We start from the raw sequence: 72,089 nt of genomic DNA, 5'->3' as shown, positions 1-72,089 counted from the left end.
CTTAGCCTTGGGGATCTGTAACATTATCTGGACATCTTTCTATTATCAATGGCTGGTTTGGATTTAAAGCTCAACCATCTTCATCTAGCATAAAAAAAAATAAAGCTAGAGAAAAAGACTTAAGTTCTCCCAACTTCCCCTCTCTTCCTGTAGCAGAAATTTGTCTTGGGTTGTTGTTATTTTTAATACTAAGCATGATTTGCTATGTCCAAATCCCAGCATAGTTCATCTTAAATATAGTTAATAGAAACAAGCTAGCCTCAAACAATGGCTTATTTCCACTAATAGTTAAAATGCTGGGCACATGTCTTGACAGTATTGCACCAATGGTGTGATTAAGTAATGTCATGACTTGTACTGCAAGTATATCAATTGCATCATCTGATGATATCACTGCACATTTGTTTATCGTTTCCACCTGCCCATGGATGACCAGGAATCAGACAGTGTATATTGCAGGGCCAAGGATTCCCTTTTGGCAGGGTTTGCAAACAGGAAAGAGTTAGCTAACTTTTGAGCCTAAAATGTTAAACTGGTTTTGTGATCTAGATGGGATACACTAAGTTGTTACATCCAGATTGATTTTCCCCTGTCCTGCTCCACCTTTCAGCAGTTCATTTTGCCCTCCTTGAGTCTTTGCTGTGCGGTCTAGCAGCCTGTCCTTGATCATATAGTCTTCCTCCAGACTTTCTGAGCTTTCTTTGGTTGAACCAGAACTAGACCTTTAGTTGTGGCCTGGCTTGAAGCTTGGTCAAAGCTGGTCATATGCATACATACAAAAATTGACATCTGAAGAACAAGGCTCAGTCGGACAAAAGACTTAGCATTCTGTGACTAGAATGGTCAACCAGTTCTCTATGAGGAGGCCATAGTTAGCTTCTTCATAGCTGTTAATGCTTTCCTCAAAAAACTAAGCTCTTGTATTTGCTTGTATTTTTTCAGAACACAGAAATGATTAAAGAAAATATTTTGTATGCAAAGGATTAGTCTTTGCATAAAACGCCATAATATATTTTTCTGATAAATGCAACCTTTCCCTGTGATTTTTTCTCTTTTTCTTCTAATGGCCTTTTCTTAATTCTTCAAGGTGCCTTATGTTATGTTCTTGGAAATCTGAAAGCTTGCCATGGTATAAAATTTGAGTTGGTCTAATAAATGGATTTTGGATTTTGGATTTTTGCTTTTTAATGTAATAGCTGCTTTACAGGTAAAATGAAATTAATAATTAAAACTGTTAGATGAATCACAACTGTTTTGAATGCTGCTGCATGTGAGAAGGCAGAAAGCCCCCCCCCCATTCCATTGCCATTGCCTGCCATTTCCTAACCAGCTTTACAACATTTAAGCATTGAGATCCGAGTTTCATTTCAGCCAAGTTACTCTAGATTGTAACCCTGCAAATATTTATTTGTTTATTTATTTATCAAATTTCTCTGCCACCCATCTCGTACACAACGACTCTGGGCAGCTTACAGATAATAGAATAACAGTCAGTAAAAACAGTACAATATAAAATCAATGCAATATAAATATACATAAATACCAATAAAATATTAAAATACCAGATATAAAATGTAAAATTCAAGATGACAATAGGGTTTTGTACTTAGCACAATCACAGTATCAGCCACCCCCAAGAATGGCTATCCCCCCTCCCATCCCAAGGAAGGTGGCATAGCCATCTTTTCACCACCTTCTGGAAGGCCGGGAGAGTGGGGGCCTGTCTTACCTCCAGGGGTAAGCTGTTCCACAGGGCGGGTGCCATGGCAGAGAAGGCCCTCCTCCTGGACCCTGCCAATCAGCAATCCCTCATGGACAGGGTCCGTAGCACGCCCTCTCTGCCTGACCAGGTAGGATAGGTTGATGTGTTGGGTTGAGGTGGTTCCTCGGGTAACCTGAACCCATGCCATGTAGGTCTTTAAAGGTGATAACCAACACCTTGAATTGGACCCAGAAGCAAACTGGCACCACCCCATGCAGCTCATGCAGCAGTGGTGTTATATGTGTCCTCCTTGGGGCTCCCAAGACTGCCCACGTGGCCATATTCTGGACCAGCTGCAGCTTCCGGATACCCTTCAAGGGTAGCCCCATGTAGAGCGCATTACAGTAGTCTATGTTGGAGGTGACTAGGGCATGAGTGACTGTTTGGAGGGACTCCCGATCCAGGAAGGAGCGAAGCTGGTGCACAACACCAAGTTGTGCAAAGGCTCCCCTGGCCACGGCTGCCACCTGCTCTTTGAGCAGGAGCCATTAGTCCAGGAGAACCCCCAGGTTCCACACTGTGCCTGTCTGGGGCAGTGCAACCCCATCCAGAACCAAAGATGGTATGTTCCCAGGTACCCGGGAGTCCCTGACCCACAGCCACTCTGTCTTGACAGGGTTCAGCTGAAGCCTGTTGTTCCCCATCCAGACCCCCACAGCCTCCAGGCACCAAGAGAGGGTGGCCACAGCCTCACGTCACCCAGGATATACTAATATATCTAAAATATATTAGTATTAAATTACTAAATTTAATTATTACTAAAATATACTAATCCTTGTGTTATAAAGAAAACTTGGCTTTTAAAAAATTGAACCTCCTAATATTTATCATTAATAGCTGTACTAATTAATAATTAATACAGACTCATTTTCATGAGTAAGATAGATACACATTTCTGTGTTCCCAAAGCTGTTATCAGTAAGCTGCTGAATTAAGATGTTTCGTTTCTCATTTATAGCAAAAATGTCCTATGATGTCCTAATGAAAAAAGCAACAAGCCCTCAGCACAGTGAATCTTAAGTGATGAACCTCAGGATACATTTGCATTCTAAAGCATTAGCATTTCCTTTCACAGGGACTTTGTCAAATACATTAGCTATTTCAAGGTTAAGTAAAATTTGCATTGACAATTGCTAGAGCAAGCAATGCATTGAAAAGGAAATTTTATCCATTTCATTGTAAGTTTCACAAAAGACAGTTTAGTTGCTCAGTTCAAATGGCTATATATACATATATATATATATATATATATATATATATATATATATATATAGCCATTTGAACTGAGCAACTAAACTGTCTTTTGTGAAACTTACAATGAAATATATATATATATATATAATCAATAGGACATGCTGATGTCCGAGAATGATGGAGAGAATGATGGGAGAGATTCTTAATACATTTTCTTAGCATTAGCCTTCTCTTCTGAGAAATAATGCTGAAATGAAGCATTTCTCCTCATGGATAAAAAAAAATAAAAGTGTAACCTCAGCACTCCTCAGCTGTAGTCCAGAAGGTTAAGACCTATCTTGAAAAAGTATATAACCTTGAGCAAATATCAAATTGTAAAAACAGACAAACACAGGATGCTGCAGCCTTTTTTAAAATAGGTGTCCCCTCAGCATTGTGGATTATTTCTACTTACTTCCAAATATAGTCTTTTAAAAAATGAGGTGCTTTAGGCTTGCGCAATCTTGGGCTTTTCTCATTTGTACTTACCTAACTTACTCAGTAGTATAACCCTCTTTGCAGATTATAATATCTTTGTAAACATCGGTATTAGTTTAAGCGAGTAGTAAATTCTTTTCCTGCATGACTCATATTTAGTCTTTCTAACAGCTAGTTTAAGCTATCACTTGGAATTGGTGTGGCCATTCCAAATACCCTTCAGGAACACAGTGTTTCTGCTTGTCAGATTTCCTGACAGAGATGAGAAGTCAATATTATTCTGAGAAGTTTCCAGTTAATAATATTGGAACAGTAAAGAGCATGCAGCTTTGTTGAACATGATCCTGAGGTGTTCCCATCTTTCACGCTTTCTCTTGCTTCCTCTTTCTGTTGTGACTACCCTTGCAAACTTGCTGTTTACAGAGAAGGGAAGGGTGAGAAAATGCCTTGGGAACTGATGGTCAAAGGATGTCCCAGAGAGAGATGGGAGCCAAGAAGGAGTTTGATGTGGGGTGGGATGGGATGGTCCTAGAAGCCCCTCTGTTGTGAGACATTGCTTAAGGCATTGTGGATGTCATTTCCAAGTGGTGTGGCGTGGCATCTCAAAGCTCTATCTGCTGTTTGGAATTTTGAAAATTCCCATTAGCCTGGGAAGTTTGACTTCTGTTACTTTTCCGCTTTGCTGCTTTTCTGGAGTTATTAAAGTCACATTGAGCAGAACAAAACTCATTTCTTTTGCCTTCTTTCATACTAGGATATTTCTACTGAAATGAGAGACAGTTTGGTGTAGTGGTTAAGATGCTGGCCTAGAAACCAGGAGACTGTGAGTTGTAGGCCTCCCTTAGGCATGAAATATAGTTATAGAAATAGATTATATAGATAGAGACAGAGATAGAGATAGATACACACATGCATACTGTACATACAATACCATGCATACACACACATATATTGTAGAATAGGAACTGTGTTTTTGACATGCTCTGAAAATGTAGGGTTATGATACGTGCCAATTAAGTTTTTTTCCCTTTTGGTACAAATAGCTGAGGAGGAGAAATAATTGCTATTTGTTTATAGGAGAGGTTCCTAAACTTTTTGCCATCACACCTTCCTTGAGTGTAATCTTAATGTATACACCTCCCCTAAAAATCCAAACACCAAAATGAACACAAAGGAACAATGAAAACAATACAACGAAACATTGGGAAAGGTGGATTTATTGTAACAATGTACAACTAAAAGGTTCTTCACACCTCCCCTGGACTCTGTCTGTACCTCCCCAAGGGAAGTTCACCTCACGGTTTGGGAAACCCTGGTTTATAGTTATTATGAGTTGATGCAAAATGGCTAATAGGCCTAACCTATAGTTTTAGTAATATATTAAAGAATCCTTACAAAGCTTAGTAGTATTTCCAAATGTATTTAGAAGCAATAATATCATTTAGATTTAAAGAGTTTTGGGGTATGTGCATAGATGTTTTGCTATCACATATGGGTAATTTCAAAAATGAGTGGGTGGTTCCACAATAACTGTTTTATGTGGATTTCTGACATACGTGAGACCAGACAAATATCTGTGAGTTAAACACTGCATTGCATTGCAGCACAAATGGCACTGTACAACAGCATGTTTTCCTTCTTATTTTGTGGTGAGAGGCTGTTGTGGACATGATGAGGCTTGACTGTACAAAGTAAGAAATGCTTAAGTGAAAAAAATGAATGCACTTGGGCTAACTATGTGACGATGCAACATTTTCAACTTTTGAGGTGTTGTGACCTGTGAAATAAAAGAAGTTCTAAAAGATGAATGATGTTTCAACTTGCAGAAAACAAATTGTCAGTTTAAAGTGTTCAAACTTGCAGTTTTGTGACAGCTGATCAGAGGCTGATAATTTCCATTTGATTCTGTGCCAAATGGATTGGGGGGGGGCATGGTATCCTTGCAAATCTACTCTGAATCTTCTATACTAACATTTGGATAGTAGCAAAAAGAGTATTGCTTATTAAATCAATTAAGCTTTCCAACTACAACAGGAACACTTGAAGCCAATCAGATTTGAATCAGATATAAACAAGAATAGTAATAAAACCAAGTCGTTAAATAGGCTTGCAATTTTTTATTTGTTAGTATTCTAGGAATGTTATAACTTCAAGGAAAAATGTATATTGTTTATAGACTGGTTACACTGTTAACGACATGATCTGAATCAACAATTAGTATGGTATAACACTGAAAAATGGATTTTTGATTTCTATTTTTACTTGCTTTATTATTTTGTTACTGTTACTATTTGTTTAATTTTCAAAATGGCTGATTTTGGATGTTCTTTTAAATCAACTTTCTCTAACCTGGTGCCCTTCAGATGCATTGGGAACTGTAACTCCAGAATTTCTAGTTAGCCTGGAGAATTCTTGTAAATGAGTCACAACACATCTGGGGGTGCCAGGTTTACAGAAACCAACAGGAGGAGTTTCTATTCCCACTTTTACTTAATAATGGTACATCTAGTACTGTATGGCATGAGAAGCTGTAGTTAGTATTACCTGAACTTAGATGAAAAGCAGGAGTGTGCATGGAATAGAAAATATGCTTTGTTTCAAACCTGAAACAAACTGTTGTGTTCGAAAAATCCTGCTAAACAGTTTCAGTACTGCCATGTTTGGCAGAACTGAAACTTAGAATGCTTTGATTGTTCTCGGTTCCAGACGAAGCAACGTTTGGCCAGAGGAATAGAATAAAGCTGGTGCATGGGCCACTGCCTCTCTCATCTCCTCTCCTCAGCAGCTCCCATCTCACCAGCTCCCCATTCTGTAGTCTTTGACAAAAAAAGGTGCTTTATCTTGTGCAGAAGCACCTGGGTAGCTTCTGACTGCAGCTCCTTCAAGCAGCTGAACCTTTTCCTCCAACCACTTGTCCACTCTTTGTAGCTTCAGTGTGATTCCATGAGATGCATTTGCAGAAGAGTTGCACTCTCTGAAGCACCGTTTTGCCCTCAAATACAAAGTGATACACAGCTCCAGAAGACACCGTATTGCTTATAGTGGCATAACAAACCCTCCTTTGGCAAGCCTTTTGTGCAAGCATTTACAAGATGCTCTTAACGTTGTGGTGTACCAGAAGTCCAGACAGTTGCCTGCTTTTGATGTAACTAATATTATTTATCCTGTTAGTGCGGGTCACTGAGATACACTTCTCTTTGGCTATCAGGAAGGATATAATCCTAACTCACACATTTTCACTTGCTCTGCAATTGACAGGAATTAATCAACATTCTTCCTTGGTGGGTTTGTTTTTAACAGGGTGTCTTTGTGCATGGGGTTTACCAAGCTGACAAAGGGGTTGGTGGTGGGGAAAGTCTGCCTGAACTGTATGAAAGCAGGTGAGCCAATCCACTATCACTTCTAGCCGAGGAAGAGCAAAAAGGAGAAGGGCTCATTGTCCTTTTTTGAATCTTGTGCACCCAAAGACAGTCTAAATAATAGCATTACTGAACAGCTTTCTTCTATAAATGCTGTGTGCTTTATTTATATGTACAGAGAATTAGGTCCTTAATCACGTGTTCAGCTGGAGATGTTTCTTAGGGCTCATACTGATTTGCACTGTGAAATGGCAAAGAAGGCAATTGTTAAAAAGATTAATAGTTCTTTATTATAGATGAACAGAGAAGGATTATTTGTTGAGCAACAGTTTATTGGCCAAAGTAGCAGTGACAGGACTTTCCAGTTTTTTCCTACAAAATATAAGTTAAAGGGCCAGTTTTTAGATGAGTTACTGTATAGAATATTATCTTAGACATTTTTAAAAATGCCCCATAATGTGAAACAATTTATATGCTTTTAAACATAAATGGCATAGTTTTTCAAAGCTGGCATAACCCTGAACCTTCAAAAAATATTATTCTGCTTTGCTTTTATGCTTACTAATTATAACTTGCCATCATTTCGGATAAACCATAGTAAACCAAAAAGCAGAGTGCTGTTGAATGCTGTGTACAGATGGCAAGGGAGGTGATATTTTTGTTCTTCTTCAGTTCAGATGTCAACAGAACATTTAAAGGTTGCCCTTTACTTGAAGGTCAACACTCCCACAATAGGTTGCTTTTTTTTTAATATAATGGGTCAAATTATATTACTTTCAAGTGCGCCAGAACACTCTGTCCTTACATAAATAGCCTTACATTATTGAACTTAATTATGATGAGCTACAGTGTTTTTTAGAAGGATCATGAAAGATGCTTTTCATGAGAGCTACAGTGTAAAGGGAGTCTGAATAAGTTTTATCTTTGGACTTTAGGCCATAGATTTAATTGCTCATAATAAGCTTATTTGTAGAACTTAAATATCCTGGGCATCATCAGGTAGAGTAATACAGTATTGACCTTGTACTGGGCTTGTGGAACGGAAGAGATGAATCTTCTCTCCTGATGCAGTGCACAGTATGTGCTTGGCCAAGGAGGAAAGAGGAGAACATCAAGCTAGGAAGTACAAATACTATACAGTACTACACAAACACACTACTAACACAAATACGCAGTACCAGTGACTTTAGCACAACAGCCCAGTTTGTGAATTGGGGCTTCTGATCACAATGCCCAGATAATATGTGGGCATCAAGGGTGCCAATTGGCAGGCTGAACTGGAAGTGATTTGTCATGCTGTCTTCAGACTTCAGACACAAACAACTAAGCAGCAGCTACCACAGGCAAGGGTATTGTGTCTCAGCCTGTCAAGATAGTGGCAAACGCTCAAGAGATCTTTGATTTGAATTTATCTCACAAGAAGTATATTTTACTGCCGCATTTCACAGTAGTGGAAGAAGCCATAAAACCAGGAATCGGCATATAAGGGTGTTTGTGGTATAAACTGTAATGGTGGATAGTTCCTTCGTTTTGTTAAAATTATTAGTTGCAAATTACATCCATACTGGGTAACTGATTCATTCTCTGGTTACAAACCAGGATATGAAATCAGAATTCTGAAATGGGAGGTTTCATGAATACAACTCTTTTCATACATTGCTTCCTGGATAGTTTCTTTAAAACAAACAAACAACAACAAAAAACAATTATCTTGAGAAATAGAGGAATTAATCTACAGTAGATGTAGGTGAAAGTCATAAGTGATGTATTACCAGAAGCTTTTGTTGTGATCATTGTTGCAGTTTTTAATAATGCTATAAGAACAATATGCTTGGCATTTCAAATTTGATCTGGGCATAAAGATATCTCGAGACCAATCTCTTTGAGAAGATCTTTTCACAGGTGGAATGCCATTACTAACAAGCTCTTCTCTCTCTCTCTCTCTCTATCACACAGAACCTTTGTAGGATTGCTTTCCTCAACGTGGGGCCAGTGGATAACATATGGGGATATTCCCTCAGCAACTACAAGGCTTTTGTTGCCAGTAAGTTAATTTTTTTTTAAATAATATCAGAGCCCATGGGAATAAAGTATATTGCTGGCATCCTCTAACTTCATTCTGTGGAGAGGGAAGGGCAATTATGATTCTGAAAACACAAATAGGAAGAAGCAGGAAAAGTGAAATTAATATAATAGAAGATGGTTGAATAAATTCAATCTCTGTTCTTTATTTAATATGTTCGTATAAACTAGTATTTTTCCTTTGTTCTCAAAGACTGTTTTCATTTAAATTGGAGAAACATAAAGCTTTTAAAGTGGCAATAAACTTCATTGAGGCTTGTTACCACCTACAGTTAAATAGCTTTAATTAAACAAAACTAGTATCCTTAGGCTCTTCAGACAACCTGATCTTAAGAATTTTTGTCACCTTCCTCCTCCATTGTTCTATATCCTCTCCTCTCTGTTTTTGGAGAAGAGCAAAAAAAAACCCTATCTGAATACCTTCTTTAACCAATAAACACTACGACTGCTGGTTTCCTGTTTTGCAAAATTCCTAGAGAATAAGAACAAAAATCTAATATTGTAATATACTTAGCTGAAATGTAACTATAGACTATAGATTTAAATTACTTTGTCACATAAAGCTTGAAGTGTAATTCTCCAGGCCATCTACAGCCAGTGTGACTACACAACGGCCAAGAAGTCTTGCATGTTGCTGGTCATCTGGTGTTCTCCATGGACCACAACCTGAATTTATATATCTGATGGAGCACTAAGAGCAAGAGGAATAGCCTTTTTGTTTTTCGTCAATTCCATTACATGGGCTGCCTGCAAATTGTTATTATTGATCTAACATCTTGCTCAGCCATAATGCAGTTAGTTTTACTTTTAGCTTGGGATGGTAAGTAAATAAGCAATGGTTTGATTTAGGGCAGTAACCACAATTTTGTTGACTTTGTGTGCAAGTGGGCTTAGTGTGATGTGTAGATGAGGAGCATGATTTGTAGTTTCCTTGGTTATTCCTGTTTTGTTTCATGTCATGTTCAAATCTGAGGACACAACTAAACCGGAAGCTGAACCTTTACCTTAACATTAGAGCATCTCAAAAAGAAATGAAAATAGCCAACATTGGCCATTAAACCACATGTGAACTGTGCAAACTATAAATGTTGTGTTTCTGCATGGTTGACTGTACCTTGTTCAAGCAAACCATGATTAAAATGTACCATAATGTGGAGTTTTATTTACTTCAGATCCTTGTTTAAGACTTTCTATTCTTGTCAAGGCTGACACTTTTAGCTGTAAATAATCTGTATTTTGGTTATTTCATCCTTTCATCCTTTCTCAGAGAAGAAAAAATAATCAAACTGTGCTAAAATATAGCTTGGAAAAAAATTAAGTTATGCTGTGGAAAAATAACTTTTATCCCGGCCATCTTCCATTTGGTGTATTTGATGGCTATGCTGACTGAGAATCCTGGGAGATGAAGTTCGGACTTACTTGGATGGGCACCAAGTTGGGAAAAGCACTTCTATAAATTCCAGAGGCAGCCAGTGAAATGTTTTGCCAGTGACAGCTTCATGGAACTAGAGATGAGAAATGCAGGCCTTTAATTTTTGGCAACACTGTTGGCACTGGCCTCACTGGACAGTCCGCTCCACAATTTTGCATTACTACAGTACTGGCTGTATGGCACCTAGCTCATTTTCTTACTGCCACTGCCTACGGCATGTTAAATGGAATTAAGATGTAGCCTTTCTCCAATATTAGCTTTTAGTGATAAATTCTGTTAATAAACATGCACTTTGTAAAATCTTTTGGAAAATGTGTCTGTGTGCACATAGGGGGAGATATGCCCAATTAAATGCAAAATTCCAGAGGTTAGCCAGAAGAGATAAGGAATTATTTTTAAACAAGCAATGCGCGGAAGTGGAAGAAGACAATAGAATAGGAAGGACAAGAGACCTCTTCCAGAAAATTAGAAACATTGGAGGTAAATTCCAGGCAAAAATGGGTATGATCAAAAACAAAGATGGCAAGGACCTAACAGAAGAAGAAGAGATCAAGAAAAGGTGGCAAGAATATACGGAAGACCTGTATAGGAAGGATAACAATATCGGGGATAGCTTTGACGGTGTGGTCAGTGAGCTAGAGCCAGACATCCTGAAGAGTGAGGTTGAATGGGCCTTAAGAAGCATTGCTAAGAACAAGGCAGCAGGAGACAACGGCATCCCAGCTGAACTGTTCAAAATCTTGCGAGATGATGCTGTCAAGGTAATGCATGTTATATGCCAGCAAATTTGGAAAACACAGGAATGGCCATCAGATTGGAAAAAATCAACTTATATGCCCATACCAAAAAAGGGAAACACTAAAGAATGTTCAAACTATCGAACGGTGGCACTCATTTCACATGCCAGTAAGGTAATGCTCAAGGTCCTGCAAGGTAGACTTCAGCAATTCATGGAGCGAGAATTGCCAGATGTACAAGCTGGGTTTAGAAAAGGCAGAGGAACTAGGGACCAAATTGCCAATATCCGCTGGATAATGGAAAAAGCCAGGGAGTTTCAGAAAAACATCTATTTCTGTTTTATTGACTATTCTAAAGCCTTTGACTGTGTGGACCATAACAAATTGTGGCAAGTTCTTAGCGGTATGGGGATACCAAGTCATCTTGTATGCCTCCTGAAGAATCTGTATAACGACCAAGTAGCAACAGTAAGAACAGACCACGGAACAACGGACTGGTTTAAGATTGGGAAAGGAGTACGGCAGGGCTGTATACTCTCACCCTACCTATTCAACTTGTATGCAGAACACCTCATGCGACATGCTGGGCTTGAGGAATCCAAGTCTGGAGTTAAAATCTCTGGAAGAAACATTAACAATCTCAGATATGCAGATGATACCACTTTGATGGCTGAAAGCAAAGAGGAACTGAGGAGCCTTATGATGAAGGTGAAAGAAGAAAGTGCAAAAGCTGGCTTGCAACTAAACCTCAAAAAAACCAAGATTATGGCAACCAGCTTGATCAATAACTGGCAAATAGAGGGAGAAAATGTAGAAGCAGTGAAAGACTTTGTATTCCTAGGTGCAAAGATTACTGCGGACGCTGACTGCAGCCAGGAAATCAGAAGACGCTTAATCCTTGGGAGAAGAGCAATGACAAATCTCGATAAAATAGTTAAGAGCAGAGACATCACACTGACAACAAAGGTCTGCATTGTTAAAGCAATGGTGTTCCCCATAGTAACATATGGCTGCGAGAGCTGGACCATAAGGAAGGCTGAGAGAAGGAAGATCGATGCTTTTGAACTGTGGTGTTGGAGGAAAATTCTGAGAGTGCCTTGGACTGCAAGAAGATCAAACCAGTCCATCCTCCAGGAAATAAAGCCAGACTGCTCACTTGAGGGAATGATATTCAAGGCAAAACTGAAATACTTTGGCCACACAATGAGAAGAAAGGACACCCTGGAGAAGATGCTGATGCTAGGAAGAGTGGAGGGCAAAAGGAAGAGGGACCGACCAAGAGCAAGGTGGATGGATGATATTCTAGAGGTGACAGACTCGTCCCTGGGGGAGCTGGGGGTGTTGATGACCGACAGGAAGCTCTGGCGTGGGCTGGTCCATGAAGTCACGAAGAGTCGGAAACGACTGAATGAATAAACAACAAAGTGCACATTAAATGGCGTTTAGGGATACAGTTTGAAAAGCAAAGATCTGCTTTTTAAAAGGATGAATTTGCAGCGTGTGCATACATTCTAGAAATCCTTTGACCCAGACATTGCATTAACTTCTGTTACTGCAGGAGTCTGTGCTTAATTAGAATCAATAAAGCCGGCAATATGAGCAGAAAAAAAGATGTCCTTGTATTTGAAGGGTATACTGTGACTTCTTTATTACAAAATGACTCCACCATCATCCATTTCAAAGTCTGTTGGCTGCCCAGACTTTGATAGCTGTCATCCTTTTCTAGTGTTAAGAACTGAACAAATTTAAAATATTTCAAAGTATTCACTTATTTTTAATGCCTACTATTGCTGACTTGGTATTTTAGACACAACTTCCTTTCCCAAATTGAATTAAACTATAAATGTTGGATTCTTGAACAAATATATTATCTTGTGATAAAAGCAATTTCATGATGTTAGGATTGTTACAGTGATTTCAGTGAACCCTTCTTAAAGTCAGTTTACACTTGCAGACAGCCTATATGGCAACACATCCTTATGGCAGGCTATTAAGTTTTAAGCAGTTTTCTTTGTAATTTGGAGATGTAATTGCTGCTAATAATTGGAGTTTTATTTGTACTGAGTGAGAAAATATATCATATATAAATTGCCTGCTATATGGAGAAAACTGCATGGTGAAATTTCCTAAGTCTATCCAGATATTATTACAGATGCAGAACCTACTTGCAAGTACAGGTAGTCCTTGTTTAATGACCACAATTGGGACCAGCAACTCAGTTGTTAAGCAAAGTGGTCACTAAGTGAAAAATCATTGGAGAGGAAGGGATTACTAAAGAGTAAGCAGACACAATGGGGAATACACATCAAAGGAATGTGCTAGTGCTGGCTGTTTGCCAGCTTCTTAGGCAAACAAAAGCCTTTAGTGTGAAACTGATTGGGGTCTAGTCAATTTCAGGCAGCAGCTGCAAGCAGACTAATTAAGGTCACAGAGCTGAGCTTGTTAACTTGCTATTAGCACTTTTTAGGGAAGTGCTGCACTGCCAAAAGCAGCTCAGGACAGATAGCTTGTGTAGGCAATCGCTTGGTTCTACAAGAGGAGGATGAAAACAGGTCAGGCACAGGACACTGTATACTGACTGTAATGGCAAACACATGACTCGGAGAGAGAGGTGCTACAAAGGTTGTAAATGCAGACATTGGTCACAAAGTTACTTTTTCATCACTATCATAACTGCAAACAGTCACTGTCCAAGGCAGTCACTAAACAAAGACTACCTGTATGTTCTTATCTTATAGTCAGAATTAAGGTTCAATTAATCATGTTTTGCATTTTAGCCAAAAAATTGCATTTTAGCCAAAAAATCTTCGGCAATGAGCAGATAAAAACGTCAGTCTGTTTTTTTCAGACCACTATCTGAAAATTGAACATTGCCCCTACTTCCCTGAAAAACCTCAGAAGACAGCAGTCTTTCAAAAACCAGTTTGAAAGGCTAGGAAGCAAAGTCTTTCTTCTTCCCCAAATGAATGTTGAATGTGAATCTGGAGAATAGAGCTGAACAAGGGGAGAATTGGCCACCACTGCCATTTGAACTTTCAGGAGCAGTAGCAAATCCAACAGCCTCCTATAACTTTTTAGAAGGAATGTTGTAGCTTCCAGAACAGATTGTAATCTCAGTTCTGGGCTGGATGATTTACTTGATTTTATAGTACTTTAGTGTTAACTTTATTACATTTGCATGAGATAGTAAGGAAGTATCTGTTTCTGTTTGTGGTTCCATGTGGCAATAATTGGAAAACAATAGAAATTATTTATTTATTCAATTTGTATAGCTGCCCATCACAAACCAGTGACTCTGGGTGGCGAACAATCATATAAACAAAACAGTAAACAGAATACAAAAGACATTAAATACAAATAGCAGCCAAGAGATATTATAATCCATTGTTGTCCGCACGACCAGGAAACAGGGCCCTTCACACACTCAGGGCCCCAGGCCCATGCATATAGCCAGGTATTTAAGGCCTTCCAAAAGGCCAGCAGGGTCAGGGCCTCAGGGCCATCCTACTCTCAGGAGGAAGGATGTTCCAGAGGGCAGGCACCACGGCAGAAAATGCATATCCCCTGGTCCCCACCAGCCTACATTTCTTGGCTGACAGGACCTGGAGCATGCCCATCCTGCCAGACTGAATTGGATGGGTAGAAACAACTGGGAGAAGACGGTCCCTCGTGTAACCCGGTCCCAAGCCATGGAGGGCTTTAAAGGTGACAACCAGCACCTTGAATTGCACCTGGAAACACACTGGCAACCAATGCAGCCCCAAAGCAGTGGCGTTACATGTGCTGAATAGCCGACACCATTTACAACCTGTGCAGCTGCATTGTCATGAGTAAGGACATGCATTCTGTACCAGTTGAAGCTTCTGAATGCTCTTCAAGGGCAGCCCCATGTAGAGTGCATTGCAATAGTCCAAATGGGAGGTCACAAGGGCATGAGTGACTGAGCAGAGAGAACAGTATTGCTTGGCCAACTTCGTGTTAGTGGAATGCATGCCCTCGATTACACCATGTGCTTACAGACACAGGTCTTGAATACATTGATTTGAATAGATACGAGATCCGGGTTTGGGGGACTGTTCTGCAGAACCTTAGGGGTACAGAGAACTTGAGGGGGTTCCACAAGAGACTAAGGGCAAAAAAAAATAGTAAGTTTACTCTAATACAGCCAATTTTCCATCACAGAGTTGTGCCTATTGGTCAGAGATTCCAGGATTTTTTCTTTTACAAACAAGTTCAGTAGCCTGAAACCCCCAATTTAGATCATATGATCTTTTAATATCTGAAGCTTAGTTTACCAAACTTTCTGAGACTTATCTGAAGATTCTATTGATCTTAGTAACTTAGTTCACAATGACAGTAAATCAGTGAATCACCTATCTAGCTGGATGATTAGTTGGATAAATTTCAGATTTTTTTTGCATACAGTGGGCTGCCCCACTAAGTGTTTTATATTGTACTTACCTGAAGAGTAGCATTTTTACCCAAATTATTATCTTCACAATAAGAGGATAATCTTAATTCACTAATTGTACAGTAAGGATGACATACCAGTTTTTCTGTTTTGTTACTTGTTGCTGAAAAAAGGTGTCTGTTGTCCTCTGGACAGTTATTTTCATGGTTTATAGAAATACAAGATTTTGGGAAAAATTGAAATATAGGTAATACTAATTTTAGCAAAATCCTTTCTAATCTAAGGTTCATTTTTCTACTTCAGAACATAAAATACATTATGCGCAACTTGATTTACTCATATAGTTTTCATACCTATTTTGTCAGTCTGCTCCAGGCAACTGAAAGACTCAGAGTTAGTAGTAGAATTAGTATTATTTGTTTTTTAGACAGTCATATTTACTAATTGAAATATTTCAAAATGTAAATTTTAGTTATACTGGAAGCCTTAAGCTATGGAGCAATTAAGAAACCTATTAACTTTTCTTTCTTTTTCTTTTGACATGGAAAAATAAGACAAAACACCAATAAGATAATAAAACAAAATTAGATATTTTTGCATAGATTTCTGCCATGCTCAAGTGTTTAAAGTAAGAGCTAAGGAAAACAGGAAAGAACAAAGTTTTCTTGCATAAAAATTTTGTTACTAGACATCTATTCAGTCTTTTTTTTTTTTGCAATCAGAAGTTTTTTTGAAACTAAGGCTTCATTCTTATAAATGTCTGAATCCGAAACTGAAGGTTTGCTTGGGTTGAACCAAGTTACCCTTTCATATGTTAGTCATCTGCATAAGGAACAGTAATGCTCTGATGCTGTAGATAAAAGTCTACTACAAGTTAATATTCCAACAACCTAAGAGACGGCTTTATACATGGACTTCACCAGATGGACAACACCAAAATCAGATTGATTACATCCTTTGCAGCCAAAGGTGGCGGACATCTGTACAGTCGGTAAAAACAAGGCCTGGAGCTGACTGTAGTTCAGATCACGAACTTCTTCTTGCACAATTTAGGATCAGACTAAAGAGATTAGGGAAGACCCACAGATCAGCTAGATATGAGCTCACTAATATTCCTAAGGAATATGCAGTGGAGGTGAAGAATAGATTTAAGGGACTGGACTTAGTAGATAGGGTCCCGGAAGAACTCTGGACAGAAGTTGGCAGCATTGTTCAGGAGGCGGCAACAAAATACATCCCAAAGAAAGAGAAAACCAAGAAGGCAAAATGGCTGTCTGCTGAGACACTAGACGTAGCCCAAGAAAGAAGGAAAGCAAAAGGCAACAGCGATAGGGGGAGATATGCCCAATTAAATGCAAAATTCCAGAGGTTAGCCAGAAGAGATAAGGAATTATTTTTAAACAAGCAATGCGTGGAAGTGGAAGAAGACAATAGAATAGGAAGGACAAGAGACCTCTTCCAGAAAATTAGAAACATCAGAGGTAAATTCCAGGCAAAAATGGGTATGATCAAAAACAAAGATGGCAAGGACCTAACAGAAGAAGAAGAGATCAAGAAAAGGTGTCAAGAATATACAGAAAACCTGTATAGGAAGGATAACAATATCGGGGATAGCTTTGACAGTGTGGTCGGTGAGCTAGAGCCAGACATCCTGAAGAGTGAGGTTGAGTGGGCCTTAAGAAGCATTGCTAATAACAAGGCAACAGGAGACGACGGCATCCCAGCTGAACTGTTCAAAATCTTGCAAGATGATGCTGTCAAGGTAATGCATGCTATATGCCAGCAAATTTGGAAAACACAAGAATGGCCATCAGACTGGAAAAAATCAACTTATATCCCCATACCAAAAAAGGGAAACACTAAAGAATGTTCAAACTATCGAACAGTGGCACTCATTTCACATGCCAGTAAGGTAATGCTCAAGATCCTGCAAGGTAGACTTCAGCAGTTCATGGAGTGAGAATTGCCAGACGTACAAGCTGGGTTTAGAAAAGGCAGAGGAACTAGAGACCAAATTGCCAATATCCGCTGGATAATGGAAAAAGCCAGGGAGTTTCAGAAAAACATCTATTTCTGTTTTATTGACTATTCTAAAGCCTTTGACTGTGTGGACCATAACAAATTGTGGCAAGTTCTTAGTGGTATGGGGATACCAAGTCATCTTGTCTGCCTCCTGAAGAATCTGTATAACGACCAAGTAGCAACAGTAAGAACAGACCACGGAACAACAGACTGGTTTAAGATTGGGAAAGGAGTACGGCAGGGCTGTATACTCTCACCCTACCTATTCAACTTGTATGCAGAACACATCATGCGACAAGCTGGCCTTGAGGAATCCAAGGCTGGAGTTAAAATCTCTGGAAGAAACATTAACAATCTCAGATATGCAGATGATACCACTTTGATGGCTGAAAGTGAAGAGGAACTGAGGAGCCTTATGATGAAGGTGAAAGAAGAAAGTGCAAAAGCTGGTTTGCAGCTAAACCTCAAAAAAACCAAGATTATGGCAACCAGCTTGATTGATAACTGGCAAATAGAGGGAGAAAACGTAGAAGCAGTGAAAGACTTTGTATTCCTAGGTGCAAAGATTACTGCAGATGCTGACTGCAGCCAGGAAATCAGAAGACGCTTAATCCTTGGAAGAAGAGCAATGACAAATCTCGATAAAATAGTTAAGAGCAGAGACATCACACTGACAACAAAGGTCTGCATTGTTAAAGCAATGGTGTTCCCTGCAGTAACATATGGCTGCGAGAGCTGGACCATAAGGAAGGCTGAGAGAAGGAAGATCGATGCTTTTGAACTGTGGTGTTGGAGGAAAATTCTGAGAGTGCCTTGGACTGCAAGAAGATCCAACCAGTCCATCCTCCAGGAAATAAAGCCAGACTGCTCACTTGAGGGAATGATATTAAAGGCCAAACTGAAATACTTTGGCCACATCATGAGAAGACAGGACACCCTGGAGAAGATGCTGATGCTAGGGAGAGTGGAGGGCAAAAGGAAGAGGGGCCGACCAAGGGCCAGGTGGATGGATGATATTCTAGAGGTGACGGACTCGTCCCTGGGGGAGCTGGGGGTGTTGACGACCGACAGGAAGCTCTGGCGTGGGCTGGTCCATGAAGTCACGAAGAGTCGGAAGCGACTAAACGAATAAACAACAACAAGTTAATATAAAACTCTTGGGAGGAATAGAGCAATAGATATAAGCACCATGACTTACTGCATTCATTACACTAGAAAAAAATCAGTTTATTCTTTCCAAAATGCTTCATGTTTTTGAAGCTATAATAACAAAAACATTTCCCAGATGTTTTTTCACCCCATTATTTTCTGGCCTTTTCTGTTTTCATAATCTTTAGTCTTCTTTTGCCTCTTTTCATTTACCAAGTACTTTGATGTAATTTTTCAAGAAAATTTCTCACTAATAAATATTTTTTTGTTTATATATTGTATTAAAACATTTTTTGTTGAATAAACTACAGTAGATTAAGCTCATGTGTTCTGCTAATCCATAAATTGTGGTTGACTTACAATGGTTGTATTTCCACAAGATGCTAAACCAAAGCTAAGCAAAGCTAAAAGGCTTAGCATAATGTGTGAATTCCATCTGTGTTTATTCATATGAAGATATTCTAAAATGTGGAAAATTCCATATTTGTTTCTGGCATCCTTCTTTAGTAAAGAGCCGAGTACAAGTCTAGGCAAAAGAGATTTGGAGATAGGAAAGGTAGTGATGTTCATACTCTAAATAGCTGAAAGGAAAAGAAGGTATTTTTCCTCACAACAACTCTAGGTCAATTATGACTCTCCCATGGCTATCTAGTAAATTTGAGTCTTCGTGGTACAAGGCTAATTTCCAAGTTGTTTCAGAGTTCTAGAATCTACACACACAAGCATTTTGCACATGTTGTATTTCCTTGCTGCTTTGAATCCCCATCATCTTCTGTGGATCAGAGAAAGAGGAGTGTTAGTGTTTAATAGAGGAATTGAAAAGATTTCAGTGTAAAGTTTACACAGCATTAGCTGTCTGGTATTTAGTTTAATCAGATAGCTTTGCTGAATATGTAGCTGAATTTCTTCAGTAAGCTTAGCAGGTCCTGTAGATTTTGCTTTTAAAATCAATGTCACGTCCTATTAAGAACTGGCCTTCCCATCCCATCAAGGTTATACTAGAAATCATGAAAATGAGGTCATTTTCAGTGCAGGTGCATAATGGTTCATAGTCAGTTTATCCTGGTGCTCAGAGTGGGATGCTGAGATTTCAAGTGATGCAACCTAAAATTAAAAGCTCTCCCTCTGTAAGCAAGAAGTAGAGCATTAGCAAAGTCCAGTTCTGAAAAGAAAAGAACTGAATGTTAATTATAAAAATACTTGCATTGTGTTCAAAGTACGCAGTGTCCAATAGCCTTCTGAAAAGAATGTTTCATCACTACAGAAACAATAATGCAAACATTTCTTAACATGCACTGAAGGTGAACTTGTAATTAATGATAAAAAAATGTGTGAGTGTGTGTATGTGTGTATGCTCACTTGGCGCAGAAAACTAAATGAAGCTTGTCTTTTAAAATGATTTAAACATGTGCCTAATAAATGATAATCAACAAAACAACCCTCAGGATGAAAGGTTTCCTAGCAACAAGTGCTGGGATAAATTGAAGTCTGAATTTAGCTGGTTTTTGTTTTGCTTGGTTGGATTAGTGTGTCATAGCCCAGTTTGTGCAGGAAGCAGACTTGTTCACAATTAAGAGAGAAAGAAATATTGCTTCTTTAGGCGTACCCCTCCTTTTTTTTTTTTTTAAAAGTATTTTATGTGATTGCCGATTAGGTTGGTGAATTCTAGTAAATTTGAAAATTATAGAACAGAAAATTTATATATGATAATTTATTATGGTAGTGCACATTTTCTGTCTTTGAGGCTCCCTGCGTTAAAGATTTGTTACTGAGGAAAATAGCATTTTCAATCTGTTTGGAAAACCTGTTTTGGTAAGGAAATACACCTTTGAAAGTTGGAATAATGAATTTTAAATTGTTGGAAATTAGTGCAGCATTTTGAAGTTAGTGAATTTAGTCAAACTATTTTGAAAGCAGTGTTTTTTTTCCTTTACAAAAATGAAAGGTATAGATGGAATCTGTTAAAAAAACTATTCTGAAAAAAGTGGAACAAGCAAAACCACAAGCCTTTCATATTCTGAATATCCTCATATTCAAAATATTTTGAAGAACATCTTGACATTGTAAAATAGCTATACTTTTCCAATTTTCATTCCCAGATACAGCAATTTCTATAAAAAGAAAGTGGGTTTCAGGGACATGGGGGGTGTCAATGCCCTGCCTCAATATTATTGATTGATTGATTGTATTGGAATAAAAATACTGTTTTCCAGTTATAACCTGGCTGTGTTTTTATACCCCTTCTTCTGTCTTTTCCTTCCTGTATTAAAACTGGGCAGCATTTCATATTAGAATCTCTAATGTCATTAATAAACTTAATTACATGCATTTCATCTGATGCCCAAGGCTAGTTAATTATACAGTTCCCAGAACAATTTCCATTGCCAGGGCTTGCCTTTAAAGCTATTTGTTCAACTTGAGACCAGGTTACTCAACGGAAAGTCTGCTTCCATTTCAGCCTTTTTGTATATCAGATCATCACCAGAGTCCCTCCTCAGTAGCGTAGTAGGCCTCTCCCAGTGGTGCCCTCACTTCCTATTTTTAAGATTTCTTGCTCCAGGAAGGCTCATCTGATGCTTGCTTTGCTGTTGTTTCAGTGTCAGGCCAAGACCTTATTTTCCTAGGTTTTCAAAGTTTAAAACCAAGATAAAATACAAAGTTTCTAATCTATGCCAAAAATGTAGCATGCCCTTAAGATTTGACTCTGTGCCAGAGTTTATGGAGGAAAGAGGAATCTGAATCATTTCCTATGAAAAAAGATTGTAGTATTTGGGATTTTTTTTTAGTTGAAGAAAAAGGTAAATGGTATGGCAATGATGATGGGGAAAAGATGACCAGGGGGAATCTCTCTCATAAAACTAGAGGCTGGAGTCATCCAGTCAAACTAAATTATGGGGTATTCATTGCAGATCAAAAACAGCATTTTTTTCACCTATTGTATAGTTAAACTATGTAATAAAGGAATGACACACATTCATATAAGATAAAGCTGTCTGTGGCTACTCATAATGATGACTGTATATTATTGCTAGTAGAGACAATCGCTCTCTTCCTCTGGTAGTTGTTGAGACTCACAAAAAGGGTATGATTGTGTTCCTGTAGACTTCTGGTAAACATCCAATTGATCATGGTAGAAACAGAATGCTGGACTAGATAGGCTTCTGGTCTATCCCTGCAGGGCTGTTCTCTTGTACTTAAATAATTGAGACTTTTATTGGTGCCAGGTTTTTTCCCCTTTAAATATCATTAAGATTAGATACATGTGACCCATTGCTCCACAGTATAGTCGTGTACTGCTCATACACTTGGGTGGTCCTCTGTGTAGATAACTCTCTTGAATGCTAAATCCATCTTCCTTGCTTAAAAGGTTTGGGAATTAATACTGAGCAAAAGCACAAGTTCTATGAATTTCAATCTGTTTGCTTGCACTATGTATCTCACAAGTCTACTCACCTTTTACAGTATTAGAACTGTCTTTTGTGTCTTATCAAATAGTCCCCTGTTATGTGGCATTAAGATCGATTTTCCCAGGCACTTTGCACTGTTGGCTTGGTGCACAGAACCGAAGATTTAACTGAAAATTTAACTCTCCTACCATATAGTCCAGGCTATTTTTTAAAAATCTTCCTGCAAGATTTTGTTAATTAAAAAAATCAGTGAATTAAGCACCAAAGAATCATAGAGTTTGAAGGGACCTTTGAGGTTATTTAGCCCAACACCTTTGTTCAGTCCAGGATCCACTAGAGCATCTCTGACAGATGATAATCCAACCTCTGTTTGGAGAGTTCCAGTGAAGGAGAACTCAGCTCATCATAAAGTAGCCTCTTCCACTAGTTGATAGCTTATACAATCAGGAAGTTCCTCCTGATATCTAGTCCGAACTTGCTTCCTTCTAATATTAACCCATTGGTTCTGATCATGCTCTGTCAGTCATTGTATTGTGGTCTTAGACCAGTACAAGAAATGATCATATACAGGTAGCCCTCATTTAACGACGGTAATTGAATCTGGAATTTCTGTTGCTAAGCAATGTGGTTGCAAAGCGAGATGCGTCACTTAGCAACAGCAATCCTGGCAATTCCTCTTGCTGTCATTAAGTGAATTTTATGGGTCTTTAGCCCAAGAACTCACCCCAATCCAAGGCATTCTGGGCTTGGTTCCTCCCAGCCCTGAACACTGCCTTCCACTGCCCCCACCCGCTTATCTCCCTCCCGTCTTTGCCCTTTTGAAAGCTCTGCACCCTGCCTTGCAGGGCGGCAACTCCAGCTGTGCCACATGAGGCCACCCATCCCAGCCTCGCCACATGAGGCTACCACAGCAAGCCCCAGCCCCTACAGCCCACATCCCTTCACCCAGCTGCCTCCCAGTTGCCCACACCTACCTTTCTACTTTTTGCACAGCTGCCATGGGCGAAGCAGAAGTACCTGGCTGCCTTTGCTGAATCCGTTTTGGATCCAGCCTCTCCAGCGATCGTTTCCTCCACAGGGCTCCTTTCAGAACGCTGTTTTCAGAAGCTTATGCTATCTTCTCAGAACCTTTGGACAGCTCAATCAAAGATGGAGATAAGGTTAGCCTGGCATGATATGTTTGTGACCAACCTATTCTATCCCCTGTAAATTGTTGCAGGCCAATCCCAGTTCTCACAGAGATGATGCTTGATAATCTGTTCAGAGAACTTGTTCGGTTGAGATACCAAGCTGACAGGCCTATGGTTTCCTGGATCCTTCTCCTCCTTTTTGAAAAGCAGTTCATGAAGAGGCAGTATCTAGTTCTGTGAAGGTGGATTTTGCACTAATATCAGATGGTGGGGAGTAAACTGGAAGACTTTAGCTAATGTCACAATACTGTATATTTGTTCTCATCCGATTCTAAGAAGTGTATAAATCAGATATAGAAATGCAAAGGGGAGGGATGGAGAAAATTCAAGTGATCTGGGCAGCTATACATAGCACAAGAATTCCACACTTCAAGATCCTTAAATGTTTTAAATTCCATAACTTAAATGGCCAGATAACAAACTACACTTAAAGGTTTTTATATTTTTACATATTTAAATCCTTTCCCTAGTTGCATAATCCAGTCTGGTGGTTTAAGACAGATGGAGTCTTGCCAAAGATTTTACAAGCTTCCTAAGTTGGTTGCTTGACTGAAATTTGCAAATACGTGGGTGCTGCCAAGGACCTTCCAGGTGTCAGTACATCTGTGGCAGGCACCATTCAGTATAGTGTGTAACAAGGTGTACAGGACTATCTTAATTGAAACAAAATAGAGAATTCAACTAATGGTGTAGAATGGCAAAGTGTTATTAAGTGGGAAGGTCAGAGTGATTGATATGGTTGAATGAGAATCACCAAGTTATTGTGGTGCTTTTTTTCCCAGGCTGGTTCTCAGAAAGAATTAGAACAACGCAATAGACCACTACACCTTGAAATGTGAGGCTGTACTAGTAACTTAATCTGTGCAGTCTCTGGTTTTGTATATTCACAAGGAATTCAGAAGTTGATGTATGACAGAAGAATAGACTTGGTATTTGCCCCAGCTGGTAGATTCTTCGGTCCAAGCTATCCATATTCTTCTGGGGCAATCCTACATTTATTTTACTTTTTACCTGTCATATTGGTTTACAAGTGAAACTCTAATTTACAACATGACTGTTACAGTTCTGTCAGAAACTAAGACATGAAAATGCTTTGTATCTATTTTTTAAATGTGCCTCTTTTTCATAGTTAATCATCAGCTTGTAATAATGGCTCCACTCACTCTTATTCAGTATTGCTGGGTGATGGTGGAGGAGAGGTCATTTTATGCTTGGCAGAACTCAAACGTAATGCCACTGAGAAATTTCTGCAGGCAGAGGTTCTATTACTGTAATTCTCACACAGACATGTTCTCCCATAATTTGATACGAAATCTGACATGCAGGTTACGAAAGATCTGCACCTGGATTTCTGAATGGCAGAGAGAAAGAAATGGAAGTAGCTTGGCATAAAAATGCAATAGATTTCTTACACCCACTTGTTAACATAAAGGTCAAAGTGACCTGTATTTAATCCCTGTACAATGGGTTGTATATGGTTTGTTGGAACTATGAATTCTGAATTGTACCAGCAATTCAGTAGGAAGATGTCGGGGTATCTGTCCGTGAACGAAAGCTCAAGAGAAAGTGGGTTATGCAGCAAGACAATGCCCCAAACACATGTCATACAACCAAAGAATGGTTAAAGCAGAAGAAAGTTCATGTTTTGGGATGGCCAAGTCAAAGTCCTGACCTTCATCCTATGGAATTGTTGTGGAAGAATCTGAAGCTGGCAGTTCATGCAAGGAAGCCCACTAACATCTCTGAGTTGAAGCTGTTCTGTAAGGAGGAATGGGCTAAAATTCCTCAAGCCAATGTGCAGGACTGATCAACAGTTATCAGAAATGTTTAGTTGCAGTTATTACTACCCAAGGGGGGCACACAGTTACTGAAAGCAAAGGTTCACATACTTTTGCCACAGACAAATATGTAGCTTTGGATCATTTTTCTCATAAATCAATGAACAAGTATAATGTTTTTGATACATTTGTTTCATTGGGTTCTCTTTATCTAGTTTTAGGTCATATTTATGCAGAAATCTTGAAAATTCCAAAGGGTTTACAAACCTTTAAGCACCATTGTATGTATATGCATAAAATCCCTTGCTAAACTGCTCTATCAAACACTGAACTTTTCCCAGAACTTTTAACTTGGCAGTGATTTCAAATTCAAAAGCAGTGCAGTGAGTAGGATTTAGCTCTTGGGTATATGCCTGTGCCATTCCAGCAAAGAGACATCAACAGGAAGTAAAGTGTGTGAAGGAGGTTTATAAATGCTTTAATTGTCACTTGGAATTGAATTTACTTGGATGTTTTTAGACTTACTGAACATTGCACAGTAAAGGTGTAATAATTCCTGTCTTTATAATGAACCTAGAGCTTTTGTTTTAATTCTTATAACGGAGCCTTGAGAAAACAAAGTTTCTTTTGAAGACAGTAATTATGCTATTCCATTTAAGTAGTTCCAGGCTTTCAGTCATTCATATTCAAATGGATTTTCCCTTCAATCCTTGTGGGTATGCAGTTGCCAAAATAATGAGCAGTTTATTTTTCTTCCTCAGTGGTAATATGCAGAGCGCTTACGTGACTGCATATGTGTGAGAAAATAAGATACCAGTAACTATACCTGTTGGATACTTTTGGTCTTCGACATTCATAGCTCCTGATCAACAATATCACAAGATGTTGTGATGTTGGTTTTATGCAGTGGATAGCTGTCTAGTAGTCTTCGCCATCATAGGGATCCAGCACCGTTACGGGGCTGCCCTTACATTCCCAGAGAATATGCCTGATCTGGAAATTCTGGGAGTTGTAATCCAGGTTTCTGTAAAGCAGCAGGTTAGAAACAACTGTTGTTTTGAAAACAGTGCAGAGTAGGACAAGAGTGCATAAAAATTCCTATACTTCTTGTTTGGCACTTCCAATATACCCATGGATAAGCTCATCTGTGGACAAGCTGACCCTCAATTGTTTAACCAAAATACCATGAAAGTGTGCCACCCGCGAATAAGCCAACCCCCTAAATTTTTGTATGTTTTCATTTTCACAATTAGTTTATCCAAATCCATGGGTTATCCATTTTTCATGGTATTTTGGTTAAAAATTTAAGGGTCAGTTTATCCACAGATGGGCTTATCGGTGAATATATATGGGATATATGGGTACTTTTAAGAAGTACTACCATATATATACTCCTGGATAAGCCAAACCCAATTTTGGGAGTGTACTTTGGTACCTAAAATTCTCAGCTTATTTGCGAGTATATAATATCAAGTTTAATACTGGTAAAACTCTAGTCAGTTGAAATATGAATTAAGCCACTGGGATTCACTGTTGTGAAAAAGATTTCATTCCTCTTGAAAACTCAGGCTCAGAGTTTGGATGTACTCCTGGGTTGGCCTCTGAAACACCCGGGAAATTTTGTCTCCTTCCTTCAGAAGTGAACTACTCTCAACCCTGTTTGGTCTGTATAGTTTTATCTATAGGTTAGTGGGCATTGTGGCTGAGCACAAATAGCTTTTTTTAAAAGCAGCTCCTAATTACTTCATATACTGTATATGATAGGGTTGTGCAAAGCATTTGGAAGAGATGCTTCACAAAGTGTGTTAACGCGAACAAAGCACCTTTCTTTGAAGTGTTAAAGCAGCCGCAGCCTTTGGAAGGCTTACATGGCTACTTTGAATGAAAAGTTCATTGTACTGAGGTCTGGTAAATTGAGGTTTTATTGTGTAACAGTGTTAATAATATATCCACCAATTACTTTTAGGTATAATTTTATTTCCTAAGATGGTGCCTTGTTAGATATATTACATTAACAACAACCAGAATTCCCTATTCACCCCACCCCAACCCACATGGCTGCTACTCAAAAAGCACTTCTTTGTTTTGTGCAGGACTACATACCTTTGAAGAACACACACAGGCACACACAAAATAGCATAAGCATAGGGTAATCTGCCATTGCAGTTAGTTAATTATGACCAAAAATAACTGGTTTATCTATATAAGATTTTTTGTCCTTGAAACCTCTTAAAAAATCAGTTGCATTCTACGCATTAAAATAGCTTTCTCCCTACCTATAGAATAAACTCCCCTCAAAGGCTTACTTGGTACTATCTTTATTGTCTTTTTGGCACTAGGCAGTCATTTTTATTATCTCAAGCCTCTTAATGATATGTCTATTTATGATTTTAATTTTATTTCTGCTATCTGTCAACTTCTTTAAAGGATTAATTGCTTTAAATTATTCTTTCTTCATGGATATAGTGCTTTTTGTGGTTTACGTTTTTAGTTATTGGCTTTAATGTGTGTTCAGCTGCTTTAGCTAATTTTGTATTTTGAGTTGATAAATATAATTAAAAATAATGATGAATGAACAAATGCATGAAATGAGGAAGACTTCAGATGAAAATACCTAACCCGTTCATGTAGAAGACTGAGTTGCCTTTGCAGTTTTTTTAATTAGTTATACGATACTTAAAACATGGAATTTGAAACTTGTGCAGTTCCCAACTAAATATTTACGCAAGTAAGCACAGCTTCTAGGCAAGTACATCTTGATATTAGAGCTTATATGTTGCGGTAGGGAAGGTTGTAGGCCTGAGGATGGGCAGACATTTAAATATCTAGTGCTATGTCAAAAGTATAAATTTCTTAGAATAGTGTCTAATATATTTTAGACATTCTGTCTGCAAAGTTGTGTTCCATGAGTGGAGTTGTTTTGTTGTGCAGAGTGCTTTATCCTGTATTAGGAAATTACCAGCAAATAAAGTCATAGTAATTCTGCAGTGCCAAATAATAAGAAAGGCTTTGCAACTTTCATGTATTTGAGATTCTGGATGCAATGAATCTGTATCTGTTTGTCCTAAATAAACGATTTTTATTTTAATTTGCTTCAGTTTACCTATTTTGCTTTCTTTGCTTATTGAGGATACAGGATTTTAAAGAAGACAATTGCACTTAAAGGGTAACCTGATTATTATCACTCCTATGAAGAATATCAGTGACAATATAAGTCAGTAATCAGACTTAATCTTTCATTTTAAGCAAAGCTTTCAGATATTAGAGCTATTCCCAAACAGCAGCAGAAGCAATGCAAGGACACTCTGCCATATTTCTGTTTTCAGATAAATATGTAAGATTGTGTAGTTGAATAATCACAAGGCATACCAGGGAAGAAGTAAGTTTGTGGATGATCACTGCACTGCATATATAGTGGGAAATGTTTGTTTCATGTTGTATAACTTCTACACTAGCTATAGAGAAGAATACTGTTAGGTTTTTCTGTTCTTTCAGTGCAGACATACAGGTATTTCAAATCTATGATAGTAGGAACTAACCAATGATTATTATCCTATTATTACTGTAGAGGGCTAGAATGTGATATTGTGTAAGCTATTCATTTCACAACGAAAGAATTACCAAATTTAGGTCATGTTGGTTCTTGCCTTTTTCCTTGTTCACATTTCATTAATGCAGCAATTTGGTCAGTGTAGGAAGAAAAAAGAAAAATAGCATGGTCTAGGAGAAATAAACACATGTATGCATGTACGCACAAAGACATCTCCAGCTTATGTTCATTAATTGAAAGTGAAGCCTCTTCTCTTATTGTTTAACTTAATGACGGTATCCAAAATTATAGGTTGTAAGATAAATCAGAACAAAATCTCTTAGCAAGTACATTTATCTTCTGAGAAGCAATGGCTTGCTTTAATTTAGTCATCTCCTATACAATCATGCTATAAAGTTCAATTCTCTTTCAGCAGCTGTTTCATGCCATTTATGATCAATCCTGTCATGAATTACTGCAATCTGATATTGTTGTATATATTCAGTAGCCCTTAAAATACTTAATGGTGCGATTATTTAAAAAGCTCTATTACCTGTGTAATAGCCATAAAAATGCTTTGATTTTAAAAAAAATATGAACAACCTTGGATGGGGAACATTAACTGCAGACATAATTGCAAATTAAACAGCTACTAACTTGAAAGTAGTGAACAATGACTGCTTTTACTTCATTCTTAAAATGGGCTTTGCTATTTAGCTCATCATAGTGGCAGCTGATGTTTCAGCTTTGCTTGGCTTTTAGAATTGAAGGCATAGCAGAGTGTGAACAGAGTTAAGTGGAATATTGTTCCATTAATGGAAATTCCTATTAAAATGAATTTAATTCTGGATGCATTTGATTTATGAAAGGTTTTCTTGCCTTGTCTATTCAGTAGATATCTATGTGTATATGGTGTGACACACCAAACCTGTGGGCAAGAATCCATCTAGTTCTACCAACTATATTTGGGATTAATTTATATAGTTAGAGATTATATTTATATCTTGTATTTATATTTATATTTTATGTATTATTTATGATTTTATTGTATTTTAAATCTTCTACCTTTATTGTAAACCGCCCAGAGTCCCTCCTCTGTGGGGAGATGGGCAGTGGCAAAATTTGATGGATGAATGAATTAATTAATTAATTAAAGAGGAAGAGTATTTCTGTGCAACAAGAGTATTACAGCTTCATGGATGTCTGCACAGAGAAAGAACGCAGGGAATTACGGGATCTGTGTGACGTCATGGCATAGGGCCTGGTTACCTGAGGGACTGCCTGTCTCCCATAGTATCTGCCTGGCCAGTTCAATCTGGCAGGATTGGTGCACTCCAGGTTCCATCAATTAAGCAATGTCATCTCTCTGGACACCAGAAGCACATCCTCCCTGTAGCAGTGCCTGGAATGAGGTTCCCCCCAAAATTCAAACGGCTCCCACCATACTGATATTTCAAAGAGCCCTAAAGACCTGGCTCTTTGCCTTGGCCTTTGGTGAGGACAATTGATGTCCCTTTCTTCTTTTTTATTCCCCTCCAGGTTTGTTTTCTTTGCGATCTTTATTCTTTTGTCTTGTGCTGTTTTTGTGTTTTTTGTATTGTTCTTTGTTTCTAAATGTTTCTAACAATTGAAACCACCCAGAGTTGCTGGGAGCTGGGTGGCATATAAATTTAATAAATTATTATTCCTCAAATGCTGCAGGTATGTACTTGCATTAGATGTCAGGACTCAAGTACATAAAGTTGCATTTTTGTGATGACATTACTTCATGGGTGTCATCATTTTGGTTGGCATCATCATAGATTGCTGCCCAGCTTCTTGATTTCACATGTTTAGAATCAACCCATCAGAAATCAAACAGCATAGGGCTTGTTATTGTCAGACTCCATCTTGAAATTTGCTTATTTTCCAGGGCCAAGTTAATTGTTTGTCACACATCAAGGAACTTCCATGGTGATTTACCATTGGAAGTATGCTCAGGGCTTTATTCTGCTGCCCATCTCAAATAAGGTGGAGATTAGAATACCAAATGAGTCACAGGTTATTTGGGGTTATTATGGCACTAAGAGAGCCAGTTTGGTCTAGTGGTTAAGGTTCTGGGCTAGAAACCAGGAGTCTGTGAGTTCTAGTCCCGCCTTAGGCATGCAAGCCAGCTGGGTGACCTTGGGCCAGTTACTTTCTCTCATCCCAACTCGGTGCAATGTAGACTAGCCTCCTTGTGGTGCACCCCGGGCAACGTGACTTGTCACAGCTAAATAGTCTACACATCTGGCTGCTGGACCTCACAAGGATTTCCCAGCAAGAAAAAGCAGCATGAACTGCTATGCCATACAATTTAAAAAAAAAAAAAGCACTAAACAGTGCAATTGCATCCATATAATTTTAGTAAATTTTCCTACCTTGAACATTCATAAAACAGGGATGTGATCTATCCAGTCCTTTATTAAGCTCAACAAGATCGATTTTTCTTCTGCAGACGTAGAAGAAAATGTTCTGGCCCATTAGGTTGCTGGTCCATACCTTAGAGCAGAGTTTCTCAAACTAGGCCCATAGGCATAGACATTTTTGGGTGAATGTGTTGATGAGTATGATTACATTTATGTATGCCTTTCCATCTCCGTTTTTTTTATACATAATTTTTATTAAGGATTTTGATTGCAATAGTAAAAACCAATACACTAAACTTAAATAAAAAAGAATAGTAAGAAAGAATAAAAAGTGAAGAAAAAAGAGAAAGAGGAAAGAATATAATAATGAAGAAGAAGAAAAATATATAAAGAAGTTACTTCCAATCTTCATTACAACAAGTATAAACAAATTTAGTAACTCTTCACCCCCATAAGGTCACAAACAGGTATCTCTTCATCCCATACCCCATCCCTAATCTATAAGCAAGTCCGTAAAACATCAACTTTTCAATCCTGGTGTCAGCAAGAAGTCTGTAAAGAGTTGCCAGAACTTTGCAAATAAATGTCTTACTTTAACCTTGATCAAATAAACCAATTTTATATTCCTTCCTTTTACTTCTAACAGTCTTACTCTTTAATTCAATCAAATATTGTCATAGGATTTGATTTCTCTTCAATTCTTCTTTATCCCATCGCACACGCTTCTTCAAGTGTTTAACAAGCCTCTTTTGTATATCCAATAATGCATCCTTTTCCAAATCATCCTCTTGGCCTGTCATTTGTAGTTCCACTTTCAGTACTTTCTCTGTCTTGTCAAATAAAATTTGCTCCACATCTGTCGTTCCCTCATTGACATCTTTTGGACATAATCTATCCATAGTATCAGACATCATTACCGACATTGTTGATACTGTAGCTACTAATTTCTGGCACCATTTTTCCATAAGATCTCCTCGAATATTTCCAATGTTATGATTTGTATCATTTTGTAAGTCCCAATTAATCAACACCAAAAGTTGGCTTGTATTTTTTTTCCTTTTATTTAGAATCTTTAGTCCCCTCTAGTGTCCAGTTTTTAAAATCATACAGTAAAGTCACTTATCTTTGTTATGAACCAAAATAGCCAAAATAATTCTGATTCCCATGAGAAGCTATTTTTTATAATTAATTGCAAAATCTTATAGTAAAAGTAAATATTCCAGGTTTAACTGGATCCTTAATCCATTTGTAATTTTCTTAGATTAATATTTGTTTGCTGTTTATTTCAAATTCTTTCTTAAGCTTAATTTTTCTTTTATTCAGAGTTGAAATTAAACTCACCTGGCACGGCAGCTTTTCAAACATGTCTGAAGGTCTCTGATAGCTTTAAAACAGTTAATAGGCAATTTCCGAAAGTGATTAGAAAGTGAGACTTGTATTCTTAGTGTCCTTTAAAAGGGTCTGCCATGGTTGCAAGCAAGATGGTTAATCCCTTCATCTCCTGGCGCTCAAACCTGCAGAAGACTGCTGTCCTGTGGTCTTCTTGTGAGGAGCAGTCATCCGAAGCACATGCAGGCAATCTCCTATCCTCTTCTTACCAGGGAGGTTCCAAAGACCTGGTCTGCTCACCGGTCATTTGGTCTTTGTCTCAGTCATTGGTTCCACTTTCACAACGATGTGTTCAGTTCTCCATGCCTCCCCCAGAAGTTCCCATCTTCATTTTTAAAGGCCATTTAAAGCTAAATTTTATACCCAAACATCCAAAATTAAGTATTTGTCACTTGAATTATTGTATGTTACCCCATACTACCATAATAATAGGAATTCTTAAGCGCAAACTGACTGGTGAAGAATGCTCTTTAGTAAAAACCTAAGATTACTAGACGATGAGGAATGAATGGTTCTGAGCCCAAATTCAGTTTATAGATACCGATCACACTTTTCTTTTTTGGCTTGCTTGTCTGAAGTCACAGTTCTACTTAGCACAGCACAGGTGGACTCACAGTTGGTTACCGTACTTGTAACCTGTTTACTGTTGTGAAGTTTAGTACTGTACTCACATTGCTACTTGTGTTATCACTTGTATGCTTCAATAAACCAAGCTTCATTCTTGCAAACCAGTGACTGTTGAGACAGATGGTTAGGTAGGAACTAATGTGATAAGGGTATTCTTGCCAGCTGTCCATTGTGACATGCAGAGAGGCAGGGCTGAGGCAGCAAATTGATTCTGGCCTGTGAAAGTGGGGAAACTTTAGTGGACCATCTGGTAGATCTTGGAGCTCAGTTTGAGAATCACTGTCCTAAAGGCACTGTTAAGTCATATCCGAGTGTTGAGAAATGCCCTCAAGGAAGGTCATCAGAAACTGGATAATTCTTATCTGTGAATTTTAGTTCTTCATTTTTCTGGAAAGAATTCCACTCATCTCATATGTGTGCAATTTGTTCAGTTGTGAACTTTTCAGCTTCTGTAACTATAAATGTACAGGAGGTAGAAGGAGACTCATGAGTTGTTTCCCTTCCCTATCCATTCTGTACAGCATTTTAGCTTTTCCTTATCTTTTTGTTGTGGGTTTTTTCTTGATTAGCACTGGATTAGATTGTGTTCCCTAATACAATTTCAGTTGTGTTACCTAAAAATTTCAGTTCATGAGGACAGACGGGTGGCTTATTATTAGAAAATAATTTGCTATGGCCATGCTGACAAATTCTAGAGGCAGACCATTTTCAGTACTAAGGCTCACAGAGAATAGAAATTCACATAAATTCCTGTTTTCCTTCACTCTGTGGTGCTTATGGCAGAAATGCCCTGCATGTATTCTCAAGGAGAAAACAATCCAATTTCTGATGTGATTATGACAAAAAATAGACAATTGGTTTCATTGAATCTTGTCTCTTCTAGAACTGGACCCTTGCAAATCCTATATTAAGTGGGATTATATGGGAGTTTCATAGGCGATCAGGCTTCCATTCGTTGGAAAATGAACTCATGCTAGCTTCTGAGTGAGAGCCAGTTTGGTGTAGTAGTTAAGGCATCAGTCTAGAAATGGGGAGATTGTGAGTTCTAGTCTTGCCTTAGGCACAAAGCCAGTTGGGTGCCCTTGGGCCAGTCACTCTCTCTCAGCCCTAGGAAGGAGGCAATGGCAAACTACTTCTGAAAAGCCTTGCCAGGAAAACTGCAGGGACTTGTCCAGGCAGTCTCCAAAAATTGGACACAATTGAATGGATTAAAAAAAAAACTTCTCACTATTCACCATAGAAGGAGAATATAATGGAGACAATTCTGCTTGATGAATTTTCCTATGACTCCTTTATTACTTAGGATTCATTTTCCATACAGGTTCTCAAATATAGAAAGGAGAGGTTTTGCAACCTTAACAGTAGTCAACTTTTCAAATAGTGGCAAACCAGTTTTTCCTTTACTGCATATCCTTTCCATCTCTAATTTATCACATAGCCCTTGGGATTTGAAAGCAAGGCTTTTGTGTCAGGAGGGTGGGGCTTCCAGGCTTGTTTGAACTTTGGAATTTCTCACTTTAATGCTAAAGTACTGCAGTAAAAGAAGCCCCCCAAACCAAAACACATAATGTGTAGTAAAATAGTGCCTACTTTCTATCAAGGAAAGACTGGGAGATTTGTTTAGTTCTGAGCTGAAATTCCATCATTTTTGTTCTCATATTTTACCAAGAGTTCCATACTAATTTTATTTAGAAAAATTAAATATAAAATAACATACCCTTTTCTCATTTAATTTAATTTAAATTTAATTTAATACCCATTTCTCTTTTAATAACAGCACTGAAGAATTCTGGGCTGTAGTGTTGGACTTCATTCACTATATAGAAAACAGATACTTAAAGTAGTTAATTCATGAGGGAGAAACTGACAAGTTCCAAATGGTGACAGGTTCGTTCTTTCTTTCTTTCTTTCTTTCTTTCTTTCTTTCTTTCTTTCTTTCTTTCTTTCTTTCACCTGCATTTTCAGTCTTTAAATGTATTTTGTCACTTTTAATATCACATGTAGTGCAATATTTGAAGTGACTGTTTTTGATTGGCCTTTTATTAGAATATCTAAGTATACAATACTTAGAAGCCGTGCATCCTGTAATAGCACTGCATTATAACCTGGATAAAATATTACATTTTATATATAAAATATTACTATATTTTTTCATGTAATGATCTTTTCCCAGTAGAAGCAAACTTTAAGTCAAATATTCCCAAGAGCTTGACTTTTAAAATTGAAAAATTGATGAGGCTAATTTGCTACTAGCTTAAAGAGTAGCTTCTTTATCCTTAATCTTTCACCTGGTGATTTTTCTCTTCTGCCTTTCTGATCTTATTTCCCCTTTTTCTTTACCTATGTTAGAATAATTTTTAAAAAGACGTAACACATGATTGAATGTTGTTGTAAAGATGCAGTGATAAAACATGTCTGTCATGAATTTATATTTATAAAAAAAGTCTGAATCTAGTTAGGATTTTTAACATGATTTTATCCTAATTGTATAGGCTGGTACTACCATAAGTATCTTCCTGGCATCTGTAGTGCCACAAAGATCAACCACATAAATTATCAAGTGGCTTTCTGGTAAGCCTTTTCCTACTTAAAAAAATAGTTTTATGTGATAGTCCTGTTTAGCATGGAAAACTACGAAGGACTTTTGGAGGAGAAAGTGGAAATGTTTGGACAAAAGGCAGTTTTATCCTTAATCTATTTTTTTTTAATAGGAAATTTGGGGTAAGATTGGGGTAAGGAAAAGGAGGAGGGTTATTTCTCAGAATGAACAGTGGACTTTGTGTTATTGACATTATAATACAGTATTTTTCAGGCATCTCTGAAATTATATTCTTAAGCAGAGATAATAGAATCTGCTTTCCTTATTTCTTTATGTTGAAGTGCTCTATTCTGACTTTTATTTATTTTCTTCCTATATCCCCCACCCCATAAAAAAACTGGTGTTGAAGAGATTGCTCCAACAGTGAAAGTGGCAATTGTGCACCCTTGCTAAAATCAGGCCATTTGTGAGTCCTAGCCCACCCATTAGTTACAATTTGTCTGGATCCTCCAAGCAGTCAGGGGTCTTATCACATATTTGTATATGCATACATCCAGGCTCCGTACTGTTCAGCCCTTTATTTATTGTTTGGCCAAGATTTGAGAATCATTGTCTGACAGATTTGCAGGCACCTTGGCCAACATGCTGAGGTTATCAAAAGTAAGGCAGAGAAAGGAGGGGAGATAGAGGTTTCCCAAACAAATCAGCAGTAATTTCATCTGACTGTTGAAAAATACAGCTTCTCTTTCTGCCATTAAAAGCCATCCCGCTGAAACCATCATGAAAACCTGTCTGCCTATGTGTATTGAACTTGTGGTTTTGACAACCATATAATTAAACAATTACCGTTCTAGAATTGTATTTGGGGAAATAGCTTGCTGTATTCGCTTGTCTGAAAAGACTGTCATTCTTGCATGGGAATGAAGGATGACAAGTATTTCATGGCAACTAATGTCTGACAGATAGTTAACTTTAAGCCCCTTAACTGATCTTGACAGACAAAAACACTGAAGGCCTTGTGGCCAAACATTCAACAGTGTAAATTGGTTGCGTTTTGCTTTCTCCACAAACTTCTACTCTTCCAGCAGCATGTAAGAATCCTGCTGCCTGAGGAACCCTTGTCGAAACATTCTGTTAACTCTTAGGAAGGCAAAGGACTTAAGGCTTTGTTTTCACGAATGGCTGCTTTTGAATTCAAACTGCCAATCCCCTACCCCCCACTCCAGCCTGGCTCTCAGCTGTTGCTGGATAATCCCACAGTATTGCACGGAGTACAGATTTCAGAGTCTGTTCCCTTAAAGCCCAAACAATAAAATGTATCCTTTTTATAGTATTCAGACAGTCTGGGGTATTGGTGAGCATCCTCTTTTCTTTTGGAGGTACGCACTATAGGGGAGGCAGATTTTTCTAAAAGAAAATTATGGGTGGGGAGAAAAATTAGGCTTCTTTCTCAATCACCCCAACTGAAATTAGTTCCCTTCTGATTTTATAGACATAGACATAGTTTTATCCATTCAATTGTGTCCAATTCTCGGAAACTGCCTGGACAAGTTACTACAGCTTCCTTGGCAAGGTTTCGAAAGTGGTTTGCCATTTCCTTCTTCCTAGGCCTGTGAGAGAGAGAGTGACTGGCCCAAGGTCATCCACTGGTTTTGTACCTAAGGCAGGACTAGAACTCACAGTCTCCCCATTTCTAGCCTGATGCCTTAACCACTACACCACACTGGCTCTCTTAAATGATGATGATGATGATGATGATAGATAGGGTAGGTTTCCATGCATTGCAGATGGTGACTAATTGTCCCCAAGAGGCAGGGAAACTGCATCTGGCATAGGGATACTTCCTTCTAACATAGGAAATCTGTGTCTGAGCTGTGTCAGTTCAGCCTGTAGATTAAGGTTTGTTTATGTTTTTTATGTATTGCTGTGGCACTGCGGGTTAAACTGCTGAGCTGCTGAGCTTGCCGATCGGAAGGTCGGCGGTTCGAATCCGCGTGAGTGGGTGAGCTCCCGTTGCTAGTCCCAGCTCCTGCCAACCTAGCAGTTCAAAAACATGCAAATGTGAGTAGATTAATAGGTACCGCTTCGGCGGGCAGGTAACGGCGTTCCGTTTAGTCATGCCGGCCACATGACCATGGAAGTGTCTACGGACAAACGCCGGCTCTTCGGCTTTGAAACGGAGATGAGCACCGCCCCCGAGAGTCAGACACGACTGGACTTAATGTCAAGGGAAACCTTTACCTTTACCTTTACAATGATTTATATAGGTTCATATGACAGGGTGTTGCTCCATATACTAATAAAGCAACAATGCTTGCTTATGAAGAGAAGCTTCAACTTTTCAGTATGTCAGTCAGCTACCTGAAGCAGTCCAGCCCAGATAGTGAGAACTAAGCTATACGTGCATATCTATTCCTGAAGAAAAATAATGTTGCTTTTGAAACATACATTCTTGTTGAGTATCTAGTTTTCATAATCTTCAGTCAGGATCAGTCCTCTCTGTCTGGATAAAATTACACTGTACTGTAAAAACTTACATTATAGTATCTGCCAGGAGTAATGTGTCTGTTTTGAAGGGTAATTAAAAGTCCTGGGTTTGATCTATAAACTTATCAGTGGTCATAGATCAGGAAATTGGAAAGACCACCTGCTCCTGGATTACGGTAATGCGCTTGAATTTTAAGAGTTAAAATGGATTCCTACTAGGAGGAAAGCCTATGGAGAAGTTCCTTTGTGAAAGTTCCTTTCTACAGCCATGTAGTCTGATCAACTGTATTTATTTGTAAGACAGGGTTTATAGACGGTGACAAGGTTACAACTCATATATTCAGGGACAAAAGAAATAACTTAGAATGATACTTGTCATCATTTCAAGAGTAATACTATCAATCAGTTATGGGTAGAAGAAGAATAGATTTATATGGAATTCAACATCTGATGTCCTTCAGAATGACCAGCAATTGTATTAAAGCAAATCACAGTTTGACACATTTAAACATTCAGATCTGATGTATTTTTAAATATGTCTATGTATTCTGCATAACTAGATTTTTAAAATATTTTTGTTACATATATTTATTTAGCCCTTTCTAAACAGCAGCTTTTAATAGTGCGATGAATTATCTCTGACAATTTTTCATACAAATCAAGTGTGCTTTGTTTTGCACTTGAATATAAGGCATTCAGTATGCTGCTACTTAACTGGAAAGCACTACAAATGGGTTACATATCAATATACTCCCATTTTTACAAAATATCTTTTCAACAGAATTATTACCATGTGTTTAACATGTGATGGAACCATTCCAAAATATAACTGTTGCAATCTTAAGCTTTTTCTTTCTCAGCCAAGATTGTGGATGCAAAGCCCATTATTTTGCCTTTCTGCCCTAGATCACTTTAACAGTGTTTGATATGCATACCTAGAAAAGGTACTCTACACCCAAGGGGCTCATTAAACAAGCTCTTGGCTGGGAAAAGATTTGTCAGGCAAATTTTACTAAGCAGCAGCCAACTGGCAGATTGTTCACCAGTAACATTGTACGGCTATACTGTTGACATGCAGTTGCTTTACAAGCAAAGGATCGGCTTGCTATAATGATGTGCTGTTCACCGATTGACAAGCTACAAATCCTGTATAAACATATTTCTTAGAGCCATACTACATCTTCATCAAAAAGCCCCACATATGTTGGGCTGCAGCAGTTAAAACAACACAGGGTAAGAGCATTTTCTTTGTTAATGCTACTTATGTCCAGTATTGGCTATATATGTGGAGAAGACAAGACGATCTCCTTCCTTTGGTTTGCATGGGCCAAGAATTCTTACCATGTGTGAAACATTGGAGCATATCACTTGCAAGACCCAAGAAGATTGCAGTATAGGACATTCTCTCTATTAGCAAGCTTCCTGTTTCCATCAAAGAAATGTATTCTCTCCTCCTCTTGTTGGAGGCTCATTGTTGGAGTCTGTAGCTTTTTAGGTACTTCTAAGGGCACTATTGCAGCCATAAGAAATTAGAACTTCAGCACAGAAATATCTTTACCAGCTGGTGGAGGAATATTTTTTTGTGCCCATGCTATCTCTCCCCTCATCATTGTGGTTATTAACTATGGTTGGCATTTGAATTCAGAGGCATCAAAAACCATTGCTGGTGGTATCATTTGTTTGCAAATTTCCCAGAACCATTTCTTCTACTCTTATATAAGCAGGCAGTATCTTAATTTAATCCAGCTGGACATTTCCATTCCCAACCTTGGTTTGTCTGCCTGCTTGGTCTGTGCTAGCCTGAAAGAGGTGCAAGCATCCCCAATTTATGGTTATTTTGATCACTACCACATATTTGAAATCTTTATTATTTAATTCAAGTTATAGGATGGTATATGTCATCTACACATGTAATAAAATTATTGTTTCAAACCAACACCCTAAAATAATTTTGGTTGGGGGGGATTTGTGGAGACTTTGAACATGGATAGATCATTTGCCGTGCATAACACTTAGCTGTACCCGCTGCTTCCTTGGCTGACACATACTAATTTATCCCGACACAAAGATTATTAGTTCTGCCGTTAAACTACTTCACAATAAAAAAGATAAACATATTTTAAAAGGAGAGGCAACAGATTCCATATCCATCTGCCTGGCTTCCAATTATTTGTAGCCCAAGATTATATAGTAACACAGATCTCCTGTCATAGAATGAAATCCAACTGTCTCCCAGTTTTAAGTGTTTTTCTGTTATTTAAATGTCTTTGCTTGTTACATGTAGAACTTGGGATAATACTTACTCTTTTGTTCTTTCTGGTTTCATTTCTCATTTTTATTACCCAGTGTAGGCAGGCTTAACCAAATGCATGCTTTCTTTATGTTGATGATTCTGAAACCTTTGGTTCTCTGGAACTTCAGTGGTTCAAGGCAGTCTAGCGGGTGATCTGCCAGTCTCCCACATTCATTAGTCAGACTCGGTTTATCACCTCAACCCCAGTGTTCAGTACTAGTGAGCTGGTCAGTCTTTCTGAGATGGAAGTCTTAGTTTTCAATATTTGGAACAATTGATGTTACCTGTAAATAGAGATTCTGTATTTAACCTATTTCTATATTGTTTTTTATTGCTGCATAAAAGAGAAGTTTCTCACAAAGAATATTTCAGTAGTTGACTGGCAATTTCAGGTTATTATTTTAAAAACTTCATCCAGATATTCTTAAGTTCCACATGAGAAATGTTTGTAATTTGAAATCAGATGGATTTAATTTTAATTTCTCTAAACTTGTGTCACAGCAGCGTTGAAACTGATTTTATTTTATTTTATTTTTATTATTATTATTATTTTGGTACTATCTGCAAGTATACCAGTTTGTAGCCAGTGATCCATGCCTGGAAAAATGTTCACATTACATAACTATTTAGGGGGCCTAATAAAAAAAACAAAACAAAAATAATATGTATATATAGAAGGTTATATATCTTGAATGAACGTTGATGCCATAGGTTGTTTTCCCTTCTGAATGCCAGGCTGAAGCCACTTAAGCACCCTTCTTCCTCCTCCTGCCTTCTTTTGTTAACATGATCTTCATGTATGTTTACTTCCAGGGAAGTCCCACTTCAAAGGGGGTACTGCAGCTGAGTGGTGTGATCCTAAATTTCTTTATTAATTTCACACAGCTCAGTAGGGATTACTCCTAATAGGAGTGCACAGGATGCCACCTTGATGATGTAAGTAGATCTTTTGGGGGCACATGTATGCACACACACAAATACTCTCTGCAACATGGAAAATGAAGAGAGAGGGAGGGACTCACCACACTCTTATGCTGCTAAGCAAGCTAGAAAAGTTTGAAGGCAGGAAGGTAGTCTGGTTTTGTGCATTGCATGTGGCAAAGGAAAGGAACCAGCTGTCTTCTATGTGGACCACATCTGTTGCTGATGACAAATACTGTGATATACAGCCAGTGAAAAGGGAAGAACAGCATCGAGGAGGGGCGGGTGGCCAGATGTGCATCTGAGACTAGTGCATTTGTGGTTTCCGCCCCCCAGTATTAAATCTAAATGTTTAATAAAATATTCCAATATGGTTTTTCAGTTTTATTAATTTTTACTTAATCCTCATTCATGCATTGCAAATTATTCTTTCATTAGCGGTTATTTTTTACTATGTTAAATTGTAAATAATATTGAACTGTCAGCATCTCTGTCTTCTTCCTTCCTTTTCTCCATATTAGCAGTATCGTTCAGTCCAGTATTGGCCTTAGTGAGAGATTGGAAAGTGGAGGTTAGTTAAATTGTTCTGGCAAAGGATTAATTGCACCTTCCAGTAGTCTGAGCATGTGGTTGTTAAAGTTGAAATGCAATATGCCTTGAAATCTCTGTACCAAGTTCTATAAAGCTTGGGTCATCTCCTCAAGAATTTTAACTTTCTTACAGATTTTGTTCCATTTTGGAAAAAAATAGAGAAACATCATTTAGTTATTTTGCCATGTATAATGGGAGATGGAGCTGTGGATTTTTTTTCCAGTTGATGTTCCAGAATCAGCAACAAGTCAGTCTGGGTATCCATAAGGCAGACTGTGTTATTTGCTAGTGAGAAAGCTAGATCAGGGAGTCTTTGTATTACCTTAGTACATATAATGGTGGTGTTAATAACAGTAACAACAACAGTAATAATATATTAAACTTGAATGCCACCTGACTCTCAGCGACTCATCATACGTCAAAACACCACAGTGCTTTTTAGTTGCTATGGTTACTCCTTCTGGTTCACCTTTTATGAAGGTATAAAAAGAGAAATGAACCAGAATATCCAAAACAAGGAAGAATATGCTTTTACCTAGATTCTTGATTATAACTGAGTAACTTATTAAGGCAGTAATTCTATACATGCTCAGTTGAGGTCTCATTAAATTTCCTGAGATTATTTCTGAGTATGACATGTATGATATTGAAATGGATAGAAAACATCTTTGTGTAGAAAATAAATTGGTCACACAAATATTAAAACACATTGTTTTAAGTTATTTTGTGGGGGTGAGGGTTTGGTCTTTTAGTACAGATTATATCATGTTTATTTAACACTTACATATATATTTTATGAACTGCAAAATTGACCCTTGTGAAAAGAGGAATAACTTCACTTGGTGGTCTGTCTTGTTATAAGACTTACCTCCCATAGAAGCAATCACTGCTTTTACCTCACCTTATTCCAGCCTGTCCAGTCATTAGATGAAGTTTGAATCTCAATACTGTATTAGTATTGATTCAGTTTAAGTGGTCACAAAAGTAGCCCTTAATATAGCAGACTGAGGTTTAATTTTAAACTTTGCATGGAGCATGGAGCCCAGGGATGATAGTTTGCCTGGGTGCCCACCATGTTTTCTAATCTTGTATGAAAAAAAGAAGAAGAATGGGAACTAGCATGTTGCAACACAAAGCACCAGCTTCAAGCATAATTTGTATTTCCCACAATACCCCTGGATCCCAGAAAAGTGGCATTATTAGATTAAATGTTGAGTCCTTGCAACTCAGTGGATTTTTTATGGATGCTGTATGACTGGTTATACTCACAAACACCCCATGGCAATCATTTTGAGAGAATGACGGTAACATGGCCATGTTGTAGATGGATTTTGAAACTCTTAGTAATATAGAAACCATTCCATGATACATTTTCACAAAGTATAGAGAAATACCTCAAGCTTCCTGTATCTCAAGCATCTGTGTGAGTATATATGCTTTATTCTATTTTGGTATTTTGCTAAAATATTAAACCACATCTTTTTCCTCTGAGCAAATGTGTTTCTAAATATATTGAACTTCTATCCAGATACAAACTACAAGATCACATGGAAAATATTAATGTCAATTTCTTCCTCTGAGTATTTTTAAAAATGAACTAGTCTTTCCTTTTGTAAGATCACAGTCTTCTGCTATACTACAAAGAAAAGAGTAGTTTGGAAATCATTTGTGAAAACCTTTGCCCACTTCATTCCTTCCTTTTTTTTCTGCAGTTTTATATTCCAGCCCAACTAATCAGAAGCATGTGCTTAAGAAGCAGAAGAGTTACTGAGGCTCATTCTGGAGGCTTCTTCTGTTCACAATTGTGGCAAATATACGTTTGTTGGAAGAAGTGATCCAATAATAGACATTCGCAAACGCCCTGGCAAGAAATCAGCAGCACATTTAATTGGATTTCTATATTTGCACAAGCTTTCTAAGTTAAAAGGCATTTTTTCTGCCAAATGAACTTTTTGCTGCTGCACTTACCCATCTACAGCTGTAAAACAAAAACCTTTGACATGGCTTTTGCTCTGTATGGGATTGTGAGTTTATATCTTGGAATGTCAATGGCATTAGGTCCAGTGCCCCGAATCACCTGGGAACACAAAGGTAAGAAATTGCTTAAGGTTATGCTAATGATAAATGAGATAAATGCATTCTAATTATGTTGCTTGCCTTTACAATTTATGGAAATAATCAAAAACACTAGGTAAATCTTATTTGCAAGTGCTGTGTAGTACACTGAACTGATGTCATTAAACTGTTGTAATATGACAGTTACTTAAATAAGTGGGAATTTAATTTAGGTCATTTGTGTGCCTTCTTTTACCCTCTTCTCTTTGTTATAAGACACAATACTGGAAATAATGTTCTTCTTTCAGGAAAGAATGCAAACTTGGTTGGGCAGGTAGCTTAATGACTGATGTTTCATTCCTAAACTCTACTTGGAGCTTATTTTCATATTGTTTTGACAAAAGAGAGAAGCAGTGTATGTGTAGAAGTAAGCAGATGTAAAGCATGATGCTTGTGAGTTCTCATAATGTAATGACAGGAATTAAACGCTTCAGAAAAGCAAACAATTTCCACTCAATAAGAAATGGAATTTAGTTTATTCTTCTTCCCTCCCCCAGATATTCAATATGAATAGGATAAACAGACCAGTCCATTGGTTAAGGAGAAATCATTAAATGATAAGTTATATTGACTGATGAAGTTAACCCAACTGGTGAATATCCATTTGAGTGATGATAAAGGTTCAGTCCATTGCCTGGTTCTTAAGGAAATGTTTCATTATTAAAGAAATAATCCTTAACTTGAAGGATTGGCTTCATAAGCCATTGTAAAGGAAAATTTAGAACTTTATAGACTATTCAACCCACTGCAGTTCTCAAGGGAATTAAGAAATAGAATACAAAGCCAGAGAGTGTCACATTCTGTACATTGTCACATTGAGTGTCACATTGGCAAACAGCTGCTCTTAAATAGTTATTATTCAAAAGACCTTGTAAACTGAAGGGTTCTGTAACCTAGTCCTCAGCTGGCTTTCTTACTGCTTGTCTAATTGCTCATTCAGTGTTTCTGCAAGGAAGGCAGTTCCAACAATTTCTCTTGTGGTCCTTCAGATACATTCTCAGCTCTTTGCTCTTCCTTTCTATATGCTGTACCTGGGTGGCCTCATTAAAGTCCACAGCTGTCAGCACCATGTTCATGGTGCCCAGCTGTACTTCTCTGCCCCAGAGTCTCCCTCTCGGTATATCAATATCTCAAAATGCCTATGCAGGTTTTATTACTTTGAAATTCATTACATCCAAGATTGAATTTCTTACACTGTCTGCAAAGGAAGCAATTCCATATGCACCGGTTTGGACTAACATACCCTTAAATCTATATGCTGGTTCAATTTTTTGTATAGCCTTCTCAAATGGCTTATCCTTGCTTTCAAATCAAATTGATAAATAGCTTTCTTTAAAAAAAACAACCCTGAAATGCAGCTGGTTTGAACAAATCAAGGTTTTCTTAATTATTTTCATACATACTTTCATTCATTATGGAAGGGGGCAGTTAAATGTGCTGAGACAAGGCAGTATTGTATTTATATATCCATAGAACTTGGCACAAAACCAAAGTGAAATCAATGGGAATGCAAGTTCCATTCAGAAGTTTCTAACAAGACTTGGAACTGTGACAGTTTATAGAAAGCAACATTATATGCTGCCATTTTATCTTTGCCTTTGGTTATTCTTCAGTGTTTTCAGAGGCAACCTTGAAAGGCAACTCATTGTTCCATATGACTTTTCATTTCCCCCATTCTTTCTGAGTACTCTCTACAATTAATATTGCTATTCAGGAACATAATGAAATAAAAAATATGAACAGAGTTTCAAAAAATGGAAGGGATGATTAAAGTTCTTGATTATTCAAATCAACTGTTTGTATAGAAGATCTAATAAAAGGGTAGGAAAATTGGTTAAAGCAAACTAAATCTGATTAATATTTTTATTCCTTTCCGTAACAAAAATCAGACTTTAAAACAGTGGCTGTACCATCTAAAATAAATTTGAATTTATTTATTTAGATTAGTCTTCCACCTAATATAGGTGGCCCTTGTTATTCCATGGGTGTTTTATTCCAGCCTTGAAGCTGCATATCATAAAACTGTGGATAACAAGTCCTTGAAAAATAGATTTTATGGTTAAGTAAAGGTTCTACATTTTGCTTGTGTGTAAAGTAACAAAAACCAATCTAAAAATGTCGGTGTATGAAAACCTTCACTGCAGGTTACAACATCTGGTCTCTTTTTAGCAACAGCAGAATGTGAAAATGGTTGGTAATGGAACTGTAGCTAGTGAGGAGCATTTGAATAAACTCTAATTCTCTTTACCTTTGCTCTTTGACTTGTGAAGAATAAGTATGGTCAGAAAACCAAATAGCTGTTAATGTTACACTTTAAAGAAACAATCGCTGCTTTGTCCCAATGGCATTCTATAAAGTCTGTCTCAAATGATATTGACCTTTAGATTGATCCTAATATATGTGCTTTGCACGCCAGTATTTCTAGTTCATTCTTCAGTATTGGATCCCCATTTTCCTCATGCCTGCTTTTTAGTAAGAGCCCCAATCTCAAACACCATGTCTCTTCATATAATTAAGAGCTCCAAATTTCATTTAAACATTTGGATTACTTTTTGCCTCTTAGCTTTCCCTAAATGCTAGTTGGTAGGCTGTGCTGTTTTCATATAACACTGCATGACCCAAAATGAAGAATCCAACAAATCTTTGTTTTGATTAATGTTTGCCTTAAGATTGCTACATTTTGAATTAAAATTTGCTTTGGAATCATTGTTTATTAACAGAAGTTCATCTGGTACATTTTCAAGAGCCAGAAATATCTAACTACTCAACCTTGTTACTAGATGAAGACGGAGAAATTTTGTATGTGGGGGCTAGAGAAGTTATATTTGCTTTGAATTCATTCAACATTGTGGAAAAAAAAGAACAGGTAGGTTTGCAGTTTTGTGTTTCTCAGATTCTTCTGCCCATGACCAACGATGCAGTCATATGTATGCTTACTCAGATGTAACACTCACTGAATTTAATAGCATTTGCTTCCTAGTACCATGTTTCGAGCTATATTAAAATTTCTTTGGTTATAAAGATGATCTGAATAGAAGCACCACTGGTGATATTCTACTAGCATAATAATTCTGGCACAGGTATATGAAAAGCTTAAAAATGCAATCTAGTTGGCTTTTATTGGGTGGAACTTGTCAGCTATTTTCCAGCTGCAGAGTCATTAATCCACAGTAGCCTTTTATATTACTGCTTTCCTTCTGCTTATATTGGCTGTTCACTTTAGGAAGTGTCTCCAAGCATGGAGAAGACCTTTTAGTCTTCCGGGTGTAGTAACTCATTACAGAAATTCATTCAATATAGAATAGAATACACGATATATAATAATTTTGCCTTTTTGTGTTGTTAGTTAAGCTTAGTTTGTGCTGATATAGCTCCAGAATGGAAGGTGTGTTTGAGAAAGTCTTTCCCAAGGGAGTGCCTATTTAGTAGTCTTGAATTTTCACTTGTGTTTATCTTAGAACACTGTCTGTTCTCTGGCTTTAGTATTAATTGCTCTGAGCAATAGCACAAGGAAAGTCTTTTGATTTGTTCTTCTGCTTTCCTCCAGGTGTTTTGGAGGGTAACAGAAGACAAGAAAACTAAATGTGCAGAAAAGGGCAAATCAAAACAGGTGAGTAAACGTTGTTTATCACATATCCATTTGACTTTGAAGAAAGCATTACTAGTCATATTGGAGAAATCATTAATTTACTTTGTGAGGTCCTTTAATGAAAGTTGCAGTAGAGTTACTTAGTTTCCCATTGTAAGTCGTATTGCTAAAGGTGCCATATTTGCCTGTATGTATATGACAATAGTTGATAAATTTTTACCACAAAGCACTGCTACGTACTCCTGTACATTCTTACTTTTTCTATAATTTTAAACGTGGCAGAAACAGTAGGAAACTGGGACAGCCCCTCCCTAAACTAGCTTCTGTCTGTTGTCTTCACCCTCCAATATGCATACAGGCTTGGCTTTGTGTTGCAACGCTTTGGAAAGACTGGTGTTGAAGGAGTGGTAACCTATTGAAAAAAAATAGGTTATTTGCTTTGCATCTTCTTTGCTGCTGCTTTGGAAGCGAGTAGGAGTGGTTTTTTTCCCCCATACTGGGGTGATAAAATTCTCTCCTTTGCCTGTTAACATCAGTTTTGATTAACAGTACAAATGTGGAATCCATCTTTTGGCATGTCTCCTTCCTTCCTTCACTTTTGTTGAAATGAATGTTCCCAGCTCCATGCTGCAAGGCTGTGTTTCATGTTGAGCGTGTGGATGCCTGAGGAAATCGCTTCAAAATTTCACATACAGTTTAGATGTAGGATTAAAAAAAGACAATTTGCCAAATGTTCATAGTCTGAGCTGTGAAAAAGTTGCTGGATATCTGTGTTACTTTGATAATATGTTATTATCTTCCAAAAGCTTTTTAAAGATGGAAAGAAGGCAGCTGAACTCTGAACTTTTGAAGCATTCTTCCATTGTTAAAAATAATATTTAGATCAGAGTGCTCACTAAAGAAAAAAAAAAGCCATATTAAATTAATAGTGAAACAATAGGTTTCTGTCCTAGACTTATATACTGTATGCAGTGATAAACTGCTGAAATCAGTAGTGCATACTTATACGTCAACATGCATAAGATTGTTTGGAATATACTCAAGCTAGGAGAATTATTAGAGAAAGGGTTTTAGATACCGAATAGCAGATAGGGGTTAGCTGTATTTCAGCCCACTTTAGAGGTCATATGGCATATCCCAGATGGGAATTTGGCAGATACTAACTATGCTAGTTTCTCCTGCCCAACAAAGAACATTATTTAGGGCTAAACCTGATGTTTTACCTTCCACAGTCCTCAGTGGGAGACTTACTAAAGCCCTATGTTTAAAAAATCTTGCCTTGTATTGAGACTATGCAATGTCTGCTACAAGTAGTCCTCACTTAACGTCCACTCGTTCAGCAACTGTTTGAAGTTACAGTGGTGCTGAATGAGGGGTACTTACAATGGATCCTCGTAGTTGCGGCCGTTATAGCATCCCTGCAGTCACATGATCATGATTCAGGCACTTGGCATCCGGCTTGCAATTATGACATTGCAGCATTCCACAGTCACATGATCTCTATTTGCAACTTTCACTGCCGACTTCCAACAGACAAAGTCAGTGGGTTAACTGCAGGATGTCACAAATGGCTATCATGGGACCACAGTATGCTGCAACCCAACGGGATTTGCCTAATGATGGCAACTGGGACTGCTGGAACTGCCGTCGTAAGTCAATACAGTCACATGATGTCGCATCTTAGGACCACATTGCTTGGAAACGGAGTTCCCCAGTCCCAATTACCATTGGTAAGTGAAGACTACCTGTACTCTAATGCCACTGTTACCAGGGCAGTCAACAAATCCTAATTTCTCCTGATTCACAGGTAAAATGAAAGCTTCCTCATTGCCTTCTGTAAGATAAAAAATTGTATATTACTTTTAACATTGCTAAGTTTTGTACAGTAGCAAACAAGATATGCAGATTGATAACTAATAGGACTGGCCATGGGCTAACATATTGAAGGGTTTTTTTAAACTATTATATTTGATTATTGTTTTAACCCATAATAATAATCATAATAAAGGTTCTTCTAATTCAGAGTCTATAAAAAAAAAACCATGCATAAGATTACACAGCTGGTGTTTTATAATTCATGATGGATATTTTAACTGTGGTATCCACCAATTATGCTGTCTATTGGTAGCATAATCTGGTTGATTTTAAAAATGTGTACTCTCTTTCATCCTGAAGAGATCCCAGAGCCACAGAATAATAAAAAGAAGACTATTTGTGCCTTTAGACTTGCAGTCTAAAAAGTCAATACACAAAAGGAAAGAAGGATAGCAAGGGGAAAGAGGAAATAGAGTTACTAATGCTTTTAGTATCCAGCTGTTATAGCAATAGGATGCTCAAGGTGGTTGAGATGGAACACAAGGTTTTCACGTTTTCAACACAAGCCATTTGTGTTATTAATTTGGGTTTTTTCAGGACACTGCAGTTTTGATTTATTAAGTCTTTATTTTCTCTCCTTCCTCTCCTTTACAGACAGAGTGCCTTAACTATGTTCGTGTCTTACAACATTTGAATGATACTTTGCTCTATGTGTGTGGAACAAATGCATTTCAGCCTATCTGTGATCATCTCGTAAGTGTGAGAATAAAGTTTATTTAGGGACAACTGGAAAAGTATATTGAGCTCTGTTGCTGAGCTTGTGCAGTGTAGGGAGCAAAACACACATTGTATGATTTTTTTGGACCATTGCATTAGTTGTCTTTTGGAATTCAGTTAAAATTTCTTAGTAGCTGTGTGTCATAAAGACATAATTTATGAATATTGTTTTCATAATAGACATAAAGTGTTAAAATATGTAAACAACCTGCATGCCTAATACTCCTTTTGTTTCTTCACTTAAGCACTACTTGACTTTCCGCTTGTCTTGTCCCTGTCAGCTCATGACTCAATCATTATTTTTGTCCTGAATCCTTCAGAAGTACATCCTTCCTTTCAACAAAAACACACCCACCTGCCTTCCATACGTCTGATACTATAGTATCACTCTCCTTTACTTGGATCTTAATTTGTTCCAAAGGACAGAATTCTTGTGAACTTTCTTCTCTGTAGGTTTATCTATCATCACTTCAAAAGCAATGCCAAAATTCTGTCCTTTTTAAGCTATGTCCTTCCCACTACTAAATTACATTACATTGCTGCAATTTCTTCACTTTAATGAATTTCTTTATTATTAGAAGCATTCTTTAACATTCTGTATCATATACTGACATTCTGGCCTTTTCTCACTTCCACTCTTTTGTCTCTTAAATTTCTTCATAGTTTTATCAATCTCATAGGAGTTAGAATGTTAATTTCTTGGCATATTAATAGTTCTTTTTTCCTATATGTGTGGCCATTAGTTCCTCAATGTGATTTACACTTAATCCAGGAGGTCTTTAATAAACACTTGCTTACTTTATTGAAACTGAGAAAGTGTTGCTGGTACCTTCAGAACAAGCTAGGATGCAAAATAGTTTTAAACTATATTTTAATGGCCAAGTTTGTTTCAAACTGCTGATCAGTTTTCTGATTTGGATGACAACAAAGCTGTGGTAATGAAAGGCATCCTACATGTGCAGGCAAAAGATTTGTGCATATTTCCACCTGATAAACTGAGACATGTTTCCCCAAGTATAGCCAACAATCTCCATAGCGTATCTACTTTATTTCTTCTGCGTACCTCAGTTGTCCATGTCATTCTTTCCTGGATCTTTGCTCACATCCCATCTTACCACTCTTAATTTTCTTCTAACTTCAACCTTTCTCTTTCCTTCCTTTGGCTTCTAAATGAGGGCTCAACCCCTCTTTGGTTATTGCAAATAAATGTAGACTCTAACACAATGGGAAAGCAGGGCAGACACAAGCACCATCATTCTCAACACCCTCCACAAATAGAGGGCAACTGACTACAGCAAAGATTGTCCATAGCCAGTGGAGCTTTTCTGTAGTCTTATGGGACCAGAATTCAGCACGGTGTAGGAAACATTCACAGAGAACAGGATCTCTGCAGCAGCATTCCGTATCTATAGAGGGGAAAGGTAAAATGTGGATGAAGGTGGGGCAGAGGTGTGTCATGCAGTTCCAGGTCTTTTTCAGAAGACTGAGTTGGAGCCTAGTGGTTTGTTCATGTGTTTTTCCATAGGCTTTCAGTAGCATGATATCCCCATATGTTGTTTCCAGAGATAACTTCCTTACGCATGTATACGTAGTGGAAAGTAACAGTGCTAGTTTATTTTAAAGGCAAGCACTTTACGATTCAGAGCACACACTTAATTTTGATTTTGATTCATTTGCTCATTAAAATAGCAGTGTTATGGGGTTAGCAAGATTCACTGATTTCATGCAATATTAAAATATTATGTTTATCCTGCTAAAGTTAAACAGTTCTGCATTTTGTTCATTTTTAAGTACATGGCTTTTACTTTTGTTAAAATAATTACAAGTATTCTGAGATTTTAAAAACTGCTTATTTAAGACAACAAAGGCTGATTTTCTTAATAAATTTATTTCTTATATGTTGAGATAATGACAAGGGGAAGGAACCATATTATTTTAGCATTTAAGGTAGCATCTCATTAGTTGCTTAGGTTTTGGGATATTTACCAGGAGGTAGGAAACTGACATCTGGAACAAGTTGAAACAGTTAGGAATATTTCAACAGATCGATCTCACTGTATCGAAAATTAAGTCTAAACGATTGCATGAGTTTGGTCTCTGTATATTGCCAGTCCCACTGACATTTTATTTATTTTGTTGTTATTATTTGCCACTTTTAGTTGCCTTTAGCAGGAATTAAAACAGGGATAAAAATATTTAAATAAGTTGAATAATCATGAAAGCATGCCTCTGGGCAGTGTCTGACCCTGAAATGAACTTTTATGGCTCTGTATGTGTGCCTGTGTTTGTTACAAATGATGGCGTCTGCCATTTGTAAATTCCACCCCCTTCATGTTTCCCACTATATCCCTTTTTTTTTCTTATCATAGAGATGGAATAGAAATATGGTCCAGTGTGGTATAGTAATTAAGGTATTGGACTAGGATTGTGCCCTCAGACACAGAAACTCACTGGTGATTTTGAACCAATCATTCTCTCTCAACCCAATCCTATCTCACTAGATTGTTCCAAGGGAAAAGTGGAAGGTGGAAGCACTATGTATACTACTTTGAAGGAAATCTAACAATGAAATAAAAAGAATGCCCTTTTAATTGATACAGCTGAGAAGTACTCCACACGTTCACAGCTGTAAGGTGGAATGTAGTTATTTATATTTCAAATAGAAAATTTTAAAAAAAACAAGTTTAAACTGTTTTGTAGAATCTGGAAACATTTGAACTTATGGGGAGAAATGAAGATGGTAAAGGAAGATGCCCATTTGATCCTGCACAAAGTTATACATCAGTCATGGTTGGTAAGTATGTAATTCCAATAATGTTATCCTTTAATCAAAATCCAGAAGATATACATGTGTTTAGCGCTAGAACTCAAGTTTCTTTTGAGCTATTTTTTTAGGAGATGAACATAGAAACTCAAAAACTGAACTTCTCTGAGATAAAAAAAGTAATTTGGTGCAAATGGTTCTTACTAAATTTTATTTTCCTCATACTTTTGTTAAAAGTCTCTCTCTCTTCACAATAGCCATTAAATTTACATGAGATTTGAAATGGCAACTATTAAATCCTCTCTAAACCCTTTGTGGAAATTAAAGAGCTGCCATCAAATTAAATTTAAGATAACACTATTTAGATTACCATTCAATAATTAAAACACAGAATTTAGTAGGGGACTATTAAATATTGTCCAGAACAGGGAATTGACTGGACTTGTACATCAAAGAACTCAATCAACCAATGCAAAGCTTATACAGGAATAGAGAGGAGGTGAATAGGGGTTTGGCAGGGAGAAAGAAAGCAGTGTAAACTTTGTACAATTTTACTCAGTAGGGTGGGAAAGTGTAATAGAAATACAGCATATGATATCATACTGTTTCAAGGGAATACTGCTGGAATACATTGTATTTTTATTTGTTCTGCCTCTTTGTTGTTGTACAGATGGGGATCTTTACTCTGGAACGTCTTACAACTTCTTAGGAAGTGAACCTATTATTTCTAGGAATTCACTTCAAAATCCACTAAGGACAGAATATGCAATTCCTTGGCTTAATGGTAAGGAAATTTAGAGGGGGATTGACCCTAGATAAATAAAAAATCTACACTAAAATGTTCCTCAACAAACTGTCAAGTTATTTTATCCCATGTAGATTTGTTTCCATTTTCTTAAAAAAAAAAAAAAAAGTATCTCTTTCTAACCCACAACCTCAGCAAATCACAGTTTTTTTCAGTCTTCCGTCTGTGTTTGAAACAGATGCCAAAATTCTAAGTACTGATTTCATGAATGAAATCTTTTAAGGCAGTATTTAGACCTTTTGCCTAAATGCTGGATATGGTTTAATTTGGCTTTGATTATGAATGACCAGGAGACATTTGACCCAGCCTTCAAACAGCAAGGTAAGTAACCTGCTCAGTTTGTTATTTACAAGCTGTTTCTGCAAATCTGTGCCCCATGGAACATTTCACTGGGTTGCGTCAAATGTTATTTAATCAAAATGGTCTTCATGTTTTGGGAGCTATGTATGTATTTACAGCTTGTTTTGAGGAACACAAGTAATTGCAGATTAGAATCACCAATTCAATCCTGCACTTAAAAAGCTTGATCTCTTTGAGTTTAGTCCATGAAAAGAATTTGCGGTGTCTCAAAGCTTTTCCTGTTAGGTTTGTGAAATGTGGAAATGATAAAAAGTGTCCAATGAATCATTAACAGAAAAGATTAGTAGCCACAGGAGGGTAATTAAAATGGTAAAGTAAATTCTGTTGTTTATTTTATTTATGTAGAACCAAATTTTATTTTTGCTGATGTGATAAGAGCTGACCCAGAAAGCCCTGATGAGAATGACGACAAAGTGTACTTCTTTTTCACTGAGGTGTCAGTGGAATACGAATTCCTTAACAAACTGATGATTCCAAGGATAGCTAGAGTCTGTAAGGTGGGTCACAGTAGAATCATTTTCTATTTCTTTGCAGGGTGGAGGAAGGAACCAGTTGAAACAAGAATTTGTTTTGTCAGTCCAGACATGCCTTTTCTTTCGTCTATCCCCAAGGGCAACAGTGTTAGTCTATTTGTCCTTTCTGCTTAAGAGCCAAACTTGCCATTCTATAAACTAGATCTGATGTGCTTCCAACAGCAGAATAACACTAAAGTGGACTGTTCCTAGATAGCTGTAATTTGCATGGCTCTCCAAATGTTGCTGTAGGTTAACTCCTGGCTGCCCCAGCCGCCACAGCCTCTAGTGAGGGTTTCAGGAGCTGTAGTTCATTAGCATCTTGAAGGCCATAACGTGCGTCTGGTGTAGTTCTCCGTAAGAAGAAACATTAAAAGTATTCCGAATTACTTTCAGCAATTAATAATTGATAAGTCCTTTTGCTGAGAGAACAGAATTGCTCACTATGCTAAATGTCTGTGAAAATCAGAAAAGAAAAAAGACCAGGGGCCTGATCTGGTACCCTGTAAAACCAAGGGCTTTTATGGTACTGCCACACGTCACTCTGCTCGTATATGCTTATAAGTCATAGTAACCCCAAAGGAATCAAGAAATAGTGGCCACTTGGCATCAAAGGTATCAAACATGTTTGACTGGAATGTGTCCTTCTGTGCCAAGAGAAAACTATTGATAACCAGTCTGCTTCTGCCACTCTTTATGTGAGTGTAGTAAAAAAAAGTTCCTTTTATTGGGGACCTGTTTACCATGAAACAATGTGATTTTTTTTCCCCCTGAACATTTATTGGGCCTGTCACCTTGTACTCTTTCTTGTGGGTGGAAGGGTGGGGGAGTTTGTAAAATTTTAGGCTCTGCTTTTAATTTGCAACATGTAATTAAGCAATAGAAACTGATGAAGTCTGCAAGATTTGTGATATCCCAGCAGTTCCAAGCAAATGCACTTTGGTGTGGTGATGCTGCTGCTCTGCCCACTGACAGCTTGTCATTGCTTTGAAGTGGTAGAACAGCAAATATATGATCTGGAGTTTGGTGTAGTGGTTAAAGCACCAGGCTAGAAACTGGGAGACTGTGAGTTCTAGTCCTGCCTTAGGCACAAAGCCAGCTGGGTGACCTTGGGCCAGTCACTTTCTCTCAGCCCTAGGAAGCAGGCAATGGCAAACCACTGCTGAAAAACCTTACCAAGAAAACTGCAGTCCAGGCAGTCACAGGAGTCAACAATAACTCGAAGGCAAGAGAGAGAGAGAGAGAGAGAGAAGATGCACATAATTTTGCATTGCTGCTGGTATGTAAGAAAAGATGCCTGCTGTTTTAAAAGTGTGTCCACAGCAAAATCTGGAGAGCAGGGATATGTTAAATTTTAATTCTTTCAATAGTACACATTTCTCCTTCAGAGGCTCTGGCTTAAAATTCATTATTTGCAGGCTGAGGCCCTCCTGTTACTTTGCAGCCCAGGAGCTTTTAAGCACAGTGGGAAACAGAATTATAAAATATCTTCAGCTGCTCCCCAATTTGATGTCAATTAAGTTTCACAGGGAGAAGTTAGTTGCAGTTCTTCCTAATGTCAAAGTTGTTTGTGGTATGGGATAGAGCTGTATTTATCTCAGCAGCCCTCAAGCCATTAACATTATAGAGACCCTAAGTGGCCTTCGTTAGTATATAATGATGTGAAAGCAGAGGCTGCCTACAGAGTCTTATTCATTTATTTGAAAAGTTTTGTGGTGGTGGTGGTTGTGTGTGCGTGCATATAGAAGTACACAATGTGTTCTGAAGTCAAAACATTCCAATTCTGAAATATCCTGTTCTATTATATCATGCTGAAGCTTTGTCGAAGACATGTTCCAGAATTGCTCCAACCTCAGAACAGATCATTGAGATTTACATGTTGCAGCTGAAATGTCCATTTCATGATCAGAATTATTTCTAGTAAGGTTGGAAGTGGATGTGTTAAGGTTGGAACTTTTCCTCCTCGATGTTTGGCACTTTTAAAATATGTGCCTAAAATGTAAAAATGGCTTGGCAGAATTCTATATTTTAATACGTTGTGATGCTTTAACTTAGGGCAAAACTGTTTCAAACAAATACTGATCTTGGATGGAGAAAATGCTCACTTTTCTTCCTTTTCTTTCAAGGGGGACCAAGGAGGACATCGAACTTTACAAAAAAAATGGACTTCCTACCTCAAGGCCCGGTTGTTTTGCTCAGTCCCAGATAAAAATTTATTTTTCAACATTGTCAATGATATTTTTATTCTAAAGACTTCAAATTTAAAAGAACCAGTGATTTATGGGGTTTTTACCCCTCAGTTGTAAGTAATAGCTTTTTGTTTTAGAGACCCATTTGTTACCACAGGAGGGTAGGAAGGTGAATAAGTCGTCTTCTTCTTCCTCTTCCTCTTCCTTTTTCTCTTTAAGGAACAATGTGGGCCTATCAGCAGTGTGTGCCTACAATATCTCTACGGTGGAAGATGTTTTTGCCAAAGGAAAGTACATGCAAAGCACCACAGTTGAACAATCCCACACAAAATGGTTGCGATACAACGGAGAGGTTCCTAAACCACGGCCTGGAGCAGTAAGTCTGGATAACCTGCAAACTGGTTACTGTTCCTTTACCTTGATTTCTAAAAAGCAATTGTAAGGACACGTCTTATGCAGATTTCAGGTGCCTTTGTGCACGGCCTCTGACTTTAATAGTGATAATTCCCTAACAATAGTGGCACCAGTCTGGATAGTGAGTTGTTGCTTACTGTACCACTTCTCCCACCTCTGACAAAGTGGATAAAACCATCTGGCCTGTGTCATCTGTGTCATTGATATGTGCTAAATTGTATCTCTGAAGAGCACAGGGAAGCTTTTAAGAGAACCATACTCTTGGACTTAACATTGGAATCTCACTGACAGATTGCTCTAAGGTTAGATAGGGACATCCTTTAGCCATTTGGTTTAATTTAGGGGAATTCAGCTAGTTTAAGATCATTATAATGGTTTACTTGTCCAGTGTTAATAGCTTGCCATATATGGAAAATAGTTTTGATGAGGAAATTGAAGAAAAATGCTTATCAATTTGATTTGTTTGTTTAGAACATTTACATAATTGCTCCTCTCAGACAATGTAATTCTAGGTGGAAGGAGTCACCAAACAAAGACTACAAAAGAAAACAGCACATGCCGTTAAAAGCATGATAGATCCATTTTTATTGTTGATCATACCTTCTAATAAGTTTTCTATCTTTGAGATTCCTAGTGTAATATTCCATTTCCAAAGAATCTCTTTTAAGAGAAATGAAAAGGCATATGATATGATGCCCCCATAGTTTAGGTTAATTTCATCCATTCTGGAAAAGTCTCAAGATACACCTCTTGCAAAAATACAGAAATCACTTCATATAGCTAGATAGTGTTTGAAACACAGAGACTTTATTTTAAAGCTTTTATTATTCCTTTTATGTGTTCATTAATCATGTTGCATGTGTTTTGTTTGTTCTTCATGGAACAGTGTATAAACAAGGAGGCCAAAGCAGAAAATTTTAAGAGTACACTCAACTTACCTGACAAAACCTTACAGTTTGTCAAAGACCATCCTTTGATGGATGATTCTGTGACCCCAATAGGAGACAGACCCAGACTGATCAAGCGTGATGTGAAGTATACCCAGATTGTAGTGGACCAAGTCCGTGCATTGAATGGCACGTTGTATGATGTCATGTTCATCAGTACAGGTGAGTTTTCCGTGGTTTCAGGACCACATTGTATTGAGAAGAGGTAGCTTTTCAGTGAAGCTGAAGAGGTCAATCCAGTCTCAAATTTCAGTTAATTGAAACTGGGGAAAAAATGGGCCCAGGATTAATTAGTTTAAGAACTGCCTCCTTGCATATATGTATCTTCAGAAGTTCTCCTTCATGTCCTTGAACTCCTTATCTGAAATTCAGCAATTGGGTAAAAGTGAGATGATCTTTTCAGTCTGGGAATTCTTGCACAATGTCCTGGGCATGTCACTGCCAATTTTCTATCATGGGGTAAAGTTTTAGCTTTTTCTGAGTGCTTTTGGGTATGACAGTTGCTGCTGATACTGTATTGTTGCATGTTTGTTTGGTAGAGGTAGCAGCGTTGTTTTGTATAATTCATTCTGCCTTTCAAGAGTTGCATACATAGATCACTGCAGTTTATGTAAAGCAAAGATTAACAGAATGGAGATGAATAGCTAAAGAATGCGACAAAAGTTGGATCAGAGGTGAAACTGCTGTAGTTATATAGCAAAAAGCACCATATAAAATATTGGAAAAGTGAAGGAAGCTGAAAGGTTTTGAAACCTCTTGTGAAGAAGGAAACTGTAGATTCCAAATATGGGCAATGTGTGTTTATTTATTTATTTTTACATGGGTGCCAAAAAGGTTGCCTTCTGTCGTTTCAGATCAAGGTGCTCTTCACAAAGCAATCAGCTATGAAAACCGAATGCATATTATTGAAGAAACTCAGCTCTTCCCAAATTTTGATTCTATTCAGACTCTCTTGCTTTCTTCAAAAAAGGTAGGGCTGAGTGAGGACAAGGAGATTGTAGTAATCCTGAAAAAAGAAGCCTGGGGGAACCAAAGCCTACAATATGTAAAGATGGGGAAAAGTCAGACACAACGGCTGGGAGCTTGATTGCCTCTTAGGCTGTAAGACAGATGCAGTTCCCTAGTGGTGGGTAGATCTGAATGTACCAAGACTCAAAAACCCAATTGGCACTCTTTGTTGATATGCTCTGCTTTTAGCCTGGAAGCATCAAGCAATCTGTTTCAAGTTGTAATTGTTTGTATTAATGTAGACCTTTTGAGACTAGTGTATAGCTTTCTGAATTGGGACTGTAGGCAGGAGGGAATGTGATCACTCAGAGATAAGCATATATTTGCATGAAGAGTGAAAAGTCTAGGATATCTTAATATATCTTCTTGTCTAATAGCCTGGAGAACTAGTGTCAGAGGGTGCAGATTTCCTGGGCTAGATAGACAAATAATCTGACATAATTCAGCTTTATGTGATCAGGTTCACACTCAGCACTAAGCCACAATTTGTTTATCATACTTTGTTGATTAAACCATTGTTGGCAATCTGCAATTCAGCAGCAAATTTCAGCAACATGAATTTTTATTATTTTGTTTTTCAAAAATAATGCTAGGAATGGGAGCAGACAGCCTCTGGAACACAAGCCACTCCCATTTCCATCCTCACCCCCAAGTCTTCCCAAAACAATTTGAAGTCAAGCCACCTTAATGTGACAGTTTTGCTACTGCATTTACACACAAGTTGTTTGGAAAATGGGCTTAAGAGTGGAAGTGTGTTGGCCTTTTTCTGACACTTAAAAACAATTGGTCCCCATGTGTCACCAAAAGTATCCCTACAATTTGTTGGAAGAGTTACATTCACAGCTGAGAAAACAAGTTGCCCATCCCTGCCATAGTCAATTACTTTCAAACCACAGTGACTGAGATCGCACAACAAGCCAGGCCATAAACAAACCACATTATGGCTTAGCAGACATGATGGATGAGTCCTGCTTGTGGAAGATGTTACAAGCTCATTCCCATTGTTTACCTGCCTGCTTCTTTTACACCAAGCACTGCATATCTTAACATAATGATGAGCTTTTTTAGCTATCTCTTCTAAAAAGACCAGGGCTGGGAGTTTGTATTAACGTCACAATTATCTCTTTAATGGGGAAAAGAATGTTGCAGCATCATCAGCTGGAGGAATACATAGTAAGGTCTACAGTTGTCTTTCTAATACTCCCTCCAGAAGACACCACAGATTCTGGGTACTTCTGTTGCTTCTCCAGTTTACAGTAAAAAGTCCACACTATTATATTAAGTGAAGGTCCTTGGAATCATTATAGATTGCAGGATTGAAGTTGTGTTAGTCAATTCAGCTGCATAGCAGCCTAATATTGTTAGGTTTTGACTATGGTTGCGTTTCTTGGCTTACACAGGCTGATAGTTCTCAACAGTGCTGTTTTCTTTTGAGAAGTTGCCCAATTTTTTGTGAAGCTTCCTTCTTGCTTGAGGTGGGAAGGGAAATATGCCCTCATCTACCACTTGCCCTTGTACTTTCTGCAGGGAAAGCAGTATCTATATGCAGGATCCAATACAGGAGTAGTCCAGTCACCTGTTGCATTTTGTGAAAAGTATAGTACCTGTGTGGACTGTGTCCTGGCAAGAGATCCATATTGTGCTTGGAATCCCCATAAATCCTTTTGTATTGATATCTTCAAAGAAAGTGAGACTAACAGGTAAAAGTACTGAGATGCATCTACATTATACATCACAAAGTAGATAAAATATGCTTATGTGGATCAACTAACAAAGGAAATGTCATTCAATAAGCAATTCCAAATATACACGTTGCACAAAATGCAACATCCTGAGAATCCTCTATTTTTTTATTCATTTGAAATTGTATTTCTTGTTCTAATGCCTATTGCCCCTTCTTTCTCACCTGGAAAAAAAAACTTTTAAGTATGTGGATAGTTAGTGAACTCTGAAAAGTAACAGGGATGGGATGGAAGAGAAAAGATTTCTGAAAAACTTTGTTTAGAATACTTTAGAAAAGAGAAAAAAAACATACGACCTTCCAGTGAACAATGGGATGCAGAACACTTTATCATACTTAATACATAGTTCTGTGTATGTTTACTTGGAACTGGGTCCAGCTGAATTCAGTGGATCTTACTCATAAGAAAAAAAAATTGCAATCTTAGCATATTTGGTAGAAGCAGAGAAAATAATATGAACTGAAGACCTATGCGGATGTTCTCATTTTCACAAAATGTATGCAACTTAACAGAACTTCATTCTAAACCAAATGTTACAAAATATAGTGAAGAATATATAAAACACAAAGTAAAAGATAGCTTGAATATTTTGCTTTTTGAAAATCAGGTCATAATTAGTTTGGTCATTAGAATTCCAATTAGTTCGCCTGGGCTCATGTGTTTGTGTTCTTGTGAACATGTGAACAGATTGGAAATGTTCACTTCTGATTTTAGTAGTGTTTTAGTATTCCATCTAAATTATAATTTGTGATTAAACTAAAACATATTTTATGAAAATAAGCCAGCTGCATAAACCATGCTTTTCAGTAAGTCCTTGTCCTGAGTAAGGATGGCGAGCAGGGGGCTCCCACCCAGACTGTCAAGCGCATGCGTAGCACTGAGGAACTGTTCAGCCATTCAAAGAGACACAGATCGGGACTGCCTTAACCCTTGGGGGTTATATGTCTGGGTTTTCCCCACGCTTCTTCAGTTTGTTAGGATTCCTGTTAAGTACTAGTAATAAATATTAGAGACCAGTTCATTGTCTCAGTGTGTTTCCTGGTAGTTAGGACAGTCCTATTTCAGATTAATCACAGTTTGCCAGATTTCGATGATACAACAGACTCTCATAACTGAAAAATACACTTCTAATCGTACCAGAGAGGAAAAGGGGGACCCAGAAAAAGCAAACTAGGATTGTTTCTGTCTGTATACTGTAATTATTACTTTGTCATCTAAATACAGCTGTTGTGTTCTGGCCTTTGTACATATTTATTTCCATGTATAAGCAAGTTAGGATGTAAGAGAACAAGTTGCCTGAATCAGAACACACCTTTTAGATCAGTCTCCAACTCTTCAACTTCAGACCACACTAACCTGCTTTACTGTTCTTTCCAAACCGACTGGAACTTTCATATTTATTTGCATTTCACAGCAGTATTGCAAGATATATTATTTACATAATTATTGTTTACCATATCTTAGGGGGAAAAAGCACAGTTTCTTATTTTAGATTGGGGTCACCCATTTGTGCCTGGTATAAATGCTAGGAGAAAAAGGAATTGATGAAAATGGCAGGTTATCAAGCCATTTTGTCTATCCTGGACACCCATGGCCTGTTTTGCCTGGGCCACTTGCTGTCTCTCCCCACCCCCACCCCGTCCCCACCCCAAGAAAAGGGATTTGCTGGTTTTGTTTACTGTGGATTGTGTTGACTTGCTGGCTGATAGAACCAGGAAGAATTATCCCAAGCCCTCCAGATTGACATACCAAGTGACTGTACACAGACATACAAACACTCACGTTGGCTTCAAATATTATATTTTTCCTGTTTGCTTTTCTGTACTTAATGTCACTCTGGTGCATCAAGAGTCTTCCATTTGTTGGAAGGCAGCCTACAGATCTCCCCTTCCTCTGGAGATGGATAATAGAGCCCCGGATTAAGTGACAACAGAGTTTTGGCAGAAATGCTAGGACAGCCAAAAGCTGATGGTTGAAAACAGTGAGCAGAGCGCACCATCTTCTCTCATTGATAAATCAGAGAGAAAGAGTAGCTCATCCAGTCAGTTACATCAGCTTCCCATAATAGACAAGCTGTCAGGGGCATCACACTTTTTTACTTCATGAATTTGCTTGCAGCTGTTTATCAAAATATAGTACTACCTTCTGCAAAGATGTCTCTCTCCCGCCCCCAGCCAATATTTTTTTGCACCACTAATAATAGTTAATAATATCCATTTGTGTAACTTTAAAAAGTTCTGATGATTTTGTAGTAGGTTAATACATATGGGATATGACAAATTTATTGTATCTCATGCTATCTATTTACTCTTTGTAGGGACTGGATTCAGAATATAGGTGGAGATGCCTCTTCTTGTTCAGGTAAGCTTTTGTCTTCATAAGTGATTGAAAAATAACACAAAATAAATGTTTGATACCCATGTTCAGTTCATTACAATTACTATAGAGAGTACTTTATATTTGCATGTAATATATAGGTTGTTGTCACATTGTTTATATTTTTAACATGCTCCATTTCCCACTCTGCAACTATCGTTAAAAATCTTAGAAGCAAAGGGGACTGTGATCATCTCTGGATTCATAACCAAATATTAACTCCATCATGGAATTGCCAAATTGCACAAACCATGAATAGCCCTCACATGAAACTCTGAGAAGTACCAAAGAACAGTCTCACACAAGAGCATTATGTGAACCTGCCTACATATGGATCCATACATAGACTATTTTTATCTAGCATGTCTTCAGTGATCTTATTTAGCTATCCTAAATTATGAGATACATTATAGCCTTTAGATTCCTGTTCCTCATCCACTGAGAAAGAGTTTCCAAAGCTGACAAAAAATAAAGCAAATTGAGAGATTACTTGACAGAGCTTGCCTTCCAAAAACAAATTTTGTATGTCCAGGAATGATATGTTAAATGAGCAAAAAACAGCAGAGGTTATTTATTGGTCATAACAGCTGTTACATGATACTGCTCTAGCTGTAATCTATTTTGAAATGCTGGTCAAACTTCGAAACATATTTTTTTTTGCAATGCATCCTTTTTCCAAAATCCCATCAACTCCACTGCATGCTCAAGCCCGCTTTGTAGTCAGAGATAAGTGTTAGAGTCAGTAAAAACTCTCAGCATGCCATGTGGATTCTTTCTGAAAATTTTACATTTGACATATTATCTGGCTTTCAAAACAAAGGACATTCCTTAATTAGGCTGGGCTCTGAACACTGAAAGCCTATCTGTACAGTGATGCTGTTTCTGGTTTAGTTTGCAAATTTACAAGTCTATCAAAATACCAAGAATAAGAGTTGTTTTAAAAGTATTAACTGTTTTAAAATACAAGTTCTTCTATGCAGGAATATTTAAACACAAAGTTGCATTTCAAAGATTATATTTAAATATTTATTAGGGACATTTCTATCTTTTGAGATCATTTATCTTTCCAAGTTTGTGTTTTTGTTTGTTTGTTCATTTGTTTGTTTTTAGGATAAGCCTGTGTACCATATTTGTTCCTGTGATAACTGAGTGCTTATTATAAAACTTAAATTTATTAGACTTTTTTCTCTGATCTGATAGGATCATTCACACATTTTCCCCATGTTCCCTTCCACTTCCAAATATAGCAACAGAGAAGTTCTACACATATTTGTTTAGCTGAACCTGGGTATAATTTATGACACCATTGTAAGTTGTACCTTGTGTTGCACGAATAATGGTCATGACCATTTTGAAGTCTTCTGATGGAGGCATTCATCAACAGAATAAACAGGGTGATTTTTCAGTGATCCCATATAACTCTGCGGGCCCTGTGCCATCTTCGAAACTAGTCTATGAATGCCTACCATTTGAAGGGCACCACTGCATCACCCTGATCAGTGCTTTCTGTCAGCAGAAGGATACCAATTGGATACTACCATAAGTGTCATGAGTACTGATGGTGAGCAGGACGGGGCTCCTATCCAGGGGGGGAAACGCATGTGTAATACTGAGGAATTAAGCAGCCATTCAAAGAGACACAGATCAGACCCGCCTTAACTTTTGGGGTTTATCTGTCTGGGTTTTTCCCACGCTTCTTCAGTTTGTTAGGATTCTGTTTAATGTAGCAGTAATAAACACTAGAGACCTACTCCTCGTCTCAGCGTGCTTTCTGACTGTTAGGACAATAAGTTGGTGTGATAGGCTAACTGCACTCACATTAAGAGCATTTGATTTTCCATGGCTGAATTGGTCTCCTTCTCTTCAAATATCCTTTCTGATGTCATTCACATTTATTTTGCTATTTCAGATAAAGTCAGAGAGCATTCTCTGCAGCACACTTTCAAGCATGGGAGCACTGCAGAGTTAAAATGTTCTCAGAAATCCAACCTGGCACAGGTGGTTTGGAAATTCAAGGATGATGTGCTAAAGGTGGAAAGCCCTAAGTACCGTCTTCTGGAGAAAGCACTGCTCATCTTCAATTTGTCTGAGGGTGACAGTGGTATTTATCAGTGCCTGTCAGAAGAAAAAGTGAAGAATCAGAAGTTTTCACAAGTGTTGGCTAAACATGTTTTGGAACTGAAAAAAATCCAACATACCACTCTGAGCCCAAATCAGCCTATCCCACAAACAGAAGATAATGAAAAGACATCCAAAGTGGTTTCTTTTCCTACTGAAAAGTCAGCTGCTCACATTTCAACTACTCCAGTTGTCCCAATCACAACAGCCAGGATACAAACAAATCCTGTTGTCCCAATGCTAGTGAGCACTGCCTCCAACATTGAACGCTCCAAATCGCTTCCTGAGGTCCCTGAAAAGACCATGTTTCTAAAGTCAAATGATAGTTCCCTTTTGATGTGTCTCTTGTTGTTCGTTTTTGTGCTGTTCCTGAGTCAGTCTGTCTACAATTGTTACAAAGGATATTTACCAGACCAGTGTCTGAAGTTCCGCTCTGCTATGTTACTTGGGAAGAAGAAGCCCAAGGTGGATTTTTCTGATTGTGAGCAAAGTGTGAAAGAGACACTGGTGGAGCCAGGCAGTCTCCTGACCCAAAGTGGAGAACATCCAAAGCCAGCACATGACACAGGCTATGAAACCGAAGCAGACTACGGAAATGGCCACATTCAGCATGATGAAGACCATTCACAGTCTTACAGAGATGTCAAGGACAAACCTTTCGATGTTAAGTGTGAACTTAAATTTGCTGACTCAGATGCTGAGGCTGATTAAAGGCAACAGGTCCTAGTTTTTCTGATGAAAATTTGATTGTTCTAAATTGTTTCTTTTCAGATTTACCACATTTTAAATGTGATAACTGAGCCACAAAGGGCTATCTCTATGACATCAGTTTTATGTAATTTCACACCTGGATTGAACAAAGAACCATCTGGTGTTTTCTAAAAAACCATTTTGTTCCATGTTTATTTTTCATGTGTTTGTTGAATTTTTATTTTAAATGGCCAGTTGTAAATTTCAAACTTTTTTTCCTTGAGGATGATTTAACATTTGCACATACTATTTTATTTCCTGTTTTCATAGAAAGTAAAATTAACTCTTTTTGCAGATCCATGCCAAAAAGGATTTAAGTAGCTACAGCTTGCATATATTTAACTGCCGTTAAAAATCTAATTTCAGTTTAATTCCAAATTGGAAATAATATTTAGTTTATCAGATTGGTAAATTATAGGCTTTTTGTCCAGTTTTGGACATTTCTTTGCATCTAGTGATTTATAATGCTTAATGTACTGCAGTCATCGTAATTTGTCTGTTAACTATAGTTGATGAAATAAGCATTTAAGTTTTCCCAAATGGTTTGTGTACCTTTTGTAGAATTTGATGTATATTGGGACAGTCTAGATAGATTTGCATAAGGTTCTCAGGGATAAGTTGGTTAAATGATTTTGTTTTATTATTTTTAGAGATACTACTAAGGTAATCACTATAAGTGCTCAGTTTTGGATTATGGGGAAATGTAGCATAGAAAAGAGATATTTTTAAAAAGGTGTTGGACACTGCCACATTAACTGCATTTTGTGGATTTTTTTAACTGGACGATGGGAGGCACTGTCACTAAACTACTAAAGTTTTGAGAGCCTTGTGTAGTATGTACACAATGCAGAATTTGACAAACATTTGATGGATGTCACTCAAGAGATAGTAGAGGATACTTGTTTTTCAACTTTTTTCACAGTTGGGAAGCGATCTGATTATACCTCCCATATCCAATTTTGCCAAATATTTTCACACTTTTGTCACATCATCCATCAACATTTGAAAAAAGCAAGTGAAGAAAAAAAAAACAGACAAAAACTGCCAAAGTTTCAACTATTTGCTCTCTCCGTGGACTAAAATACATTAAATGTGGTTCACAGTGGCACTATTTGTATGTAAAATCCTTTTGTGCTGTACAGTTTTAATACCTGTATCTTGCTGTCTTTGTGTCTCTCCTTTGTGTTATGTAAGGAACAGGGAGGTTAGGAATAGCGAGAAATCTCCTTGCTCAGTAGGCCACATTGTCCCCAAACTTTTTTTGTTAACTGTGGAAACCCTCCCCAACCTCTCTTAGATGGTATTGCTGTGAATAGTTTTATATTTTGTGTAATTCATTTTGCTTTTATTTTTCTATTTTAACTATGTATATGTGAAAAGGTTATGGAATAAATATTGAAATTAATTGTATTCCATCTTTATTATTGAGCCTCAGATTGATTTTGTCACAGTAAAATCTACACAGGTTCATTCCATTTTTGGCTGACACAGAATGGAAAGAAGAGGGAACTCACATGACTTTCCTTTGTATTTCTGCTTGCTATTTTTTCTCTTCTTTTTCTTTCCTATGCATTTCTTTGGCATGTGAAGTGTTTCTTACAAACTTTTTTCCTTAGTGCCCTTTTCTTCTTCTTTTTTTCCCCTTTTCTGTCTTTTTCTGCCACAGCTTCAGCTTCTGTAGCTTTTCCTCCTACTGGTACCTCTTCATCCTGTGTTGGAAGTGATTTTCCTTCACCCAGCAGTCCTCAGCCCGAAGTTTGGTCTATCACAGATCTTGTGCCAGTTACGCTGCTACCCCCTTTCTTAAGTGACCAGATCCTGCATGTTAATGCCCATAGCACCTTTGTCCTCTTCTGTCAAGCCACAGGTAAGTCAGAATAATCTTTCAGTGGCCACTGCCTGGTTGTCAGTTTAATCACCAGAGTGCCTTTGTTTACGTTTTTGTAGCATGCCATCTTAAGGGCTTTAGTGAGTCAGGAAGGTTGGGGCATTAACCAAGGTTTTTGAATGAGGTATTCTATTAATGTCTTACAGGTGCGTCAGTATTGCTCAGCACTTGTTTTTAAGCCTCTCTGAACATACATGTTCATGTAACTATAGGGATATTTTAAAAACATTTTGCTGACCAGAATGTGTTCTGTAATCTTGATTTCTTCTGTGCTCGCTTTCTCTCTTTCTCTCTCTCTCACACACGCACACATTTACACACGCACATCTGGATGTACAGAAGTGATCCTTATCACTATTTTAATAAAATGCTTAGACTTTATGTCATCTTCAGTATTTGAATTGTATTGAAGCTCAATTGGTTTTCATGACTGGAAATTAATTTCAATTGATGTATAATCAGTAAGAAGCCTGATTTGAATTAAAAATACTTGATTCTATTTGATAGAATTATTAAGTTAGCTTTGGTGGGTGTTAATCCTACTTTTTATTGTGAGATAAACCACACAATTCAGAATAGGTATAGAGTTGTTTTTATTAATGGATTGAGGATTTCATAGAAGCATAGAATATAAGGGTTAGAAGGGACCTTGTAGATCATCTAGTCCATTGCTTTCCAATATAGGCAACTTCCCGATGTGTAGAGTTCAACTCCCAGAATTCTTAAAAATGGCCATGGTAACTGGGGAAGTCCAATCCCCTGCTCAGTGCAAGAAACCACTCCTGTAGCCTCCCCAGCAGGTAACTGTCCAGCCCCTGTTTATCTTCTGCAAAGGAGAGTCTACCATCTTCCAAGGGATTCTATTCCATTGTTTAGGGAATTCTTCCTGATGTCCAACTGAAATCTGCCTCCTTGTCATTTAAATCCATTGTTTCTTTTCCTGTCTTCTGGAACAACGTATCTCCCTATAGTCTTCTCACCAGGCTAAACATACCCAATGTCTACAAATGTTCCTCTGCTTGCTCTACTCTGTATACTCCAATTTGTCAATGTCCTTCCTAAAATGTGTATCCAGAACTGGGCACACTTTATTCCAGATACTCTGTGATCAACACCAAATACAGGAAAAATATGACTTGACAGTATACTTCTGTTGATGCTGTCTATGATTGCACTTGCTTTTTCTGCAAATGCACCACACTGTTGGGTCTTATGTAACTTGTGATCCACCAAGACACCCAGATCTCTCTCACATGCACTGCTGGCTGTTATAGTCTCCCTCATCCCATACTCATGCCTTTGATTTTTCATATTTGAATGAGGGGCTTTGCACTTTCATCTTAATGCTTTCTGCTCATTGTTGCAGTTTGTCAAGGTTCTGAATTTTGATACTGAGGTAGGAGTTGTCAAACAGACCCTGACTCCCCAGGAGGTCTCCAGCAACTTAAGATGGAGGCTGACAGAATTTCTTACAGCTGATTAGGCTTGCATAGGCAAAGCCCGGAGCAAAACACCAAGTGAATGTTGGGTGATAACCAAATCTGTGGGCAAAGCCACCTGTCAAAAACATCCAAAATCACAGCAGTTTATTTGGTTTTATTCATGAGCCAGATTGCACACATTCATTCATCACATCAGGAAGTTCATGATACAGTATCTGTGATAGGTTCTTTTTTTTTTTCCCCAGAAGGGTTGATGACAATCAGGCAGCAATACTAACTGAAACTTTTTCTATATTTAAATTTTTCTTTGCTGAAACTAAATTATTCCCTTCGCGCCTCCATTCTCACTCCTCCCTGATCATTTACTGTACCTCTGTTAATACTTTATTGACTCATTGTTTTATAAATTAGCATTTAGTCTTTTCTTGCTTTTATTATCTCTCGCCCTCCCCCTCTGTTCAGAGAGTAATTTGTTCTGCTTCTTCCAGCTTATGACTTCAACCATTTGTGCTGGTTTAGTTAGGTTGCTAGTTGTCCTTGTGTCCAGAAGGGCATTCCCTCCATCTTCTACCTGGCTTGACAATCTGTAGCATGTGGCTCCAATAATATCTTGGTTGTTTCCTCTTGTATTACCAAGATGCTTTTTGAACCTTTGTGTACAGATTCCTGGATCTCAGTACATGCTTGTACTTCCTTATGCATAATGCCACTCCTTCCCTTTTGTCCAGTCTGTTCCTTTTGAATAAGGAACATCCTTGCATTCTGTTCATGATTTTCATCCCACCAGGTTTCCATAATCATGTTCACCTTCCTGCATTGAGAGTTCTGGTTCTCCCTGTTCCACACATTTTGTGTATTTCTATCAAAATAGTGGAATTTTTGGATCATGTCATGACCTAGCCTTGTTTTTACATGCTCATTTTTGTGTGCCACCACATTGTACAAACTCCTGCCAGTCCCATCCCTAGTACTTGGCATCACATAATTTTCTGGGCTCTCCTTTCCCTCTCCCACTGGATTAAGTTTAAAGCCCTCCAGATCAGATTTGCAAACTGTCTTCCAAACACATTATTCCCAATTCTCATGAGGTGCAGCCCATCTCTTGCCATGGATTCCACATCTCAGAAACACATCCCACTATTGAAGAATCCAAACCATACCAATCAGGACCATCTGCATAGCCATCTGTTCACTTCTAAACAGAAAAACAGACTTTGCTGAAAAAAGAGTCAGCATAGTTTCTGCAGGGAAAAGACTTTCCTTGTATTTTTTAGGATTTTGTTTTTAAAAAAATCAGTAGGGATTATATATTTCAGCTTTTAACTGCAAGGTAAAAAGCAGGGTTTCCCCTGGTTATATGGGTGGTGGGATGCAGCCTCATCAGTTTGCCTTCTTGTAAAGGGCTATTTTGTGACTGGCCACATTCCCATGGCAGGATTTTGTAAGTATGCAAGCCCTCACAGCCATTTGGGAGATACTCTGTAGTATTTTTTTTAATTGTTAACGCATCCAGCAGCCCAGAAGTTGGCATATCCTGTCACTGGAAGTTGCTGTGGCTACACTTTTTTGTGCTTTATATGTTTCACAATCAACATTTGTTGTGTTGTATTGTTTATGTTGAGACCTTTATCTCTGTTTCATGTTTTTAAAATAATTGTCAACTGAACAAATAAAAGCCCATTGTATAAAATCTGTTACTTTTTTAAAAAAAATGTGGAATGTTTTTAAAAAAATGGTTGTGTTTTTGGAACTTAACCAGCATACAATTAGGCATCTCATTTTGGGAAAGCTGTCAGCATTGCTGATAAAAATGTATCTTACATTTGCATATTATGAATCACTTTAAGTCAGCTTTCCCTTAGCAGCAACATAATCTTGCATTTTTTTGCTTCCAGTGCTATAAAAGACACTTTCTCAATCTGCTTATCAGCAGGTGCAGGCAACAGCATTCACATCAATCCTTACTTGGCTCTGCAGATTTTGCAGAAACATTTTATCTACTGTTTTTATAATCATTAGGTATCCCAAATCAGAATATCTGACATATTTTAACAACTGGATGTCTGTTGATTTGTATGAAGGGATTATTTTTATTTTATGAGCGCCACGTTACACAAAGAATATTATAAGCCAAAATGGCAGGATCTTGACTCTTGGAAGTTCTCTAGGTTGCCTAGTGTTAAATCGCCTAGGATTCATCTGCTGCTTGTCAGATCAATACTTCTTCAGCCCTTTAGAACCAGCCGCTATTTCAGTTTCTCCCATTCTATCTAATTTGGTACTTCATTTCTCCAGAACCCTTTGATAATGAGTTATAGATATCAATCGATCAATAGACATCCTGGCTTATAGATCAGGACATCAAAACCACTTGAAAGTCAGCCTGAATACCAGATGTTCTGGCCATGTTTCCGTGAATTAGAAGAACAATTATGCAAGAGTTGCTTGGAGAGTGAGCAGCCATGTAAATCAAATACATTTTTTTAAAGCACTTAATTTCTCACATTGTGCATAATAGAGCAATAAACATAAGTTTTCAGAGCTTTATTTTAGTCCTAGACGTGAAGCCAAGAGTTAAGGAAGTCTGTGCTTTCCAACCGCTTGCACGGCAACCTTTTTTGTCTTGAATTCTTAAAGTGAAGCACTGAATTCAACTCAACTGCCATCCCTATTTCTTTAAATGCCTCTAGACTCTTTGTGGACCCAAAACACTTC

At 37.7% G+C, this 72,089-nt stretch overlaps 1 protein-coding gene across 2 annotated transcripts; it reads left to right on the top strand.

Annotated features, from left to right (window-relative positions):
- Positions 1-34,709: 34,709 nt before the first annotated feature.
- On the top strand, positions 34,710-67,454 carry SEMA4D (semaphorin 4D). 2 transcript variants are annotated; one of them, XM_063295240.1, is made up of 16 exons: positions 34,716-34,819; positions 38,865-39,191; positions 43,476-43,854; positions 46,599-46,744; positions 47,426-47,488; positions 49,937-50,035; positions 52,760-52,853; positions 53,494-53,607; positions 54,334-54,485; positions 56,627-56,802; positions 56,909-57,065; positions 57,990-58,212; positions 58,905-59,020; positions 60,586-60,758; positions 63,118-63,161; positions 65,086-67,454. In XM_063295240.1, exons 3-16 carry the CDS (start codon positions 43,707-43,709, stop codon positions 66,003-66,005), a joined length of 2,625 nt encoding a protein of 874 aa, XP_063151310.1. In that variant the 5' UTR covers positions 34,716-34,819; positions 38,865-39,191; positions 43,476-43,706; the 3' UTR covers positions 66,006-67,454. The 2 variants fall into 2 exon arrangements, with proteins under 2 accessions (XP_063151309.1, XP_063151310.1); XM_063295239.1 differs by lacking the exon at positions 38,865-39,191 and having other exon boundaries at positions 34,710-34,819.
- The last annotated feature ends 4,635 nt before the right edge of the window (positions 67,455-72,089 follow it).

This window comes from Candoia aspera, chromosome 2 (assembly GCF_035149785.1).
Source record: "Candoia aspera isolate rCanAsp1 chromosome 2, rCanAsp1.hap2, whole genome shotgun sequence".
NCBI lineage: Eukaryota > Metazoa > Chordata > Lepidosauria > Squamata > Boidae > Candoia > Candoia aspera.
This window is presented reverse-complemented; position numbering and strand designations above follow the sequence as displayed.

Coding starts and splice junctions, on each gene's coding strand:
- SEMA4D (XM_063295239.1), top strand. CDS start 43,707: ATGAACTTTTTGCTGCTGCACTTACCCATCTACAGCTGTAAAACAAAA. Junction 56,803..56,908: donor GGGGTTTTTACCCCTCAGTT/GTAAGTAATAGC, acceptor TTTCTCTTTAAG/GAACAATGTGGGCCTATCAG. Junction 59,021..60,585: donor TCTTGCTTTCTTCAAAAAAG/GTAGGGCTGAGT, acceptor TACTTTCTGCAG/GGAAAGCAGTATCTATATGC.